Source organism: Bradysia coprophila, assembly GCF_014529535.1.
Source record: "Bradysia coprophila strain Holo2 chromosome X unlocalized genomic scaffold, BU_Bcop_v1 contig_58, whole genome shotgun sequence".
In the NCBI taxonomy this organism is placed as follows: domain Eukaryota; kingdom Metazoa; phylum Arthropoda; class Insecta; order Diptera; family Sciaridae; genus Bradysia; species Bradysia coprophila.
In genome coordinates this window covers 15,502-79,436 of record NW_023503351.1, presented here as the reverse complement: position 1 = coordinate 79,436, position 63,935 = coordinate 15,502, and the positions used below count along the sequence as shown (strand labels likewise).

The 63,935-nt window shown below is 33.6% G+C and overlaps 1 protein-coding gene across 1 annotated transcript; it reads left to right on the top strand.

The window, feature by feature from the left end:
• The first annotated feature begins 5,431 nt into the window (after positions 1-5,431).
• Positions 5,432-61,059, top strand: LOC119070229. The gene is made up of 7 exons (XM_037174497.1): positions 5,432-5,928; positions 30,286-30,623; positions 40,576-40,853; positions 41,032-41,167; positions 56,573-56,706; positions 58,984-59,209; positions 59,929-61,059. Exons 2-7 carry the CDS (start codon positions 30,575-30,577, stop codon positions 60,009-60,011), a joined length of 906 nt encoding a protein of 301 aa, XP_037030392.1. The 5' UTR covers positions 5,432-5,928; positions 30,286-30,574; the 3' UTR covers positions 60,012-61,059.
• The last annotated feature ends 2,876 nt before the right edge of the window (positions 61,060-63,935 follow it).

The following is a 63,935-nucleotide window of genomic DNA, read 5'->3' as shown; positions in this document are numbered from 1 at the left end:
CTACCGTTTTACGGTTACGAAAATTAATTTTTTGAGAAAATGTGGTAAAAAATGTGTTTCAATTTTCTGCGTCTGTTTCCGAATTTCCGTGAAACAATTGCATTCAGAACTGCAAATAACGCTATAGAAAGACAGTCGAACGCAATATCCTGCAATTTTGTAACGAAAATTTTGAATTGAAATCATGTCCGGAGCGATGGCGGATGACTTGACGCAGTCTACCCCCAAACAAAGAACGAAGAAAACTTTTTGAGACGCGTCAACTATGTGTAGCCGAACTGTTTAGTTTAGCATGTGGCATGGCAGATAAATTTTCTTGTAGGTCTGAATATCTGCCACTTTGCGACGCAGATTTTTTTGGTAAAATTTTTGTTAAAAATTATTTGGCAGATGATGAGGAAAACTAAGCGAGCTTGTTTGAACTACAATAAATTGGGTGTAAAATTTATTTTTTGCAAAACGAAGCTGTATGCGTCAACTCTAGCAATATCTTTCATTTTAAAAATTGTACTACAACGACTGCGTCACACTTTTCTCGTAGAGATTTTTGGTGGGATTTTATATTCGACCGTTCGACACAAAATGTTATTTTAAACAAAATACGGACAGCTTGCCACTAAGATGCATTTTATCATTAAAAAAAACACGTAACGCAAGAAGTGAGAGGTGAATGCGGCCTGCGTGGCGATACATTTTTTTGGAAACGTTTATGAGTGTGTTATGAGTTGTCTGTACTGACCTAATTTAATTAGCCTATTAAATGCAACAATATAAATTTGGAGTTACTGTTAACGTGCTCAGAGAGAAAATTAATATTAGTCAATGGTTAATAACCTTCAATGCAACTAAGCATGTACGCATAGCTGAAATTTTAGTCTACATTTGTGCGTTGCGTTTTTTATTTTTCGATCATATCTTTTTGCAAAAACATGTTATCTTTCAATGAAAAATATAGTTGGTTGTGTCAGTTTGTCCAACTCAGAGAAAATTTGTTCATAAATTTTCATCGAAATCGTATAAATGAAGGCTATAATTTCGGCTAAGTGGCCAGGCCATGCATCTCAATAATATTTTCCTTAATTTGTTTGGAACTTGGAACGTTAGAAGTTAAAGAAAAGATTTTTGGAGAACAAAAATTCTAACCATAGACTGAACCGCTTCAACTACATTATCATAATTATTCTTGAAGAGAATGAATCACTAACTCAGTTTGATCTCCACAGTATATTAGAATTGGGAAATTACGGCGAGGATTCGGATGTGAAAAATTTGAATCTAAAACTAATTCGTAGAAGTGAATCAGGATTATTGAAATGTGAAAACAAACTTGAAATTCTATACGCAACATGAATGTTCAATAATTTGTATCTGTTTATATGGAAAATGGAACTAATAGGGTACTAAGTACATTAAATTCAATTCGAAATTTCCTTTTTGTCCGTCTAAAATTTTCCGTTGATTTCGTAAATCGGCTTGCTGCAATTTCGTTGTATAGAATTGAGATTATATGACATTTGTGCGGGTGAATGTGAGGATGTAATTTTATGCCATGCATCCACCAAAGATGAAGTTTTGGTCAGGTATTTATATTCTAGAGGAAACTTGTGCGTGATCCAAGTTGGGAGGATTATGTTAGCATGCCTATAGTGGACAACGGGGATAGTTAAGTGATGCAGTTTCGATACCTGTGTAGTTTTAGGGAAATCTGAGTTTGTTTTTCATCGGTTGGCGAAATTGGAGAAACAGTTGTATGCGATTTGTGTGGCTCGGGTCGATTTTTTCTTAATGTTGCGTTATACACCGATAGAAATACGAAATAGAAAGTAAGAAGCTGGTGTTTGAGGCTTTAAAAGGTTTTGTGAAATGTAAGACTAGGAAATGTGAACGAAGCGAATGTATGTACGTTGCTGGTAAGGTGAATCAGTTCTGTTCTAACGTGACCGATTTTAGGCAGCTTTCAAGTGGCATTGTTACTTGTTAGTGATTAGCCTTTCTTGATGCGAATATTTTCGTAATTTAGTGATGTTTTTGTTTGGAGGTTGATTATTGCGCTGAAAATTGCGTGGAGGAATTCCGTTTGTTACATTAAATTTCGTGGAGAAAATCCGTTTGTTGCATTAAATTGCGATGAGGTTTACTCTTGCACAGAGTTGAACGTAGAAAATCCGTTATCATATTAGATGTGTAGTAAATCTGTTGAATCAGTTCCGTAAAGGTATATAGTGCTAGAGTAAAATTTCTGCTAAGATTACAGATGGTTTTGGTTTAATAACTTATATAAATTTTCGATTACAGGTGATATGACGTGATATGTTGTAGACAGAATAAGTGGGTGGAATTTAACCTGCACCTAAGCCTCAGATGAGCCTGTTGATATGTTGTTCTGGAGACGTCTACAATGTCTACATAACAATAAAATGCCGTTGGACTATTAATTCATTATCTTAGTGGTGCTCTCAGTATATCTTTGCAAACAATTCTATTTCATTTACCGTTGATGTTTGGATGTTTCTACATATATTGTTTCTTTCATTAGATAGTCCTTTGCAGTGCAAAGTTTGCACTGTAAAATGTGTTCTGACGTTTGATCATGGTCATTACAAAATATGCACAGTGGGGATGTAACAACACCTATCTATCCTTGCGAGGTATAGAAGGTCATGTCCAATTTTTCTGCGAAAATTTGCTACATAAATTTTACGTTTGTCAGACTGGATTGACTTATCTGTTATATTTTCCCACAATTTGTTTTCGGACAGTTTAGCATAAAAATAGAAGAAGGAAAAAGGAGGAAGAAGATAATGGTCATAGAGAAGGATGTTTTTGAGAAATAATTGTTTTGTTTTCTCCCATTTCTCCTGAGATGGTCTTGTTTCCAACGTTTCCAGAACCAGTAGGTGCAAAGGGCTTCACTCCGAGTATCATCTCATTAAATTGTGAAATTCGCACCATGAGCGGAATAAGGGGATACTACAGGTGAGTGTGAACCGACAATGTTTCTCCTACGGTTCGGATCGACCAACCTCAAACGACCAACGTCATTTACTTAATTAGGTATTTGTTCCATCATTACAGACTGAACGACCATATTGATCCTAATAAAATACGAAGACGAGAAAACAAAACTCAAAAAAGCGAAACAAAAAAGATTATGGTAAAGCCGCCTATCATCCTATCATCTCTACCGTAAAACTCTTCGATTCAGATGCATAAAAAATGCGATTTACACTCATTCGTCACCCACGTTTTTTATTTTGACTCACACCAGTCGTTGACGAAAAAAAACATTTGTATATTGCACACCTACCTACACCTGAAGTGGGTAAACTCGTTGAACATTGTTCCAGTACCCTGTTGTAAACGCTTGAGGCAATGGCAATGATAACGAGACTAGTGAAATTGGATTTGTATATCAGATAATCTTTGTAGCCCATTGAATGTTGTTACAATTTAAATCCGTCGCGTCGTCATTACGCTTTTCTTTTTCGGATTCTGAGCATCCAATACATTTTCTTCATCGTCATTTTCGATTCTATGGTGTAACCATGTCCCCGAGAACATGGAACCTAGTCAGAATCGCAACCAGAATGAAAAAAAAAATAAAACAAAACAAATACAAATACAAAATGCCACAATAAAAGTTGCACAAATTCCTGAAAAACTTTGTCATTTACGTGGGAGTATTTAAGTAAACTTTTTTTTATTTTGGTATTTGTCTACCAATTTATTTATCTCATCAGCTAAACCTTTTCCTCCGAAACTCCTTCAAAAATTTCGTGCAAACATCTCGAAATATCCGCTTTAATTAAACTTTAACTTTGTACGTACAGTTAATATTTACTGACAACGTCCTCTCGCAAAACGAAAGTGTCCAAAAATTCTAAACAATTTATTCGACAGAAATAATACTCTTTACCTCAGGGATCATTCATAAACTACGTAACGCTTTTTCAGTGCTGTCATAGTAATTAAATCTTAAATAACTCGAGAAATACGCGGCCTGCAAAGTTAAAACTATGTTCTAACCCCTACAAATGGGGGGATAGAGAATTGTTTTAACGTCACAGAGTGCGCATTTCTCGAGTTATTTATTTAAATTGAGGATTTAATTTTGATGACAGCACTGAAAAAGCGTTACGTAATTTATGAATGAACCCCTTACCCCAAAACAAATATATTTATTTAACGGGCTCCAAACAAAACATCTTAATTCGAAGATAAATTAACGTACCATTCAGTTCGATATCAATAATTTAAGATGGAAATGCTATCGTCAAAATGTATCGTCGAATAAACGAATATTTATGTGATAAAATTGAGACGCGTAATTTGTGGCAAAGAACTCACCACATAATATTGATGGTTTTGTTGATTTTACGCATTCTGAATTTTCAGTTCCTTCTCACCACTCCAGCACAAACATACTTTAAAGAAGAAAAAAAAAATCTTGAAATATTGTATATGATGGGTATAATTGTAGGTATATGTATAATCGACGCATGGGGCGTACATAAAATTTTTATTTGTTGGTTCAATCAAAATAGAAAAATCAACCGATATATAGAGATAGCACAGACAAACCAAAAAATGTACAGTACGCTATACATATTTGGGTGATACATTTATGAAGACCAAAACAAAACAAAACAAAAAAGCATATCCCTCTCAACATGGTATATATACATAAGGCTTATATTGATGTTGTTCGTACTTGTACCTAACATAAACTTGAGTGGAATAGGAAAGAAAATAACACAAAAGAATTGAAAAAAAAATTATAATCGAATTATTTTCATTTTACACTGATGTTTAGTCAGAGAATAAAGAAAACTAAAGTGTTGCTAGACAACATACTCTCAGGACATTCGAAGGGATATAGAGTCGGGTTTGATAGTGTGTGGGGGTGCAGAGCTGACTAGAGCGCAAACTCATCGAAAATGTATTAAATGGAAAATATGGAAGTGGTTAAAACAGCGTTCTCATGCTGATGTGTGCATTATATACACAAAGGTAACGTTTTTTTTTTTTTGAAAAAAGGATAAAATTTTCAAAATAGAAAAAACAATTCTCATCGAACATGTAAATTCAAATCGAGGAAAAAAAATATTCTAAAAACCGTTCTGTTCCGACAACGGATCACATTCACTGAATGACAAAATACAACGAGAACATCCTTTTTATTTGGTTATTTTTGTATGAATATTATGCACTCGAAATACCCCTCCGAACGAAAGAACATGCGTCCTTAAAGATTATTTTAAAATTCTATCGAAAGAATTTTTTGGTATAAACGTACCGCTGTTGTTCATCGTCGAAACGTTTTCACACATTCACAGGAATTGTATGAAAAATGGGAAAGTGAATCGGAAGAATTGAGTAACAGCACTTGAGTTGGAGAATAGCCAACAGTTTAGTATAGTGATCGCTTTCGGAGGATTCGGTTGTAAAAAGCGGTTAGCTCCTCCACGGGTCTTATTTAGAAGGGATACACAATATATTCTTTCAGTTGAATTAAATGATATATCTTCGGTGTGGTATACGGTTCGAATAGAAGAATGTGATTATTCAATCGGGGGTACGGTGTGGTACAATAAAGTGTTTTTTGATTTTGCATGGTCGATTAAACAATAATTTTGCTGTAATAACATTCGGCGCTTGTAACGACTTTTCAATAGACTTTCACTAAGTGAAACATGCAAATTTCGGATAATGTGATTCCAAAAATATTGTGCTAATGGTAACGGTAGTTAAATGTTTTTTCGGTTCTGCGGTTTGATTCAGGATTGTGGTCATAAACAGGAACTCAATGTATACGCGAAATAACGGTAGAAGAATGTGTGCACAGTAGAACGGAAAGGATTTTTGGTGATTAAATTTTGCTGGATGGTGAGCTCGAATTCGAATATCACGAACGAATAAGATTTTGTGGTAAATGCACCTTGCTTGTTTACATAACCGAATGCATGAGATTGTAACTATAATATATAATCCGGAATCAATTATTTTGTTGCCTCGTCTCTTGTACGTGTCATTTTATGCATTTGTTGTTCAGCAACTGTAGCGGTAAATTTTCCGTTTTTTTTTTCTTCCTATTTTTAATTGGTGTTTCTATCGTAAAGTTTTTCATCTCCTTTAATTTAAGAAAGTGTTAGGGACCGTTCATCAATTTCGTAGAATAAACATCGGGTCTCCTCTGTCACGTGAATGTGAATGAATGTTATCAATACAGGAAAAAAATAAATGATTTAGAGAAGTGAGAAGTGAACATCATCAAAATTCTTGCGTGACGAAATTTATGAACAGATCCTTCTGTGACTCATTTCCAATTTTGTTGTTTGTTTGTCGAGAATTATTTTCGTGCTCATTTATTTATAGATTTAAATTCGCCTCATTTATTAAATGACTGCCGAAAATAACTAGAGACACTTCACATCATGACTTAATTTACGATGATACAAATCAAAATGGCAAAAATTTTACCAATTTGAATTTGTGGAATTGGCTTCGTGATTGCTATACTGTAAACAACAGTCTAATTTTATCAGTATTGAGCATTAGAGGTGACATAGTAACAAATGATAAATGGAAACGATACAAGTACGTTTCCCGTTCTGCTATTTGGGTTAATAGTTTAATAGTTTAATCTGTTAATTAGCGATTGCACTTGTTGAAATTAAGAATCTCACTGTTACAGAAGATCATTAATCAATATATCCATGCCAGAATGACTGGCTAATGCACACATATTAGGATAGACATTATATCTCCTTGTGTGCAATATGTAGACTTCATTTCTAGAACTTCACATCTGGGTTGTGTTTTAAATCGCAAAACGTGATGCCATTATATTCTTGTTAAGCTCGAGAAGGTTTTTAATACACGAAATTGTTTTCAGTCAGACGGTTTTATTCCATAGCGAAATCTCAGTTGTCGACTGTACTTTGCGTGTTCGGCTAATATGTTAACGTTGAAGAAAGTTGGATTGCTTGCGATGGTATGGACACAACGATGAATACACAGAGAGGGAAACAATAATAATTGAAATTTTCGTTTATCTTGAAATGCAGACCATTTTATACTACTTTTGCCGTACCATTTTACACATTAGACATTCAATTGCTTGTGTTTATGAAAGCAATAGTCATATTCACAACAAAAGACGAAACAAAGAAAAAATGAAGTTTATTGCTGAAGCAGAGACAGACAACAGAAGCGAAGTTTGATATTGTTGAGTTAGTTGGATACTCGAGTTGCTATTTCAATCTGAGAATGGTACGAACTTTTATTAAGTAGCACCAAGTCTTGAATAATTCTTTTCATGTACTTCCTCTTCACCGCCATTATTTCTTATTGGTTCTGATGACTATCAAACTCACATAATCCACTTGTAGACATCGATTGTAGAGATCAATATGTGCATTACAGTTAGTCTAACCGAGGAATGACAGTCAGTTATTACCGTTACATTTTTATTTATTATTATTTTAACGCGACGAGTGTCGGCATACAGAGTTAATAACTAGTGAACCGCATATCGTCCCCATCTGATGAGTGATACTAAGTCCATGTACTGATGAATGAAGTTGCTTCTCGAAGAACGAAGGCTTTTATAGACTCAACTCAAGGTAGTAAGGTAGTACAAGTTCACATGATATTGAAGGTAGGGGGATGATAGCAAGAGAACCGACGTGTTTTAAATCTAATCACGTGACCAAGAATTGTTAACCCTTCTTGGTAGTCTAGTGTGTACTTTTGTGGTGATAGCGTCCTTACAAGCACACGAGTATAATGAGTTTTCCATTGTTTAGCATATGCCAAAAATCCGATTACAATGAAAAACGCAGCATAATTGTCAGTTTCGGTAACGTAACCTTGCCTGTATGTTTTTAGGAACTATATTCGCGTTCACAGTATCGTCATTCACGTAGAACTTTATGTCATTACGATGGTGATTAACATTGATCAATGGTGTCATAGCAGCAACAAAGCCATTGTCACAGAAATTAAAGCTGCACAAATTCATGGATCTCTACGACGACCTCGTGTCGAACTCACATAAAACTTTAACCATTTCTAATTGAAAGCAGACAACAATCTACAAGCGAGAACTATAGTTTGAATTGATGTTTAAATGAAAAAAGATTGAAAACTTTTTAAATTTAAATTAAAATAAAGTGGAAAAGGCAACAATGTTACGATTAACCAAAACAACTCATGCAAATTGAAACCAATTGTGGGAGAGATGAGAGTGAATTGGTTTTTAAGTTTTTATTTTCATTTAATAACTTAATTGCACTAAAAATCCAAATGTTTTTTCTGTTATGTTCGAAATACATAGGGGCCGTTAACAAATGACGCTATTTTACAGATTTCTCGACAGCATCCTCCCTCGACACGCGAAATGGGTCAATATTAGCTTAAAGTAAAAACCATCCTGTTTTTCCTAACACCACCTCACACAAACCGCAGGACGGCATTTGTGAACAGTCGCTAGCTATTTTGAGAAAAATCGGTTCCAGAAAAATGTTTAAAAAGTGTCATTTTAGAGGTTTTTTCAAGTTTTTTTTTGCACACATTTTAAGGAATTTGAAATTCACAAAGATCCTTAAAAGTTCCTAAATTTTGTTTTCTGTTAAATCTTTCATAAACCAACGCGCTAAGACATAAAAAAGCCTACACAAACAACGGAGGCCTTTCAATTTATCATATTTTGAGAGGAAGGTAAAGTGATCAAGGAAGGGAATTAAATTTTCTTAAAATAGGTATTGACATCTACGGATGGGAAATAAACTTAAAAATAGAAAATAGATAGAACGGGAAAGAAAATGCAACAGAAAAAGTAATTTCGTATAAAATTCATAAGTTTTAATTAAAAAACATAATTTCCCCTATGATGTTTCATACCAAGCCAACTGACGGTTCATTGATTCTATATGGGATTGTAGCACAAAAACACCAACCTTTCATTTGATTTAACTTTGATTTAAAGAACAAATTTTAATTTGATTATTTTGCTTGAATCACGAAACTTTGGAATCGAAATTAAACGTTCTTCCAAAATCTCCATTCCACAGTAGAAATAACAAACAAAGTTAAACGTTATCGTATTAAGTACAAATCACAGTTTGTTATCTTAGAGTGAGAAACAATAATGAATGCGAAAATTGCGGGCTATCCTAAATTGAGCTATGCGCAATTTCTAGGACATTAAATTAGTGGAAAGGTTTTACGGCAGTTGGTATGCGTTTCGCATCGCATCAGGACAAATTTAATATTTGAATTGTACAAATTATAATCGAACCAATAAATGTTTGATGATACTAATTGTTCAAATATAATAATCGGAAAAATAATTCAATAATTTGCTTATAGAGGGGACATTCAAAAATGACGACCGTATAGAAGGGTGCTCTTGGAACAGAGATCCATTTCGAGATGTTTTGCATAATTCTAATTTTATAAATTATTTTACTGAAATTACTGGACTGTTTCTGGTGAAATTCCATCTGTATAAGGCTTCAAAAGAAGTGATGGAATATTGTGAGGCTCGAAAATTTAAGAATAATTTTAACATTGCAATTGAGTTCCAAACAAAAAAAAATTATATTTTTTATCGATGGAGAACCTAATTATAAGACACTTGGTCTCGTATCATATGCCAAAAAAAGTGAAAACTCTTTTTATAAATCATTTTGAAAGTCACTAAAAAACACGAAAATTCGAATCGAAATACACAAATTTTTGATGACATACTGTATTTCTATTCGAATTTTCGTGTTTTTAGTGACTTTCAAAATGATTTATAAAAAAAGTTTTCACTTTTTTTGGCATATGATACGAGACCAAGTGTCTTATAATTAGGTTCTCCATCGATAAAAAATATAATTTTTTTTTGTTTGGAACTCAATTCTGTACTGAAATCTTACGGTACAATAAACGATAAGATGACGACTTTCTTGGCATCCTTGTTTTGGAAAACGAGCATAATCGGAAAATGCGGACGTACATTTTGAACGCCCCCCAGTTAGTTTAGTGCTAATTATCGCATTCATATCATACATTTCAATTGAAGTATTTGTGTATAGCATAACATCACGCTTACAAAAAGAGCAATGCAAATTATTTTTAATTAGCAAATTGACTATTGATGCGCATAAGTTTTAATTAGTGAGGTCTATGTTTTTCATTCTGCGGAATTTTATATTACAAAATTTTTTCGAGAAGAAATAAACTTGAGAAAAACATGCAACTTTGTTGCTATCGTTGTTGCCATCTGTAAAAAAAATGACGGACTGTTTGCTGCGAATTCTCATTTTTTTAAAACTATTTTTTATTCCGTTAATCACATTTTTTAATTAGCTGGGAAATGGGTCAAAAGATCGCCGTATAATATTCTATACTTGGAACACATTTTTCATTTCAAAGCGAGCTAGTTCGCCTTCGAAGAAAAGAGAAACCTTTTGAAGTACGTTTTACATTTTTACATTTTTTTAGAACCCATTACAAACTCTATTTTTACAAAGAATCTTGATCATGCAAAATTTAGATGAGTTCTCCATGTACAAAGTGCAAGTATTTGGTATGTAGAATTAGTACTAGAATACATTGACTAATATCGTCTGAACTACTTTGAAGAAAAAAAAACGACGAAGAAGTACATTCGAGTACCGTTTTTTTACTATACTACTTCCGTCAATATTTACCTACTATGGAGATACGCGTATTACTTACATAATTAATCACAATAAGCAAAATAGCCTATACCTAGGTACATGTTTCCTAATAGAATCAGGCCACTTATCCTACATAAATAGCCTAATGAATGTTAGAACCAATGAAGGAAGATCAGAAGAATCAGCAGTTCAGATAATTGTATGTAGAAATACAAGCGAACAAAATCTGCACGCAAAATATTTGACGAGGCCTTAACAAAAATACCCATACCATACCACATTATGTATACGCCACCAATTAGGCCGAAAATATATGAAGTGAACGGTTTTATCAGACATCCCCTTCCACCTAAAGAGCGTATGTAATTTGTGAATTATCCCTGATTCATTTGAGGATTAGATTACAACTTTAATATGATTGACATAGTCAAATTTCGGTGGCTTCGTTGAGATGATTTGCAGATTAATTGACTGAAAACATTTTGTATATTCTATACATAATATTATGTTCTTCACGGAACGGGTCAGGATTGAGGGAGACTTATTGAGACTAATGTAATCTTTTCAAATTGAAGAACGTAAAATCGATTCTGCAATACCATTTTCAATCATTTGGTGATCGCAAGACGTATGATTCAAAACAACCGGTGAATGCTTGGTATTGCAATTTTCTCATCTAGACGAAATATTTTAAATTGAACTGGCCTTATGCATGTTTGCATGATGTATAATTAATAGCAGTAGACCCTTTGCAAAGTAGTCTACATTTAGGCGGAATATATTCGTTTTTTGATGATTTCTCTGAACCAAAATCTTTTTTTCAAAAAGCAAAACCATTAAAGCACGAAATTTTTTTAAGGTAACATAGGTTTGTGAGTCATACCTTAACTCACTTGGAGAAACCTGTGCAGATTACATAAATTTACACAATCTGCAAAGGTTCCTCCAAGTGGGATAAGTTGTCACCCACAAACCAATTTTTCATTTTTAAAAATAACACTTTTTTGTGCTTTAATGGCTTTACTTTTTGAAAAAAAAAAGGTTTTGCAGACAAATATTTTTCCTACAAAGCAAAGGGTCCATTGCTCTTAAGAGGCATGGATGCTTTGCTGAATAGCATACATTTGTGCGTTTCGCATTTTTTTCGATGAAATCTTTTTACCAGAATTCTTTTTGAAAAATATAAAGCCGCAATGTCGACCACAAAAGCTTTGACCAGTGCTGAGGAAAGTTAACAGTTTACCTGAATTTGCATAAACTGTTCAGTTTTCTCAGAACTTTTTTCTATTATATATTTCCACACCTGCAGTCGACGTTTTAAGATATAAATTGTATTTTCAAGTGTCGGTCAGTCGATAGCACTGATTATTTTTTGCTGATGCACAGTTTTGCTCATTTCCAATCACATAATTAGTTACAGTATAGTAATAGTCATGCTTACAATGTACATTTCTCATTTATATTTTTTTTCCGTATTCCTTTCATGTTTCGAAGGTATCAATACTAAATACCAAATAACATCATGAAAATCCTTCCACCAATACAAATTTGAAACCGATTTTGTAATAACAAATGTAAAGTGACTTTAAAATTCACAGCACGATTTTCAAAATGTTACTTTTATTATACTCTTAAATATCTTCACGCAGCTTTAAGCTTTAAATATTAATTTTTCAAATCATCGAAATCATTTACCTTGAAACATTTCTAATTTCCTTTCTTTTTGTCCTTTCATTCTTGTTACATATTTTATAACAGTCGAATGGAATAGCACATAAATACTCACAACATAAGACTTTATAAGATACTTGCTGTTGTAGTATCGCCACTGAATATCAAGTACGAGACGAGGTGTATGTGTTCGGTGTAAAATCTCGTAGAAAGCTTGACGAAAATAATATCTGCTATTTTTAGAAATATAACCTTTTTAATCGTACTATATTAACCGCACTATTATTCGGTTTCCTTTTTATTCGAACGGAAATAAATGCAGCAATGTTTTGCGGTTTATAACCAATGAATGGGTGGTGGTGTATACTTCAGAGTCAGTGATTTTATAAATTCATTCGTTCATTCATATATAATATGTTTGACTTTGTATGAACTCCGTTATAACTGATATCGGAGATATTTTATTGTCATTATATCCATTGTCGATGAATTTTGTGACTCACAAATTCCAAAATAAAAGTTCCGTAAATATATTTCGGAACCACAGTCGTCGGAAAAGCGAGATGGAACTCAGGTCCGGACTGACCTTATGTGTGAACGAGGGTCCCTTTAAAAATGTTCGGCATTCAACGCCCAAATTGTTTTTAAAGGAACTAAATCCGAGAAAAATTCCAAAATTTTCTGTCGCGAATCATAAAAATGTTAGTGACACTAACGAAAATGCGACAAATAAACAACTGTCGCATTAAATAAACGACAGGTGTCAACAAAAAAACGGTGTCAGAAATTTACTTTATTGTCTGCATCATGAGAAAGTTGACCATTATATTGTAGTTTGTCCCTTACGAAAATGGTCCATTACATGATAAATGTACTAAATAAGTACTAAATCCGATACGCAATCCAACTAACCGATTCAATCAAATCTTGTCATTGCAGACCACAATCTGATGAATGATGGAATCGCATTGTGCTCACAGAAAAATAAAATTGACACAATACACCAAACATATGAGAAATTAGTCGGGGAGGGGTAATATACATCATTGACGTATATCATACATGGACAATGTTTTCTATACGTGGAACACGATGAAAACGTAGCTTTGTATTTCGATTGTCAGATTTGAATATTCATGTGTTACGTATTGTGGTGATGTACGTGGAATGTGAATAACTCACGAGTTGGACGAAGAAGTAAATTTTTAATTTGAGCATTTGTTACCAATAGCTGTTAAAATGTATAATAACACTTACTATGAACTGTTAATATGGTGTAAATCGTAGGTGAATTCAATAAAATTCATATTTTCAAATCTCGAACCCACAGCTGGTACTATCATAATTCAATGTGAAGTCTCGCATTAACACTGTACTATATTGTGTTGTTCCTAGTTTGGCTTGTGATATGGTGATCGATGTGTGATTGACCTAAAATCTCTACTTTAGTTTCTAAAATGTTGACGAACGAAAAGTTTGTTTTTAGTTTATTTTCACATTTTTTAAACTTTTAGTTATGATGAATACTTTTGATTTTTTAAATGTTAAACTATTTGCGTAACGTCTTGAAAAATATTATCCGTTCCAGGGTGTTTTCTGTTATAACTTTTTTTTTCTCTCCAAACTTTGCATAGACTGAATTGTTACTGGGCTCCGGTCGGTTGTTTGGCCTTTAAACAATACAAAACAAAAATAGAGTAGAAAAAAACATAAAGCCCTGTGTGTACGAATTGCTATGGTATGTAGGTAAAGTTATTTCGTTATTTATTTACCTCAACTAAAACTAGATTCCTTAAAATTTATTCCGGCACATAACAGAACAGAAAAAAAAACCAAACACACAGTCTTAATTCGAATAATGTCCAAGTTTGCATGAAAAAGTGCACGGAAAATATAATTTTATTCTCAAATAAAAATTCCTTGTTTGTAACAGTTTGTTCAGTTCACGGAATAAGTAGAATAGAAAAAAAAACATCTAAATGATTATTTCTTTTCGTCTATTTATTTCCAAAAATTAATTAAATTAAGCTCTTTCGTTACATAACTGAAGCTCTGTTCAAAACAAACTTTAAATTTAGGATTAAAAAAAACTTTTCCCACCTCACTTATAACTGATGTATTTTAAATAAGCTCGTCAACCACTTGTATTGTATATATACTAATCAAAATTAGTATGTTAATATGCACGTCTGTCGATTTTTTTTTTTTGTTTTGCTTAAATTTGAAATTGCATATACCGACATTGTACCTTTATTTAGAAAACCGAATTCTAATTCTAGTTTTATATTAAACGAAATAACAAACACTTCCACCGAATCTCAATTATTTGTGACATTGCAGACACAAAAACACAAAAATTTTCACATTTACTTTGCAAGAATATTAAATTTTATGTGATTATCTCTTGTAAAAGTGGGACGAAATAATATATTAGAATCTGACGGGCTGAAATATTCTAAAAAGGAAAATTGGATTCAGGGAAAAACCCAGGTAGACACATTGAATATGGACACATTCAGGAGATGTTATTGCGAAGGAGATAGGAATTTTAATTTTCAGAGTTTGATAAATTTATGCCCATTGAGGTAAAAATATTTTATAACTACAGTTCAGGGCTTTTTTTTGGGAATTTTAGGTCTGAAAAAGACTTCTGTAGGCTTGCAGCACAAAGGTACTGGGCCAGCTACAACACCCCATGGATCATCGAAGCTGCAGGGAAGGCGGATTCTAGGAACATTCACTATATTTTTAGTCATAACTCTCGTGGATGCACTTGCGTATACTCTACTCTACCCTTTGTCACAAATATTTAAAAATATTTGTAACTAAAATAATTAAAAATATTTGTGACAAATATTTATATATTCGAACCAAATTAATGTATATTCTTATAATGACTAAAGTCTCGTATCTCTCAAGCGCCTCAATATTTATGTGACAGTCACTCAGTGATGATCAAATCCAAACTAATTGAAATCATAGAATGACAAATTTTCTTAGGACGAATTTTCAAAGCAATTTATTACACAAACCTAAATGCCGATCCTTTATGTCTCACTTATTACATTATCATATTCAATAAGTATCCACTTACTTCTTGCTTATGATACACATAGCTATTACATACTTTGGGAACAAGCATAGTCTGGCTATTGTTAAATTGATTTATCGATGTGTAAATCGATCTCTACCTCTACGGGTATCGTGTTAAATTACAAAACGTATGTAGAATAATGACAAACTCTGCATCGAAATTTTTGGCTATTTCATTGTCTTCCAACAAGAGCCGATGTAGAAAATTTAAAGTGTTACACATAGTTTCCATATCTACTGTTAGGTTCACTAAAGCCCTCCACTTTCTGTGACGAAGCTTTTATGTGCTTAAACAGAAATACAAGCATAACTTCGAAAAGAGTCAGTTATTTGAAACTTTTTTTTTCAATTTCGGCAGGGGTTCATTTGCACCGCCTTTTGCTGTAACTGTATTATATTTAGCCAAATAGGAATTTCTATGTCATGCACAATGTAACGGAACATTTTAAGCAAATATATGTAGTGTCTATGCGGATGTAAGGAATAGTTGGAAAATATTTGAAAGTTTCGTAAAATATTTGGTTGAAAAAAGGATTTTTTTTTGCATTTTACCAGGACAATGCAACGATCTCGACGTGTTTAGATATATTTATGTTAACTGAATTCTTTAAAATGCTGAATAACTGTTCCGTTGTTCAGTAGACAAATGGGATAATTGGCACAGCCCTGTATAATGTATAGTTTCTCATCTGACGTGTTGTCTTTGTGACATATTAAATAACTAAGTTGCAAAACTTGCACCAGCATATCATGCATACATACATACAAGTCAATGAATGTAAATTAGAAGGGTATGGTATATGAATTCAACTGCGCAATGGCGCTACGATTATCTACGAGAAGTTGATGGTGCTCGAATTTCCTGAGGAAAATTGATGGCGCTACAATTGTCTAAGGGAAGTTGATGACGCTACAATTTTTTGAGGGAAATTGATGGCGTTATAATTTTCTGATGGAAATTGATTACACTATAATTTTCTGATGGGAATTGGTGGCGCTTTTATTTCCTGTGGAAAATTGATGCTCTTCAATTTTCTGAACAAAATTATTTGCGTTACAATTTACTCGGAGAAATTGTAGCGTTATAGTGCATTTAAGTATCAAATTTTATGTCGTCTCTTTAGTATGATAATTTTCGTTCACTGTCTGTATCAAGTATATTTGCGTTGTGACACCTGCATGTCTAAGTAGAATGGATACCTTTCCGCCTGAGTACGTGTATTTCAATATGGCCGTTTTTATTTTATAATATCACAACAACATTTATTTGATTCAGTCGCCGCAATGAAGGATATAAATCAAGTTAGAAAGGGTCGAATGCTTGACTATTTAAAAATTTATTAGAAATTAGAAAAACTTCGTATTGATTGCAATATATGTTGGACATCTACTTGTATTCTCATTATAAATGTGCTGGTTCATTACTTTAAAAAGGACGTTTTACGCTTTGATGGAAATTGGGGTCAGTCGTCGATACAATAAAAATTAAAAGAAAAATTCGATTGATTTTTAACTTCTTTGAGCAATACCATTCGTACTGCCATCATACCGTTTTTTGTTTGAATCAACAGCAACAGAATGACGACAAACCTCAGAGGAACGACAACTTTTAATAATAATAATGAACTTGTATGTTGGCATACATCGTCCACATATATGAACGTTTGATACTGCGACTCCTTCTTTTATCGTTTTCATTTCGTTTATACATTTTATATTGTCGGAATGGACAAAAGCTATTGAAATCGAACGATGACATCGTCGGTATAAATTTCTAAAATTGATGTGATTTTTTAGCAATGGCAGGATTTTCAGGAAAACTTTTTTATGTAGTGGTAAGATTACTTAACTGAATGGGTGACCGCTTTTCAACGATCGACTAGGAAGAATGGATTTTCCATCAAAGAAATGAATTTGTCAAAAAATTTGTACGAGAACAGAGAGAAATTGGAAAATGCAATTTCAATTTACGAAGAATTTGTTGTAACTCTTTCAAAACTCTTTGTGGTTTCAGTTGTTATACAATGTCGATATTAATGTATAACAAAATGTAAAAAAAAAATCATCTCTCTTCAAGCTCCAATACAGAAACAATCCATCCAAACTAATTTCCTTTTCAAATCGAACATAATTAACATCATCACAAAAAATAATGAAGTCATGATCATAAATTTTATTCACGAAAAGCGTCCAATATTGGTAAAATAATCACACGAGGAGTCCATTGAAAGCTTTTTAAATAAAAAAACGAAAATGTCGTAATGAATTTGTTGATATATTATCTTTACAATTTATTCATTGATGGCATTGCGTCATAGCGTGTTGTGCATTTCATTCATGTTCGTTCAATTTTCACTAATCGTGTATGTAACAAAATAATTTTATCGAGATATTAATTGTCCGCCAAATTGAGTTTGCTATTTCAATAAAATGATAAGGCGATTAAATACGGATAAATTATCTGCAACAGGATTCGAAAATGTATAGGAGATTATTATACACGAGCGCATGCACAACTATAATAAATAAATATGCATTATGATGATGTATACGTACGCTTCATAGTAATATTAAATATGTGTTTTCACATTCACAACTCGGTGACGAAAAGTCCAACCCTTTATGCGAAACACGTATGTTGCATGCAACTCGATGATGATAGTTATTTATGCCACCGAGTGATAAATGCTTTTTTAGGCACTAGATTCACCGTTTTTCTCAAAAAGCAACCAGTTTTGTTTATCGTCGAGAAAATGCTTTTTCATACCTAGGACCCGTTTTCTCACACGCTAAAAAAGACTTTTAGTCTTAGGTATGAAATGTACTATTATATTCAGGCGAACCAAAAACTTCTAATTCTCTCACCAGATGAGCCAAAACAGCAACTCACTTTTTCGTCCCAGTTATGTCAACTTATGTCAACTTTTGTTCAGAATGTGACTTTTCGGTGCGTCTGCATGTAATATTATGTGGTGTTACCAGTGTTGTAATGTTGATTTTTTCAGCACAAGCCCGAGTAAATTGGGTTGTGTGCTGAGAAATATCATTACAACATATGAAACACGTCATGCTTTGTGCCAACCGTGAATTGAAATAGACAAAAACATCAAAAATCATAATTTCCTTGGTAAACTATCACTCGTCGAGTTTGATCGATCACATTCCTTTGCAAAACATTCCTTTGCATTCCTTTGTAAAACCAATGCTGTAAGACTTTATGTGCAGCAGTTTCAGTGGGATCCTCATTTTTTACAAACGCCAATTTACGTAGATATATATATATGAAAATTCATATGAAAAAGTGATATTGGGGAGATTTTTGACATTGGGCGAGATAAATTGGTATAAACAGCCTGTTTTGGATATCTAGGTTGTCTGCATTTTTGTAAAAAATCGGAACATATGAAATTTGCTTTGATTTGCGTCTGAATTTAATTTTTAATTTTTAAATTATATCGGCGTTTGTCTAGTGGTTCTGTTAATTGCAAATAGTATAGTGCGCACCGTGTAGCACAAGTGCTAAATTAAGAAAAACTTGTCACTCATCCTCTTTAGTAGTTTACATAACTACATAACAAATAGCGGCTTTTCAAATGTCACGTTCTCGCACTGGTGCCCTGAAGTAATTTTGACGAAATATTTAAAAAAAAAAAATGTTTTTGAAGGTTCGACAAAAAGTCTGTTTCGTATCTCAGTGACGAAAGGTAAAATTTTAGATGAGAGGTGAAAATATTCATAATTTTCTGAAACAATCTAGTTTGCAAACGCGGTTGGGTTACTCATGACAATTGTCGCGCGCAAATATACTAATAATACAAAAGGGCAAGGCTTGATTTCTACTTCGGAAAAAGTACTACGTGTGAGAAAGAAAATTTAATTTGTTCAACTTTTGCATTGTTTACTTGACAGTTTGCTCTCTCACGACTCTCAGATGGAGTGAGATTTTGCGCACGCGATGTGTTGCCGAACTCGCTTCGCTTGTATCGGGAAACTCACATCTAGTGCGCAAAATACCACATTTAATAACTAGTTAGCAAAATAGCTATTAGCACTCGGTGGCATAACTAACTATTCAATATGAACGTATTGTAATGCAACGCACACTATGTGTTGTTAAATGCATATTAGAAATCTCGTATCTAGTGCATAAATCAGCACCATTTCGATACATGTACCGAAAATTGCTATTTTATTATTTCTGGTCTGTTATTTTATTTTTATTTTTTGTGCTCAATTCAATTCGATTTCACTAGACTGGATACCAGTTTTTATTTTATTCGTCATATTATTTCGTTCGGGCATATGTATAATGCTTTTAATATTTTGTATAATTTAACTTATTTTTCACCATTTTAGCATCAGAATATATTTAATGAGAAAAATTAAAAAATTAAAAGCTTTTTCATCATATCATACTCAATTATTGAATAATCGCTCAGACATTCAAACGTGCAGACATACGTTTATTTATTTATTTATTTATTTTTTGTTTGAAAAAAAAGGATGCAAATCCCTAGATATGATAATGCTTTTAAATATTTTAATTCGATTAATAAAAATAGGGAAAAATAATTAATTTCCACTTTAATGAGGCGAATAATGTGACCCGAATGCGGATAAAAAGATGATATGAATGTGAATAACTTGCATATTGGTGTAGATGCATGATCCGTTTGTCAAACCAGTGAACAGCTATATCGACGAAAACTAATAGCCTTATTTTTAAATAAGCAAAATATCTTTCTTTAGGCTAGGTAATCATAAAAAATGTAAAAGTTTGCCGCCATGTTGTCTTTATAGTAATTCAATTTATATCGAACAGACAGTTCTTTCAGACAATTAAGTTGAAGTGATTTAATCATTTCATTGGGATGGAGAAAAAAATCCACGCGTTTAGTGGTATAGTTTGTAGCGCTGCATAAAAAAGCAGTCGAATCCTATATTTTGATTTTTTGTAGGCATGGGCGATAATGATAATGAAAATCGAAAATTATCAAAAAAATATCGATAATTATTGATATTTTGATAATTATCAAGACATCGATAATTCGATATATCGCTATTTCGGTCCGAAAATCCGATATTTATCGATATATTCCGATATATCGGTATATTATCATGAATTTTCAGATAAATATCAAAATATCGATATTTTGATAATTATCGAATTTCGATATTGTGATTAGAGGTGTGCACCGCCGATTTTACGCCGGCGCGCCGCCGATTTTTTGCTAAATTTTCGGCGCGCCGCCGCCGAAAAATAATAGCTCACGCCGCCGCCGCCGCCGATTGTATTTTCGTCGCGCCGAAATTTTATACGTTTAGTGCTTTCAGAAATTTTAATGGGCGACAATTTATAAGTCAGGTTTCTATATGCTGCTATGTTTCTATATGCGTAGAAAGGAGTTTTTTGTTAAAAATTTTTTGTTGAAACTTTGGGTTTTTCTTCTTACTTGCACTGTACGACGGTGATTTTGTTTCTGATGCTACGATAGGGTTATCTTCGAAGTAGCTTTCTATAACGTATCCTATTTCTATCAGTAGATGGCAAGTGTTTTATGCATATTTTTAAATACTTCTTCTTCTTCTTTTTCAGCCTGTTTCTATCCACTGCTGGATGTAGGCCTCTCCAACTTCTTTCCATTTCGTACGATCCATTGCCATTTGCTGCCAGTTTGTACCTGCAATATTCTTAATTCCGTTTGTCCATCTCTCTGGTGGTCTACCTATAGCTCGTCTTTTATATGGTCGCCATATAAATACTAGTCCAAAGAAAAAGTTGGCTGCTGTCTTGGGAAGGGTATCGATGGATACTACTGAGGATGGTCAGATCACGCTGGCCCGAGACCGCCATCGATACCCGAGGTCGAAACAGCATTTGTCTTTTCTGTATCCTCACTTAACGTGAACTCTTGGGTACGTTACTCTATTTTCTGTGCATATAAGAGGAAGAAGAAGTGGCAAACTTAAGACCTTATGTGGAATTTGGGTGGAAAATGGCGCAAATCACGTGTTTTAGGAATTTATAAAGTGGAAAATCTTTCCGGTTTCAAGTTTTTTCGTCAAAAAGACGAGACACGGGTATCTTTATTTTCAATTTTTAGCTGCTTTATTTAAAAAATTTGGGAAAAAAAATCATTTTGGCGTAGTCTATGCACTTATTACTTATAAATGTAAGTTTATCTAAATCTCTTATTTGCGAAAACCTTCTACTACGATCTCCCTCCTTCATCGAAGATGGACTAAAGGCAACGGGAACGGTTATTGCATAAATCGAAAGATAATAGTAGTGAGTTTGCGTAAATGACATAAATTATAAGTTGGAAATAAGAAGCCTGCAGAACATCTGGTATGAAGATGTGACTTAAAATTTCCAAATTATAATTTGACTTATAGCTTACATGTCATTTACGCAAACTCATTAATCATTCTTGGATTCATTAAATTAGATGTTTTCAAAATAATAGGTGATTGTACATTGTACACAATATAAAAGGTGAGATACGCCTCAGTTGATTCCCCTTGTATAAGTGGTTGATACTTCAGATTGCAAGATAGTAAGATTTCAGTGTTCGGAAAAATGATTGCGCACGCTTTTTCAAATGTTTTTGCATTATTTTCGAAAGTTTAGATTTTTTGTAAATTTATCGGCGCGCCGATCGGCGCACCGCCGCCGACTATAAATTTCTTCCGGCGCGCCGCCGCCGATCTCTTACCAGTCGGCGCACCGCCGCCGACTATTTTAAGATCGGCGCACACCTCTAATTGTGATAATTATCGAATTTCGATATTTTGATAATTATCGATAATTATTAAATTATCGATAACGATATGATTAATCGATTATCGTCGATTGATATTATCGATAATTTTGAACGTCTCCCATCCCTAATTTTTTGTATGGGAATTCACATTCAAATGTTTTGATATCTCCGCTGTTTTTAAAGAATAAGAGTCAGAATTTGCTAGGTTTGCATCTTTTATAAAGTTTTATCGATTGGTATACTCATTTGTGCAAAATGGATGAGTATGCCCATCCATGACTTTGAATAAGGTACGAACAGGCGTGGTACATTTGGAAACGGAGACAAAAATGCAGAAAATTGTAGGATGAAAATACAATATCGAATTGGTGTCGATTTTAAAGAAATAAGAATTTAAAAAATTCTGTACTTATAAGAACAGGCCTAAGATCGGGCATTGAAAAGTTTAATTTAATTAATTTTAAAAATTTTAATGTAAAAAAAGTGATTTTGGGTGTATATCCGATCGGGACATGCCTGGTGTACTGGAAGTTCTCAACCTCCTCTACCACCTCATACCACAAGCTAAACATAATCATTTGTCTCTAAGGAAATATAAGTCAAAAACCAAATGGTCGAATTTTCGATGTTAGGCAATTTTGGCTGTGACACCTTTTGGACCATCGGTTTCTTCAGTAGTTTTGAAGAGTTTTCAAAGCTCTTCCGACTTTCGAGTTATTACCATCCGAAACTATAAGTCGTCCGGGGGGACTTCTTCCCGGGCTTCCTCGGATCCATTAACCACATGCCCGGACACAGTTTTCGATGATCTACGTTTTCCGCACACAGGCTATCGCGGACCTTAAAATTTGCAAAATTCGATACGCCCTAATAATGACTTCAGGTCTAACTCATCAATGTAAATATAAAATTAAAAAAGAACAAATACCCCAAATTACCGTCAGATACGATAATTAGATTTAATTATAAATTGAATTAATTTTGGGCTTCGTAGCTCGCTGCAAGTACATACAATTTTTTTTTCATGGAATGAGTTGTAGTTTTTTACTGCATCGGACCCCTACCCATACCCATATCATACAGAACAGCTATATAGATATTTCGTGTCACATTGCAATAAAATGTTAACCTAATTATCCCCCTTTTTTTAAGCTGCAAATCATTTATATACGTATACATATACAGCAAATTAGATAATAATTAAATTATTGTTGTATGCAATTAGTCATCAATTATATCGTAAATTTAATTTAAATATATATACATAAACAGTCGCATTAAACGAATCCAAAATTTAAATATTATATTCGTCCTGTATATGTATTTATATACCAACATTCATTTTCTAACACATAAAATTACCGGGCCCTCTAAACGACGAAACATCAACAATAACCGAAGGCATGATTTTCAGCGCCACTAATACAGTAATTTTCATGAACGTCGATTTTTATTTATAAATTATTTATTTGATAGCATTATGCCCTATTGGCGTCATATTAAAAACGCTAAAAATATATAGCTTCAACGAGCTTCGGCATACATTTTTAATGCTCATTACTTCTTTCATTAATAATAAAGATGACTGTATTACGATTACGAGCTGAAGCGAACGTAATATACACACACACACACACACACACTGTTTTCGAAGTAATCGTCGTATGTATTATGCTAGGGTCAGTGTAGCAAAGGATTTTTTTGTCGAAAAAAATCTGTTCATCAACGAATGTTAATTTAGAATTTCAGCGAAACATTATAAAAACCTTTTTTTTCAAGGGTACGTTAAATGTGGGTTTAATTATGCTGAACCTGCTGCCACGTTTATGGCACGTATGTTCTTAATGGACGTTAACAATCTTTGGTGTAAACGTTGATTTATGTGCGCAAAGAATGTTCATGATTTCATTGTGACAAGTATGTAGGGAGCCGAATTTAGTGTGAATAAATAGACGAAGGTTAAATAAGGTCTTTCTTCTTTTAATTCAGCCATGAACGTAGCCATTTGCAGAGTCAACTTTGTAGCGTATGTGTAATAAAAGTTGCCTAATAAAAATGTACCACGGTGGTACCACATTGGCGACGAAACAAAGACACGCAATAAAACCCACTGAACCAAATGAACCACTGTAAATATCGTATACAAAATTAAATCGCAATTTCAATTCAGTTAAAAGTTTATGTGAGGAGCTTACGCCAATCACTGATATCAATAACCGCCATGCTTTTTTTAGCGGCACGATCCCAGAGAAATAATGTCTATCGGCGTTACCTCTTCATACACAATCTTGGCCTCGGTCGAGACTGGCAAAGAAGAAAATTTGCGTGACAATACCAGCTTCAAAGTGAATCCGTCGGGAAAATGAATTTTTTTTTTAAATTTATTTTGGTTCTACAACCAAAATAAAAAATATTCGCATCATTAGAAACAATTTAAAACGAACGATTTTTTTTATAAATTCATTTCTAAATTATTTCTCACTCTTGAACCAAACGAATCGACATTTTTGTTAATGCTGTCTAGGAGACTGTCAGCAGACTGTCAGCAAGCAGTAAGTTGTTAACACCAATACACGTTTACAAATACAAATTGAAATGTCATGAATATAAAGCGATAACATAGCCGTACTAAGAAAAAGTCGATACATTTTGTTGACACAGTGTTTCGGCGTTTTTTAAAACAGAAAATGTTGTGAGTTTTGATTTCACTTTTAGCCACCTAAAAATGCGTTTTTTCCATATATCGTTAAACAACTTTTGTCTTAAAATAAGTCAACGAATCGAATGAATCAAAAAAATTAATACAAATTTTTGATTTTCCTGACGGATTGTACCATTGAACAATATGTTAGGAGGAAGGGTATGACCGGTGTCGCCACAATTTGTCTGAGGAAAATTAAAACGCCCCCGTCAAACTACTACTTTCATCAAACAGAAATCGAAACGCCGCCGGTCATTTTAGATACAAAAATTTAATTCACATTTTATATGGAAATTTTCAATGCGACCGCCCTCCATACCCTCTAATATATGTTCACTGAATACATTATTATCCTAAACGAAATATTAAAGTTCAAGGTACGATTGTGTGTAGGTCTAACGACATTTTTCCATTTATCTAGAATAGATATATTACCGTAACTGCCGGTAGCGTTGGTGCGCAGGTTATACAGACTATCTGCGGCAAACAAACTGTGTGCGCGTTGAGAGATGTTCAAGAATGAACCTAGTTGGGAACGTTTTGGCGAAAAATCCGCTGACCTGTAATGCAATTTTGGTTCAAAAATTTTGGTACAAATTCAGTTCAGTTGTTTGTGACCCAGTAAAATAATGTCGGTCAGCCTCCTCAACCTCAACCGTGTCATGAATCGTGGGTTGTGTCAAAATAAGCACGATTCTCTTAATTTTCCTTTATTTTGTCTTAGCAGTCATAAAAGTCCCTTCATATCGTCTATCATCTATCATTACCAGCGACGAACAGACTACCGATTTGTCACAAAATATGGAACAAAAACCGCAAATTAAACCAGATTTTAAATTTTGATTGTTCTGAAAAAGTCGATTTGTTTCGTCTAATTACAAGTTTACCATATTGTGGCTTACTCACAAGCACAAGTATAATAATAGCCTCCCTGGAAACAAAACTTACAGAAATAGCTAATAACACACTCATATCTCATATCACAATCGTATATTGTACGTACATGTACACATACCATATGTATATGCTACTTGCGCAAAATCACTTTTTAATAACAAAAACTTACGTATATGGAATGTTCATGACGGAACGCTACTAAACTGTTGTTCTTCTGACTTTATTTTCCACCGTCGTCCTATACATATTTTCTTTCTTCGACTGTTTGCTTGCAGGCATATTTTCTTTCCTGTGTTTGTGTATATGTGTCGAAAGTATTTTGCCTATAAAGACGCGTTTAATTTAGCATTTCATATGATAATGGAAGTATAAGGTTTAGCGAAATGATTACATCAAATCCGCATGGATGTGCCGGAAGTAATATAAATATTTGAATTTAATAGAAAGCTATTATTCCAGATAGAGATTTCTTTTTTAGCCGGCAATTTGTGGAAAAGTAGGTGGATTTCGTTTTTCCTTTTCATTCATAATTTAAGACGTATTGTTGATCACTATTTTTTTTTCGTCTTCTTAGAACCAAAAAAATAATAATAAAATGAAGTGCTAGCTGTATTTGGGATATTCGTAAGCCTGTGTGGATCTTTCCGAATATTATCTCGCTGGAAGACAGAGATTTAATTGCATACATATAAAGTTTATAGCAGCAAATAAAAACGGAATTGAAAGCTTGCGGTTGTTGGTAAATATGATTGGACAACGGGAAGGGAAATTGTTAACTGAGCTGATGATGATCTCATTCAGATCAAATTCTAGTTTTGAGAGTGATTTTCAGACAATTTTTGTCGGTTTAGTTGCGACAAAATCTGTGCGAAAAGCGCCGAGCATACAATACTTATTTACAAATATAGAGACATAAAACTAAGATAATTATGCTTGTCTTACATGCGAAATTGTGTTGCGAATTTGTATTACGAAATTGTATTACGAGCAGTTCATTGATTTATTCTTGGCTACCATCTGGAATCTACATCTACCTCGCCTTTCGAAGCGATATATAATCTAATCACTATTTCGTTTAGAGTTTCTTGACCGGCTATCACCTTACTCCAGGGCTATTTAGTTTTATGTAAATTTCAGTCGAGTTACACGGAATAACGCTAAGTCTACCCAAAACCTGAAACTTATTATTCAATCTAGAAACGGATATTATAATAATACGAAATTATTTTGTTGTATAGCGGCCAGAAAACGACTTATTACCGTGCAAACAAAAACCAGTTTTTGGCATTTTCTGGACGCAAGACAACAAAATACCGTACTGTCTCCTAAGAAATTTTAAGATGCGTGTGGAATGCATTCCTCGCCTTCGGCTCGAAATACAAACTTCCCACACACTTCAACAAAGAATGTCCCAGCAAGACATTAATGTACTATGGGTCTGCTCTCGTACCTAGTTCAAAAAGTTTTTAATCATTTAAGTGTCCTTCCATTTTCTTCCTTTTTTTGTTGTGTATTGAGGGATATTGTTGATTTATTTCCAATAAAATACGTTTTTGTACATGAAATATGTACCAGTGAAATGTTTGTTGTTGTTATTCATACATAGAACTAAGTCATTATTATCCATGGATTCATAACAATGTTTTTGTAGGAGTTGTGCGACATTCTTTTTGATACAGTTGCCACAAAATAAGCTTTGTTATTTCAAATTCCACACATACAGTGAGAGGCAGTGAAATTTCAACATGTATGTGCTTCAGCTGATCCACACATACAATTAAAACGGGTTATACGTCTTTATACCACGTGCGTGCGTGTAGCAGCTTCAACAGTATAAACAAGTATAAAAAGTTTTGATTGTTTTTGATTGTATGTGTCGATCAGCTGAAAAACCAGTGAAAGGTTCAGACATAAGTTAACTCATAAATTGTTTAACTAGTAAAGAAAGAAATTTGTATAGCTGTTGCTTCAGCTGAATTGACAATCGGATGCACAGACGCACGCTCTTTGGTTAATCCTAAGACTGGACACCATTCTTTCTTCGTCTCTTCGCGCCGCGTCATTCACAGTGACATTTTCCTTATACAAAATGTGTCATTTTGTCAATTATTGTGAATGACGTGGCGCAAAATTCCTAGCAGCCCACACAACATGTTTCATTGAAACAAAGACAATGTTTAGCTTGGTAACGATACCAAAAATGTTTGTGGACGGACGATGTATTCAACGGTGGCAAAACACTGCATCTCTGAAATTATGTTCATACTTGTACGTATTTATTTTGACTGAAGTCACATAGTTTGTGTGCATACCTGAGAATTTTAGCTTCGTCTAAAGTATTGAATAAATACAGTCTTAGGGCCGCTCTTATCAAAACGAAATTGTTTAAAAATTTTTGTTCTTGAACACAATAAAATGTTTGAAAATGTTCATATTCATAAGCTACCGTCACAGAACTATGCAAACTTATTGTCGTTTGAAATTGAAATGTTTGAATTGCATGCATCTTTCATTTTATACGCAAAAGTGACAATGAAATGTTATTTGAAATTCACATTCTCAAACCTAGCTCAAACTTAAATTTTAGACAAACTCGTTCCCATTCGCATGCATTATCGATAACCTTAATTTCTGCTTGGAATCTAATTATAAAAAAGTGGTCCTTTTTCTTTATGTGCTTGTCGGCAATGCAGACTATTTGGTTTCCCGTTACCAACGTGACTAGTTTTATCCTGAAGCTTTCATTTTTAGTTAAGTATCGCATCGCAAGTAGTGCTAAGTTACAGCACAAACGTGGGAAATTAGCAAATTCATCAATGGAATGCCACTACATTCAGGGCCTATTTTTATGAATTAAATTTGTAAATTCCGAAAAAACTTAAAATATTCATAAAACTTACTGACATATTTCTGGCTAAGACATTCTTTAAATCTAAATGAAGATCTAAATTTTTTCTCCATTTGGCCAAAAAAGAGCCATCATGGCTTCATGATGAAAAATCGATTTAAAGAATGTCTTGGCCAGAAATATGTCAGTAAGTATTTAAAAATGTACAGTCGATGACGTTCAAATGAGTTACACATTTTGTTTCAGCTGTTTCTAAACAAATAAATAATATGGTAATGCTTGTTTATACGTGTAAACAATGTACACGCATGCGCGTGGTAATGGTAAGATAAAACTGTTTAAAGACGTAAAACCATACTTGTTTGTATTAGTGGATCAGCTGAAAAACAACTGGAACGAGACGCCGACTGTAAACATTTTAGAGCCAGGTTAAGACGCTTACTATCGTAAATGATTACGTTGCGCTAGTAAAGCATCTTAAAGTGTTACCAAAGAATTTTTATGAATTAAATTCTTAAAAATAGGCCCTGCTACTGCTACAGAAATAAAAAATTAATTGCTTTAAGCGTACATGTACAGTACAGTGAACGAAAAGTGAGACAAAAAGTGGATTTTTCTCTTTTATTTTAAATTAGAAAATTTCTAGATCTAATTACGAATTCGAAACTATACTTTTCCAATATAAGTCAGCCATTATTTCAGCAGCAGTAAAAAATGTATCACGCTGGTCTCGTCTTCCCAACGTTAATACAGATATACTATGCTATTTTCTTTCGGTAAACAAACTTAAATCATGGCAAAACTTTTCTGATTAAAAAAAAATGATAATTTTGTCTGTTTGAATAAATGGCTGGAAATAGATTCACGACAGTGGCATCCTGCTGAAATCAACCGCAAAAAAGTTGTCATCTAATTATTGTCCAACTTTTTTATTTTTGCACTCATGCATTTCTATTTTGGGGTATATATACAAGCTTTAAGATGTCTACATAAGTATAACGGAGACAATGGAAAAATAATTTATTTTTTCCTCTCATTAATTTCTATATCATAGTTGTAGACGTAGACCGGTTCTAGGAACAATGGTCACATTACCACGAATTAAACTTTTATTCGAAACATAAATCATTTTTGACGCAGACAACTGATTTTAGAATTTTCGTTGGCCCCAGCCAATCTGACTAACCCTTGAATAAAAATTTTGAACTTTTTTTCCAGTCACATAACTCTTATTTAGCAATGAGGCATTGTCTCCGTTATTGCTCCACAGGGAAATGGTGTTGCCTTTTTTTCTAGAAAAGGACTGACATAGTTAAATGAATAATTATTGTTATTGTGGGATATTATTTTCAGTAAGGGCTTTATTGTTATTTGATTTAAAAATGTAACAAAAAATAAATTAGCTTTTAGACTTTTACACACCAAAAAAAAAAATGAGAAGGAATATACTACAAGGGACATTAATTAATTGAGTTCTGTTGAAATTTTTTAAAAGTTTTAAGTGTTCGGTAAACTTCCGAAATCTATTAATTTAGTTAACTTCTAGTGTATTATTATATGCTGTGTGTAGGAATGTTATTTTACACACCATATTTACTATGTGACACAAATCCAATAATATTTATTTTTAATTTACAGATTATCCTCCCGACTGGTCTGGATTACACTAAAAATAATTAAGTGATTTGAATAATTCCATAAATTACATTATTAATGCCTTTGAAATGGCATTTATAGGTTTTTGTGTTTCATATTAACGTTAAATTGTTCAATTATAATGACAATGTAAATAAAAATAAAAAAAATTAAATTTCGGACATGTTTTCATTTTGGTGAAGTGAAGTTAAATATTGAACTGATCTGTAATCTGAAAATGTTTTTCAATTTATGGCTATAGATTTAAACGTACATTTGGAAACAAGTGACAATGAATATTATAATTATTTTGTGTTTAATGGATTTTTTCCTATTGAAAGGTGAGTTTTTTTTATTGAATTAATTATCGACGATGCATGTTCATTTTACATAATGTTTGACGTTATAACGTAATAATTGTACATGGTCTCCCTATATATACGTGAGAACAAAATATTCACCATTAGCAGAACATACCAGCACACAAGAGTTCAGTACAGCTCATAAACCCTAAACGAACATATGTCGTTTTCGTGGGTATTGTCCTCGGCTACGCCTCGGGGCAACAAATTTCATACTCTATTTTTCATCTTTTTATCGCTAGGCATGTAAAATATTTTATCGCATAAGGTGTGTGTGTATTGGGCGCTATATACACGACGTACATAAGAGTAAACAAAACCCTAGAGAGCTAAAGGTTTTGCAAGCTAGATTATATCACTAGAAAAAGAGATGTTTGCCTACTGCGATAAAATACCTCACTGATATAAAGCTGTATATAAGAGACTCGTACTAAAATTCGCGCAAGCGCTCGTATACGTACACGTCTTTTATATACAGCCTTATAGCAGTAATGTACTAATTTTTGACATGCGCCAAAAAAGGCACAGATTAATAATAAAGCTAAATAGTGGCTTAATTACCATCCCTCTAGGTATTGCCACTGGTATGAAACTATTCACATAAATTATACGTGGAAGTGTCTGGGGGTGGTATTGTCCTACGGCAGCAGTACTCGACAATTTTTTTTCTGATGTGAAAGTTGTCAACCAAATTTATTTGACGAAAGTTTTTGGGAGTTTTTGTTGCTTTCAAATATTTCGCTTTAATGAACTCTAGATTTTTGTTTATGACTTTTTGCTAGATACGTGCACGCGACTTGCAACGAAATACTAAAACACTGAATAGAAGTTTTCATTTGTTGGAAATTATGTCGGAATTCACTTTTCCTCAAGTGTAACCAAAAACATGAGCCAGTTATCTCTACAAAAATAAAGAAATATTTTTGAGGAATGTGAAAGAACTTTTTTTTTCTCAAAGTGACGAGCTGCATGCCTACAGTCAATCAAATACCATCAAATATTAAATAAGAGTTAGTTCATGAGTTAGTTACATCTTCTGCGATTGCGATTATTTTGCGTTGGCTTCAATGTTCAATAGATTGTAATCTTCATTTTATTAGTCTGTAAAAGATTTTAGTTATTCATTCTGTTATAACTGCTCAATATAGATTATTCAGATGTAGTAACATTAACAGGTTATGGGCCCATCACGCTTACACCGCACACATCCAAGAATTCCAACGGTCGACATTCAGCACTTGTCTATAGTTTTTGATTTACATTACCTTCTCTGTATATTTACTTTCATTTCGGCATTTCGACATCAAACTAAAAAAAAATATTTTCAAATTGTCTCGTTGACTGTCAAAAATCGCTTGAGGTGTTGATCTCCCATTTTTCTTTTGTTTTGTTCAATATTCTCCTTCTATCAGTCTATCAACTTCTTAAAATGTAAATGTTCCATTTTGGGTTATGTATGAGCAACTTACCGTCGCGTCGTAGGATCACAATCGTAATTTAAAATTTGAATATTTTATGACAAACATTTTGTCGTATACCGTTCTAAATGGAATCATTTCTTTCTCGAGTTATTTATAAAATCATGTAATCGCTTCGCAAAACACAACTCTTCATAATGTTCTTCATAATGTGTATACGTTACTCTAGGGTCTTGATACGTAATTGAAATATTGTTATTGTGTAAATAAAGAAAATTAAAAAGAAGAAATTTAGAACTAAATAAATTACATGAACGAACCTTTCTAAGATTAAAATGAACGTGGAAGGAAAGTCCATTTATGTTTTATTTGAAACGAATCCCCTGTGAAGCAGCCTTCATATATACTCAGATTTCGTGTATATTATTTGCTAGCACACATAAAATTTATGTCACATGACATTGCTGCTATAAATAATTGCATCCAACAGTGGACGTCCCACAGTTTTGTGATTTGGTTTCCCATTTCTTCAGGGAAATGAGCAACAGGTAATCTACATTACATCTGATTAAAACAAGTTCTCTACAATGCTCCAACTACAATTATAGAGATTTAATGAGTTTTTTTTAGTGAAGAGCAATTACCCCAGTAGTTATATAGTCAGGAAACCTCTGTATGTTAAAAAAATTGCATAATCTACTACTTCATAACTAATGATCAACGAATGATGACTAGTTGAAGTGTCAAGTTTTAGTGTGAATTTTGTAATTCTAGGAATAGCCTGCCTAGCTGAGGTTAGAAAACACACGAAAACTTGATTTTTCATTGTTATCCCCAGTTTAGATGCTGTAAGGAGTTTTTGAAATATGAAAAGTACAGTTTTGTAGCATGTAAGATACTTGTATGACAAGGAGAGAAAGCTCACACGGACAGAATCATCTTTTTATACGTGCGTATGTGGATGTTCGAGTAGAACTGGGGTCTTTGGGGTGGGTCAGATCCATTGACTGACGAATTTTTCAGAAGATACTCTGAGGTGAGAGGTAAGACCCTGACTTTCAGTGAAGGAAATAGTTATCTCCGTGTAGAAATTCCCACTCATTCTGCAATTTACATGGTTTTTCTCGGACTGACTGTAATGGACGATTATGCAGAGCCGTCTGATATGTAGTGCGGTCCTTTAATGCACAATTTTTTACACACATGACGAACACACAAACACCATAAAGAAAACAGAGAGAAAGAGAGAGAGAGAGAGGTAACTCTGGCTTCATATCAGAGAATCTATTCAAATCAAGTCAAAATGCAAACGGTCGTTTTCGGTCCTTGGACTGTTTTCACGTACATACTGCTATGAACTTTCGGCGCGCTTGCATTCGTCGTGGTCGATACTAGGTCCGCCAACTGACACCTCTCTAACGCATTCATATTTCTCTTTTGCCGAATTTCGATACGGGACAATTATTTAGCAACAATTAAACAGTCTATACTAAATACAACACGCCGTCCATACAAAGCGAAAGGATCAAACATATATTCGCGCAACTAAACTAAAAATAAAAAAAATGCGAAAAAAATAGATTTCTCTTTGAAATGTACCGAACCAAAAATAAAAACAAAATTGCATCTATTCACTAAAGAGCAATGAAATAAATTGAAATGAAATTTTCACAAAATCAATACACACCGACCGAATAGAGTGTAGCACAAAATAAATGGTCCCGAAATACTGTAACAAATAACAATCAAAGTGTTTACATTTTTCAATTCTATTCCGAATATCAAATTAATTGTTTGCTAAAACAAAATGAAAATATGTTGTGCTGTGTGTATGTCTATGCATCACATCGTTGATGTTACATTGATTATTCCCTTTTTGATAGGTATATACAAAATAGATAAAACACTCGCGGCACAACTTACATTAGTGCCACAGCGGAAATAACTTTTTTTTTGTTTGGTCAATAATGAATTACTCATAAAATGAAATGAAATACTTAGTTCGCTGAATTTATTCTGCTGGTTGGTGTTGCATGTGGCACACTATATCATGTGTTAAATGTATAATTCTTTTGCGACATTTACGAATTGCCATTAGTCACTGGAACAGGCTTCTCTATCTATAAAGTTGAATAATGCAAACCTGCAGATAGTTTTATCAGTCAAAGCAAATTTCCAATTTAGAAGCATAGCTGCCAGATAATTATAGCACACAGCACACTCGTGTCTAAAATCGATTGATGGAATTCTCTGACAACGACACATTAGCTTAAAAAATACCATCCAATAAGGTCATGGACACTGATTGTGTTTCGATTCTCGGTTTGCCTTGATATGTAAATTATAATCTAGAGTAGACTTAATTTTTGTGGCATTTGGTATACGAGATGAAGGATAACCATACACTTCTGTGAAGTCATAGGAGTCAAATTTCTCTAAAAATAAATCTGCAAAAGGAAATACTCCAAATCCGTTTAAATCGGCTAAAGGCAATGACATAAATAGACTTATATTTAGATCAACTAATTGACTGCCCGCCGTTACGGATATGAGCATCGAATGGAGTTGTTTTTACGTGTGCTAGAAGGCACTGTAAAAGACACTGGTGCTGAAAATTGCGTATCAAAATGGTCTTTCACTCACACTATTTGTTGAAATAACTCGCTAGATCTGGCGGTCGATACTTGTCTTCAAAACAGCTACAGCGAAATCGTTGGTTTTTGCTGTGGTTGTCCGCCGATGTCTCTCCAATCAAACATATTCAGGCATGATTAATTTTTAACTTATACTAAACGTGAGTCGGTTCAAGTTTAGCCATCCTTCCCGGAAGGGAATGCTTTGTTCACCTAAAAGTTGAAAAGGAATGGTTAAACGAGCAAAACTTTCATTTGTAAAATATGAGAAGCTGCGATTTCGTAACAAAATGGCAGTGACGCCATGCCATATATGAATTAAGTTATTGGGCGTTACTTTAAGTGCCTTTAGAGTTTTTTTTTCATTAGCAACATAGATAAAGTGCTATGAAACATAAACCCGTTCAAATCTTTTAAATGAGCTTTTAAGTTATAAGATTCAAAAAGAAAGCGACGAACTGGACCGCTGACTGTTTTGGGCCGCTCAAAGTTTCAAAAATCGATTTGATGACCAATCTGTACGGATCAATTCATGGCTACAAGCTCAGCCTGTCTGACAACGACAACAACAGAAAAACAGTTCCTATCATTCCGTAACTCACACGGGTCTGACACTATTCACGCTATTCTTAATTTTTTAAATGCTGCTAATCATAGAGTGTCCCAGCCCGTGGTAACTCATCAATCGCATTTGGGACTGTGATACCATGCCATACGGTTAGTACAATTCTTTCATTTCTTGGTATTCAAGAAAGTTCCTCCGCTCGATGGCCATCAATTTCCTTTGCAGCTGCTGTAATTAAATATTTGAATCGATAATTTTAATTTTCAGCGTTTATCGCTGCTTTTAATTTAATGTTTAATAACTCAGACGGGTATACCCTTGTATCAATTAAACTACCCATTTTCAACATTGCCCTTTTACATTTAATTAAGCTTTAACAGCTTATTTTTAATTACGACTTTTGAAAATTGAAATAATACAAATACCGAATAATATTCGAGTGAATTAATTAAAGAAAAGAAGAAGAAGAAAGAAAAAAAACTTCGTCTTCATTATATATCTTCAAATAAAAAAATGCTCGTTGCTCATTATTGCCACCCTTTCGTTCATTAATCCCTTAACCTTATAATATTTCTGTTATGATCCCTCAATAATATGCAAAAATCCTTGGACGCATATTTTCTGTCGAAAACCTATTCTTCTATTTTTAATGAAAATGCGGAACATTTTCGAAATTAATATATTCAATTGAATAAATCCCATTCATTAAATGTTTACCTATTCAATAGTTTGGTTCAAGTTTTTAATTGATTTTTCTTTAAACGGGGAAAAAACACCAGTGTATATCGTCTATAATAAGGGGGTGCCTTGCTTATTTATTATTGAACATGTTAGGCTGTAATAATAAGTTTATAAATATGTGTAGTGTGTCTAGTGTATATGTTCATATACAAAAGACTCGCTATGGTTAGTTAGTTACGAGCATGCATAAAAGGTATAACAACAATGTATGTTTTGTCGGCTTTGGGGGGGAATAGAAGTAAAGTTTCCGTCGAAAAAAAAAGTTGTTTTACACTGAAATATAGAACGCATTTACAAAATATTTCACGATACCTATATTTGTTCCACAAATAATTTACAGGTATAGACCCGGTAAAATGAAATACGAATGACATACACATTATATCGACATGGTGGCCGATAATAAAACGCTTTTGTATGGATGTGTAGATGCAGCAAAAAAAACTTATCTCTTCTGGGAGGCATTCTTTGCTATCACACAAAATTTACGACTTTATACAGAAGTTGTTTTGAGAGTAAAAATAAAACTGATGCGAACAAAACGAAGCTTCCAATCGCAGAATTTGGATACTATGAAGAGTACTTAGCGTTCGTTTTTTCTCTTTTAAGTTGTTTTTGTTTGAAAGATTGTGGAAGTTTTATCTTTTGAAAATAGCATTAATTTCGAATGGGTCTGCATTAATTTGAACATTCTAACCAGCGCACCTGTTACTCAATTTTAAACAGTTTCAAATTTAAAACACCTAACTCGCGGGAAGAAACCAGTTGGAATCTTGATTCTTTGCAATTTTAAAGCAAACCGAATTCTAACTATGCGGACAAACAACTTCGGTTGCTAGGGGATGGGAAATCATAAAGAATTGTAACTGTCTGGAATTTTAAATTCTACTAAATTGTGACTGCGAACACACAAACTGGAAGGTGGCATCCTCACAGTACTCTTATTTCAGTTTCTTCTATTTTGGATCCTACATTCTTTTCGATCACTGGCACGTGTGATCTAGCTAGAATACGACTAAATTCCTGGTATACGTTTAAGGTCCTGAGTAGATTTCAATTAAAGCTTGACACAAATACCATCGCTGTGGTTATGAGCAATAAACTCTTCCTCACATTCTACACACCACTCTTATCTGAATAAGGGAGCTGTTACCAATCGACACAAACAAAATTAGTAGGTTAGAATGAAAATTACAAAGACAGTTTTCAGCCTGTCCATTGAACAGGTACATGCATCAATGCATCGTAAGATATTTAAATAACAAAAGGGTCTGCCGAGTATTGCCGTTTATAATTGACTCGCCAAATAAGGGCGCCATATTCAGCTCATCTGTAACAGGGATCCATTCAAATACAAGTTTCAGAGCGCACATTTCTATTAATTTAACATGTATGACAGTACGGTTTTGTCTAACCCACCTTCCTCCATAAGGACAGCGCTTATTATTCTGAATTTAAATTCTTAAATTCTAAGCAATTACAAAAAAAAAATCTGAAAAAAATTATGAAAATATTTGAAATTTTATTCATTTTCAAGAATTAATTCTCAGAAGTTCTTAAAGATTCCTACAAATTCTTTGAGGCGGAAAATACACGAGCAATTTTGCATTGATAGGATCGATAATTTTGTAATTCGATATTCACCACAGGCTAAACAGGGACTAACGTAAGGATTTTCCCGTGGGTGGGATTTCGACGAAAAGGCGCAAAAATGACTTCCTAATTCTTACTTAGAGGCGCCAAAAACAATGATTAAAAAAAGTCGAATTTTTCCTAGGGAGATTTGAAACACATTTTCCTTCCACTTCTGAGCCCTTCTTCTGGTGAAAAAGCCCGCGTTTGTTTTGTTGTCATTTAATTTGATTTCCTATTTTGCAGAATAATTTGAGATCTTACCAATGGCATGCAATTTCTTGATAATTTTGCCATTTGGCAAAACAGATTTGCAGTAATCATCTTTTCACAAAGAACGTGACTTACGTTACAATCAAATCTGAAGTGAATATGTAATAAAGGGTAGCACTCAGCACGCTTCCTTGTGGGACTACTGCTAGGATATGAGCTAGATATCCTAGATTTCTGACAATTTGGTACAAAGACCGTTTTTGTGGAAATGATTGAACAATTTTAATAAGATAGAAAGGAAACTTTCGAAGGAACATTTTGTGTATTAGACTCTTATGCCATGCACTATCAGAGGCCTTCTCTATGTCAAATGTGAACAATCCTGCAGAGTTTTTCTTATTTAGAGCTTGTTGGATATGATTACCTAAGATTTTGCTGATGGAGTTTGGCAGGCTAATTGGTCTGTAGTTGCTAGCACCTGATGTATCCTTAAGGAATGAAGACTGCTTTTGCAATTGCTAACCAGCCTAGTAATTTTCCACAGTTGGTTAGAGTAATTTTTCAACTGTGAAAGTCGGTCGTTCCACCTTTCCTTATTGAAGAATTTAAATTGAGCTTTGATCAATATGTTCAGATGGTTAATTTTCTTGTCAATGCTGAGGACATGGTTTCGCTGCCACAAAACTTGGAATAAAATCAAAAGTACTTTTTACGTTTTTGTAAAAATTTATAGTGTGGTCAAAATTGAATTCGTGGATGGGAATTCAAAAGGCGCGGGTGGGAAAATTCCCACCCACGATGTTCCTTAGGTTAGTCCCTGAGGCTAAACAATGTAAAACGCAGCATAATTAGTCAGGAAACAATTTTTTTCTATTTTTATTCGAAGCTACTTATCATTATTATATGAGCAAAAAATAGCTCATAAAATAGGATTGCTCTTGAAAATGTACCGTTATTTTTAGAGGACAATGTAAAGGATGGTAATAATCGAACGTTATTAGTTTTGGGTTGAGCGTTAAAAATAATTCCATTTACCAATATTTCCATCTAATTGGTACCAATTTGATGATAATAACGGTAGCGAGAATTAAAATATTTGTAAAAGGAAAAATTCCAATGGTCGTCGATCAAAAAATATTGGTCGAATATAATTTCCCATAATGTAAAGGTCCAATATCTTTAATCTTCCTCATCTTGAGCATGTCTACTACAGAATAAAAATTATATTTCAAGTAAATGTGAAAAAATGCATCGGTGAGGCAGCAATTTAGCCACTTTATGAGCATTATAAAAAATATACATTTTTGAGACATGTCGTAGAACAATTTTTCGTTTAGTATTATGAGCTACATCGATTAAAAATATAAAAAATGTTGCTGTTTCTTGACTAATTGTCGAACGCAAAGTTGCTCGTGTGTTTTTTAACCTAAAATTCTGGAAGATTCTTTTACATTTATTAGGAATTTTTAAAAAATTTATTAATTTCAAAATTCCTAAAAACTCCGTCGAACCGCTATTTTATTGAAATTTCGTCGTCGCATATAATTTGTTAGAACCCTCGCATCTTCCTGTACACCCCATCTCCTCTTATGGTGTGACGTCGTTTGTGTACGACACAAAAAAATGAAAATGGAAATGGCCCCTACACTATTTATTCATCTTCATATTGAACTGTGCTTTCCGGGTCCTGTCGCATTTTAATGATGTACAACTGGTGGGGTTTTTTGTACCCCATTCTTTGTATCTGAATTTGTCACATTTTACAATTGTTGCAACATTTAAATATTGCAATGATAAATATGCTAGCCCACTAGCCTCATATTGGTATATTTATACATTAATAGAACGCGACTGCCGACACTCAACGCGGTACCTCGGGGAAGAGAATCTACCATAATGTACATTACATTCCCGATTACAATGAATATTTATTTACGTTTTATGTATAATTAATATTGATATATTATTTATGTACCTCATTGTATTAGATTGCGGTTGCGGACACGCAAACTATTTTTTTTTTGTAGAGACGAGTAACGGTAATTATTTGTTCAGTTCTTTATTGACTTTAGCCGGCTTAGTTGTATACTGAACGTAATTTTCGTTTGTTATTTCCTTTTACAATCGCTTTCCACATTCCATAATCAATTGAAAATTGAAACACTTTGTACCATTGCTTTTTATATATATATGGCATACAACAAACGCAAACACTGCACGTATCTACAATCGTGAACGATTGTATCACACCAAAACTGACAATAAAATTGAGTATAAAATATAAATGTTAACTCGAACAGACAATAAAATATATAGGCAGTAAGTACAATATCAAGGAAATGTGGGTGTCACATCAATGGAAAGTGGATGTGATGTGGAAAGTGGGGTGGCGGAGCGCGATAGGGGTATTATATAGAGTTGTTCGACAGTTTGAAATTACTTTTGAACTTTAAATATGATTTTCAATCAAATCCTTTCAGGTTGAATTCCCCGAACTGTTTAAAATTCATGCAATTAATTTTACGCCCTCTCTCACTCATATAATATTTTCATTTTGACTTAGTATATGGTATGCATAGCATAGCATATACATACATACATTCATGGAATATCCAAGTATAACGATTAGTATGTAAATAAACATGATTTATGTTATGTAAATCACAGAATAAATTCTCGAATATTTATTTTCTCATTAACAATAAATTAATTTTTGGAACACTCCACAGAAGCCATCAGCGTACGACTTGTGAAAGTTGTGGTGCCCGCGTACGAACTACATGGCAATTTTGCAATGCTTGAATGCCAATATGAGTTAAATAACAGCGACAATAGACACAGCAAATCTTCCAAATATCATTTTCCGTATGACAGCAATGAACAAAGTGACGAGGGCGAGACACTTTATTCAGTCAAATGGTACAAAGATAATGAAGAATTCTACAGATACGTACCGAAAGCTAATCCACCACAACATAGTTATAGAGTAGATGGCATCAAAGTTGATGTGAGTATATATATGTTGTGTATAGTACGCCGTTAATGTCTAAAGTTCTGTTTAGACATATAATTATTGGGTGTGTGTATGATGTGTGCCGTACATTCATTTTCGGGTGATAAAAAGTACGGTTACATATTAACGTTTGACGATGTATTAATTCAAAATTTCGTTTTAACATTTACAGCACGAAGCATCAAATAACGTTAAGGTTAAGCTGAAACGAGTAACACTTAAATCAAGTGGATTGTATAGATGTGAGGTATCTGCAGAAGCACCGAATTTCTCGTCTGCGGAAGGTGAAGGAAGGATGGAAGTAATATGTAAGTGTTTTTCAAGTATCCTATCCATCCCCGATTGTACTTAAATTTCGGCATTTCTCCTGTATATATTCTGAGTTTACCAATTTTCCGTTTGAAATTTTAGAATTGCGAATTGTATGGCTGTGTGTGGGTGTGTGTCTGAGAGTGTTAAATTGTGTTCGATGTGCAAAACATTGAACTTTAATAAATGTTAGAATTTTCAACAACATTAAGAGAATTGAGTTAAAATTGAATGTTTGTTCAGCAATTCGACAGCGAAATTATTTACCCTTAAAACAAATCGGTAAGATTATTCAAAGTTTCTTCAACAACAACAATCTTGACAACAACAACTCAACGACATCCAATATTTGAAGTGTAAATTTCGTTTGCCCACCAACAGTGGTTGTATTTAAATTTACATTTACATTTTAAGGGTTTGTAGTCGAACGAATGGTGTACCTTATATTATGTTATGTACAATACACATGTACATTATATCTCAGGAATATCGCTTAGATCTCGCCAGTTGAACATTTTTTGAAAAACGTTTTCAGAATATTTATAGAGCGTGTAGCGTTGGTATGTGAGTCATGATGTCCGCTTTAATGCATGCATCACAATTTCCGTATAATGATATACTGGCACCATTTTATTACAAGTGTGAGATAAAAATTCGGTTACTCAATGATTCGGCATTTTAATGGGCTCTTAGAGATTTAGAGCTCTTGAACATATCACAAAGATTACCTTTTTCGGTCAGAGAATTTCAATGACATTTTGACAAACTGTTCAACGAATCGTACGTTACAGCAGCAAACTATACGTGTTGTAGGTAGAAAGTAAGTATCAAAGTGTACGCGGAATGATTTTTTTGAGAATACTTCAGGCACGTATAGCATAAGTAAAGTACCTTAACGAAAATTCAAATCGATAAACATTACGAATTAAAGATTTCTTAAATACCAGTGCCTGAATTCGTAACCTTTGATTTCTGGCTCGTGCTTACCAATGATGCTACCCAAAAGTAGGTGTTTGTCATTATCGTATTTTGTAGTGTCATTACCAGGTACTATTTTTTGGGAAAACATTTTCCACATAGTTTGCTCATCTCTACAAAGCACAATTTTAGATTTATCAGAGTTTTAAAAGTCATTGACGTTCCCAGTCAATAAAGTGATCAAAAAACTTTTCCGGAAAATTCACGAAAATTTGCGAAAATTGCGAAAATTTGAGAAAATTTGAGAAAATTCGTGAAAATATTTTCGCGAATATAGGCACTGCGGTGTATGATATTTTGGCGCACAATTCGAATTAGGGATTTTCAAATTTTGTGCCAAAATGACTGGGAGCATCGATGACTTTTAAAACTCTAAAAAACCTCTAATATGTTCAGAACTAAAGAAACCACTTTTTTTCCCGAATTCAAGGTAAATATGGAAAAATAGGACCTGGATTTTAACGTACGAGCTAATGCTGATATGGAAAGACACGATTTATAACAATTCACGTTCAGAACCCGAAATTCTTCTTTCAGGTCTGGTATGTTCAGGTCAGGTTCAGGCTAAGCTGAAATTTTCAGTTTGCCCCGAATCTGAAGAAAGAAATTATTAATCGAATCAGGTCAGGTCCAGGATGAACCTGAAATATTAAATTTGGGTTCATGTAAACCTGCACTAAATCAGGTCGATCTGAAACTGATCAGAGCTTTAATATGAGCTGGAAGTATCAAATTGTAGCAAGATACTGTAATCAACATTCTAAAAAGTTATGAAAAACACGAGAAAATTTGCAAAAATTTATGAAACATCGCGAAGCCGTTTTTACGATAACAGGCCATGTGTGGCAGACCACGAAGACCACACAGGATGTATATACCATACATATCTGAGGCAAAGTGGGTGAAACCCAAATTATTATTTTTTTCTATGTTCGCCATACTCATTACATTGTTCGCAATGAGTTCAGAAATAAAAAAAAAATGCCGACAGTAAAATAAATAACTTCATCCTCATTTTCAAACCCGAAATAATAGTGTTAAATAAATAGTGTAGTCTAAAAAAAACGGCTGCACTGACCTAATAGACTTGCTAATTATGACCTCGTTTATTTTAGTTTTCTCTCTGCTAAATAAATGAGCAATTATACCGAAGCTAACTGTTAAAATGTTGGGATACAGAAAGTTGAAGAATTTTTTTATTTAACAAAAAAAAAGTTTTGCAAATTTCACCATCAGGTAAACTATGTTGCCGCGAATAAAAAAGTATTATTTTAAAACGTTAATGGTGCATCCGCACAATTTAAATAAATATTTTTTTGTTCACAATAATTTCTCTTTTAATTTGCGGTTACAACCCAAAAGTGAGCGAACATTAAAAATATATTTTAATTTGTTGCGGAATTGTATTATTTAATTCGAATAACATTTATTAGACACGAAAAAACGTGTCCTGTTTATTTTATGAATTTTTCGCATGATATGAATCGTTATTGCTGGAGGTTAATTGTGTGCATAGCATAGGGAGACTTTCATTTTTAGACTCTGCCGTTGACGTCTGATATGGTTTTCAATTAATTTCATTATATGGCACCATGGATATTATCACAGTAAGGCAAAAAAAAGGGTTGCCAGGTCAAAATTTTGAGCTAACATAGTCGATACGGTGAAAGTCTAGTCCACCGAGGAAACACTAATAGAATTTCCAGAGGAAAATGACTCGGGGTAAATTATCTTCTTCTTTCTCAGCCCACTGTAGGCCTCCCCCATTTCCTTTCATTTCGCATAGTTCGCTGTCACTTTTTGCCAATTTTTGCCTGCTGTCTTCTTGACAGGTGGTCGTGTTATTCATGGTATCCACCGTTCACGGTCCAACGCTCAACCAGCATTCTCACAATATGTGCTGCCCAGTTCCATTTCAATTATGGTATTCGCTCCATGAAATCAAAGATTTTGGATTGACACTCAGATAGGGGGCACCCAAGTAGCATTTCAGAAAAAATAACTTATTCGTTAAAATAACGTTGTAGCAACGTTGCCACAACGGTTGTGCAACAGTTGTTGCCCGGTTATAGTTTAACCTACGTCAATTAACCGTTGGATAACCGTTAAACAACGAAAAAGTTAAAAATTATAGTTGCTCTACCTTAAATTTTTAACTTTTTCGTTGTTTAACTGTTATCCAACGGTTAATTGACCTAGGTTAAACTATAACCGGGCAACAACGGTTGCAAAACCGTTGTGACAACGTTGCTACAACGTTATTCTAACGAATAAGTTATTTTTTCTGAAATGCTACTTGGGCAGTACCTAGTTTTTTATACGTTGCAATTTGGCAACGGACCAAATGCAACACTAGAGCTCACCCACAGCGCAAGGCTATTAGGCTAACTCCTGCACACTCGTTTATTGAAAAACCAAAAATGCAAACTCCTTTGTTGAATTTTTTGGAAAGCCTTAACTAGACATTGAAACAAAATTGCTCAATTTTATTGTTGATTGAAGATCCTGTGTAGTAACAAAACGATGCGTCCTTTTACAGGACGTTCGGAATGCCTAAAAACATCAATTTAATAAAATCCAACAAAACAACAGCAAACAGAGCTATCGCTCTTCCCTTACCCATGGATTGCGTGCAGCTAACGTACAGACAAATAAACTGTTTCGACCTCGAACAACAACAGCGGTCTCAGACTAGCGTGGTCTAGCCATCTTCAGTCGTTTCCGTTGCGTTCGTTCCGAAACAGCAGTAAATTTGTTTTATTGTGTCTTAGCAAAATTATTAACATATTCCTGACCATGGCATTTTGCGTCACTCTCAATCGACTTTTCGATGCTTTCTAGTAAATGCAGTAACATAATTTTCCCCGAGTCGATTTTCCTCGCTTGAGAGTCAAAATTGACGACAAACAGTAGTGTAACTATTGACTATTCACTGTGAACTTGGTTATACTCAAAACACCGTAAAAGTCGAATAAAATCGACTCCAAAAACTGTCCTAAAATCGAATTTTACTTAATGCAGGCCGCCTCATTTCATTTGAATAATAACGATAATGCTAATCGCTTCAGAGCAATAACACAAACATAATCGAGCTCATATACTTACACTTGCCAGTGTTTGACCATTCAATTTGCTTTAAATATAGAGCAGTTGTGTTTCAGACAGGCACTTTATTTTATTTGTCCATTGTATTATGTAACATACATTTATTGTATTAGGCGAGTTGTGATAAAGCTGAAGAGTCGACATTATAAGTTAATTGAGTGAATATAAAGCGGTTATTGTTTTCTATCGAATTTATTACTACCTAGAGTGCCATTATTGAGGATGGACACTGAGACCGAATGCAATGCAATTTTGAAGTGAAACTACCGTATTTGTTACCCTTACGGCTGAAAACATTTAATTGTTATTGGGCTGATATGATCTTTTGTCAGACGGGATGGCCCAGTGGTTATGTTCTAGAGCCTAACACCAAAATAATTCGGCTTCTAATGCCGTGTCAGACAATTTTTCTACCGATTCTTTCGTGGCATAAAGTTCATTTAAACTTTAAAATTTGGGTCAAAATTTAAATGATTCGGATGACGTCATATTCTAGCGTACATTTAGTCGGAATAACAATGAATAGCCAAACTTTATTCGAATACTTCGCGGTATGGTTCGGAAGTCACGTTAAGATTGCTAATTCAGACCAAACCTGTTATTATCCAATCAATCAATCAGTGTTGACAGTACTTGGTGCATTCTAGTGAAATGGTTCTAATGAGCCATATCAACACTTCTTTTTGGTTGGCATGGGCATGGGTCATTGGCTTTAGTCCATTTAAATCTTTTAGTCGACGATTAAGTCGCATTGATTAACTTTTTAAATGAATCGTTTAGTGAATTTTAGTGAAATATTTCTCAATATTAGGCCCTTCGCCGAGTAATTTACAACATATGAAACAGATGTATTTTTTGGAGGGATTATTTTTGGTAAAACATTTTTCCATATTTTCCCAAATTTTCCCGGGAGGTGCGATTATTAAAAAAGCTGGCCTTTCGTTTACTTTTCTACTATTTTCGTAAAATTATTGTAATTTCTGTCATAAGGATTTGTCTGGAAAATGGACATAGTTTGGAGGAAATTTACGGTGTCATCACGCAACTTACCAATGTCAAATTTCATCTTATTTCTTAGTTATATCGAGTACTAGGAAATAGGATAAAATATGATGGAATTTGGAACACTCTATCCGAAGATATGAAGAAACAAAGTTAGGTGTAGGAAGTTGGGAAGGAAAATTTCATAGGAAATTTCCTATGAAATTCCCTATGATATTTCCTAAAATCAACGTTTTCACTTCCTTAAAAAAGTATTGAAATTTTAATTGATTTTGACGTGCGACAGCTCGGTAGAAAGGTCTCGACAAGTTTTAGGAAATAGTATAAAATTTGACTAGTTTTGTTGCGCTACAGCGCTACAGAAAGCAAAAAAACGCTAAAATTGGTATAAATTTCCTCACTTTTCATCTAAAAGTGGTCCAATTTTATTAAATAGGGATTTGAAAGATCTCGACGAGATGTAGGACATAGAATGAAGTTCAAAAAGTTGTATATAATTTTAAAAAAATCTAAAAAGTGATAAAACCACTAAATTTTACCCAATTTTCCTCAAATTTCATCGAAAAGTAGTCGAATCTCTACATATAGGGGAAAGGCTTGGTCCCAGTCCAATCAAACCGTATATTTTAATGAAGGCCTTTATTCATCATCCCATTAACAACGTCGCGCGAAATACAATATTAAAACTTAAGGAGATCGGAAAACAACACAAGTAAAAGATCTGGAAAATCATTAAAGTTGGTAGAAAAGAAACAAAATTAAGCAACATTTAATCTAGGATTTCAATTTCATGAACTTCCTGTGGGCACTATGGAAAGGTAACGTCAAAATCTATCAAACTGAAAGCAAACGTGGAAAAAATCTAACAGTTTTATTTGATATAGCTCACATCATAGGTGCTCACTAGAAATATCTTGTCAAGAACTAACAAACTGAAGAACTTTGATAAAATTACAAATTCTACGGGGAATTGTGTTGGAATTAATCAATAATTATGGTTGATTGGACGAAAACCTCTTAAATTCCATAGCGGTATGGTGACATACTCTTCGTAGCGTTTGTTTAAACAATTTCAGCCTATCTCTGGAAAATGTAATGAAATAGAAAGCTATAAAAATTCATGTCACTCTGCATTATAGTTAATCGTGTAAATGACATAAATTACAATCATTTTACGAAAAATAAACGAAAGGCTAGCTTTTTTAATAATTTCCCGCACCTCCTTGAATTCTTTTTTGCGAATATCTAGGAAAATGTGGAACAATTCAAGAAAATATTTTGTGGGATTTACCTAGTCGCCTAGGGATCCCTTTGAGTATACTACAGTTTTATCAAAAAAATATTCTCTATTATGGTGGCGGAGACAAATTTATTCGCTACATGTGAGATTTCCAACTCTTTTTCGTCAGTGTTCGAGGCAATCATTTATAATTGTCATTTGGATAGTCCAAAGATACAACTGATATTTGTTTCCAATGGATTTGAATATGTAATATTCAAAACAGTTCGATTTCTTTTGTTATGAAAAACACTACCTGCAACATGGTAGAAATTTAGAATTTCAATTTATTCTTTGTTAAATCGCATCACACAACTTTCACTTCACTCTTGAATTCCAATTTTGAATATGGAAATCATTCCAGAAACAATGTTCAGGCCGATGTATTCTATAAATTATTTTCAGTCAAATAGTTCAATTCATATTAATTGAAGTGATATTTTCTGTACGAACGCTGCAACGAAAAATGTATTCAATTGAACGTTCTTGGAGCTGTAAAAATATTGGTAAAATCGCATTTACAAATTCACGATTCCAATCAAATGTTAATTTTGACCAACAACGCCGATGCTTATGGTACACAAATGTATCGACATTTGCACTTGGATTTAAGCAGTCAGACAAGACAGCTGATACTATTCACCCTCAATTTTGGAGTTCCCAAATTAAGTCTTCCAATGTATCTCCTGTATTTGGGTGCAAATAGTACCAGCTATATTGTGTTGCCTTCCGTATCGATCCACAACTTTCCTGGAAGGTATCTTTAGAATTGTTTTAAACTTTTCTTCTGCATGAACCCAAGTTGTTTCACTTCAACGATTCAATGATTGTAACGTAACAATTCGAAATTTCTAAAGATTAGTGGAACAATCGTCACATAACATACACGCAGAGAATAATGATAACGGCAGCTCACGCTCTGGCTCTGCAAGAAACGATATCATTTCTCTGAACACACAAAATACGTTTTTTTTTTGTCAATCCATAAAAGCAGAAACGTTTGAGCTTTCGGTGCTTATATACCAGAATTGTATGTTGATCCGGTGAAGCGAAAGCGTAACGATTAAAACATCTTGATAGTACAGGCGCGATTGTCGACAGTTAAAGAATTGTTGGTGGTTTTCTTTTGCATAAACTTCCATCAGGTGTTCATGTGGTAACATAAGTGCATTGCTGTGTGAGTGTGTCTCAAACTGCTGCTAGTATTGCTTTAGCATACTTTAAACGCTGGTTTATGAAAGAACTTCCCAACGCTTTGTACGATCAATCAATGATACCTATGATCTACCGTTCAGTGTTAGAACAAAGTTTTCTAAGTTATACCCATAGAGAGCGCGTATACGTACAGGGAACTAGACTAGCGTAAACAAGCGTGAAAGTGCAATTTCTCTTCTATTATGTTTTTCAATGGAATAAATTTCATTCCGCTGCTATATACACTTATTACATGGTATACTGGTATACATATATGCAGCTATACAATACATGAATACCTCTGAAAAGTTTCTACTAAAACAGACAACTAATATTGTATCCCACTCTAACCGTAAAACATTTTCAAACAGTTGCTATACCCTTTTTTGAATCGATTATTGAAACTTTTCCACTTCAGCAGTTAACAACACAACAACACAAGGAAAAGTGGGAAAGCATTTCTACTTCTTCTCTTCTTTATTTTTTATTCGATAAAATTTTAACAACATTTTCTACTAAAGTATACAAACCCATAATATCTGAAATGGTGTTATCTTTATTCGTCTGTATTTATATCCAACATACCCACGATATAAGGAATTGATATCACATATTAGAGCTTAATTTCGAAACATTTGACATGAGTGAAGTTATCTATCTTACCATAAGCGACCATTAACAGCACCATTAACATTTGACTTATCGCTATCGTAATTGACAATATTGGAAGAAAATTATGTGTTGTCCTCGAAGAATAAAAAAGAAATTATTTAGGACAAAATGTACTGGGAACATGACTGGGAGATATATACGTTGGCAGATAAGATTTATAAGAAAATTTATTGGTGTAACTTGAACAATGTGTTCCGTTACAGCACCTCAAACGGTTCGTATAGAGTCGGTATAATTGCTGGAAATGTATTGTGAATGTAGATTGGTGTGCCGCTGATCGAATCGACAGTTTTGCCGATATTTATATCATGAAATTTTGGGTTTTATTTACGAAAATAATTCAGTAATTAAGTTTGTTTCGTACGGTTTCTCGAGGAAAATAAAATACGTAGAGAAAATCGAGCTCCATCAGAGTTGTTTCACATGCTACGGGGACAAAAATGGGATAACTTTACCGACTTTTCGTCTCTTTGCATCCTATTTGTTTATCGAGGAAAGAAATTCCTACTCTAGCCGCTAATCTCAAATAGCGGTAAGATTTTTTGAATGCGTCGAAATACAGCATTCGTCGTTAGGCAAAGTCACAGTAAGAACCGGAATAGATCAATATATAGGTTACGTCAAATTAAAATCAAGCCAATGACAAATCAGGTTTTCGATTTTCACCTGATCTATACCTCGATCTACACGACGACTGATGATGTTGTCAAAGAACATGATTTTACGTTTCGGACCCTGTACGGCTCGCGTAACTGGAGAAATGTTTGTAAGAAAAGTGCAAGTTTTCGGTTTTTGATCACCTTTCACCAGCCAGACAAACTTCGAAGAATTTTTTTGAAAGTGGTTTTGACTTCTAGAGTCGAATACCTTTCTAGGCACATATAAAAAAGTCCACTGGAAAATTCGTCCGATTTCGGTAGACCGTTTTTAAAAAGAATCCCTCCAACCCTTTCAAGGGAAAATATTCTGCATGTAAATACATCATTTTCGTAGGGGCAAACTGATATGTAACGATGAGCTTACGCATGGGGCAAACTGCTGTATTATGGTCAACTTACGCATGGGGCAGGCAATACAATTTATTACTAAATCGCTTGACTGACTTTCCTATCTGTAAGCTTGGTATAAAACTGGCAAATTTCTCAGTTCACAGGTCAAAGCCAAAAAACTATGCGTTATATCCATTAATTATACGGTCAACCATCCATCTGTATTATATACATTCTCTTCTTGATATTTCACTGTATTTCACAATTTGGACTAGCATAAGTTCAAAAACTTTATTTTAATCACAGGTTTGCCGGAGCTAGTAATAAGATTAAACTTTCAAATACTCTGTCTGACTTAGTATTCAATAGTTTATCGGATTGAATTTGGAAATTGGAAAATGATTTCATTTAATTCAAATTTGTAAACCAAAATGTCTACTAATTGTACTGTCGTCGTGTTGATGAACACAGCGAAGAAAACTCATTTTCTCCACGAGAACGTATTCTTAAACGTAACAAATTGATTGCATCAAATCCACATTTAATGACAAAAGTTTCTTTCTTTCTTTCTTCTTTGATAAGACTCTCATTTAATACAATATATCAACAGTGTTTTCCTTCAAATGACTGTTAATAAATAAATTGATTGTTTTATACCTTTTAGTTTCAATAAACTGACAAGAAGAGTAATGGAATGTTGAAATTTCTCTAAAATCTAAACGATACCAACTCGTTTATATAGATATATCCAAATTTATGTGTAACTTAGGTATAAATTTCAGTTCAAAAGGATAAATAATTACAAATTCAACAACTTGAGTTTGGACCCTTTTAGTGAGTTCAAGTCACTTGACACATCTGTCATCATTATCTTATTCGTTACCGTACTCATTTAGCATCGAAAGAGAATGAAAATTCATTTTCCTCCCGGCTATGCTCGATGGATTTGAAGAAACAATAGACACAAAAAGAATGTGACTGTACAAATAAGTATATATTCATTCGTTCGAATGTGGGATGGGGGGGGGGTCTATTACCAAATAAGATGAGTATACAAATCATATTGTAAATTTTAGGCTTGTGTGTGTCATTTAACAATTATTGAAGAAACGACATTGATGGTGGTTTTGGTGTTGGAGAAATTATTGTCGTTCGAGAAATTTTAGTCATCTTGAAGACTTACTTTTGAGATACATTTCTTTGTGTGTGATAGGCGTACGTTTTGATACATTCGCATGGGGCAGACAATAAGTCAGAATACATTGGCTGCTGCTGCTAATTCAGTCGAAAAACAACTTTGTGATACTCGTAAGCTCATTCTTGTTTTTTGAGCAACCTGCTTCGGATACTGTTTTTGACAATTGCAGTTGTGTCGTTTGCCTTCGGCTCACTTGTCGAAAAGACGCTTACCGGAGTCTGTTGCTCAAAAAACTTGTAAGTTTGATTTTTGTCACAAAACTGTTAGGTCATGTAATGAATTACTTTCGCAGCATCCAACGTAATAAACTACTATTTTTTTGAGTATCTGTTTTGCACGATTGATTTTAGGCATTTTCGTATGTACTCACGAAATTGCCTAAAATAAATCGTCCAAAACAGATGCACAAATAACTATTTTCAACGGGCCGGTATGTCACGCGTGGTGACTATTTGAATCTTTTTCTATTGCATTTTCAACCCTAGCTTGCATCTCTTTCGCACGCGTCATGCGTGACATACTTTTCAAACGAACACATTTAAATCAAATGTAAACCGAAAAGTTCTAGGAACTATTACCGTTGGTTAGTATGAACAATTATTGTCAATTGAAAGGATACGACTTCAGAAGACAGTAGAAGTACCGCGTATTCGACCTGTTTCAATGTTGTATTGAAATTTTCAACTAACTATGTGTGATTTATGTGTAATTGATACTCTTTTATTGATTAACATTTCGCAAAAACAGGTCCACGCGCTCTTTTTTAACACACTCGTCTCTAATCGAATTGGGTTGACATAGGATACGTCAAAATCCATCAGTTTAGTTTTTCAATCGAACATGTGTCAATAAAGTTTGTGAATAAAATCAGTTGTATACAGTTCCATGTTGGTATACGATTGGTTTGGTTTAATTAATTTTTTTTGATGTAGATGTGTTAAAGTAAAGTCATTTAGTGAATTAGTACTTTTGAGAATTTTTAATACAGCTACGAATATGTAACGTATATGGTCTTTTGAGCATTGAGCATATATCGATATTGTAACGTCGTTGTTGCAAAAGAAACCATTGCTGATATGGACGATACAATAAAGACTGAAATATCTTTGCAAGAGAGAAACAATTATACCAAGATTTTAATCATTCACAAAAGGCGACAATATTTCTAATTTGTTAATTGTTAAAAAAATTGTTTACGTAGAGAGGAAATAAGACATTCCAGCAAGAGCAAAGTCTCGCAGCCAGAGCGCAGCGAGTGAATTTTTTCACCCGAATAATCATTAGACAAAACATGAACAAATAGAACATTGAATGACAAAAAAATGTAGCCCAGTGCAAAAATTGCTGCCCGCGCCGAAGGCCTGCATTTATTTACTTTTGTCCCGAGTCGTTCATACTATTTTTTTATACCAACATCGAAAGTTGATACTTACAGCAAAGTTTGTCAAATTTTGTAAACAAGGGACGAAAGTTATTACGTTCGCCCCTCAAAATGCGGGATGCATTTTTTACTTTTGCTCCTCACATGCGGGGCAAAAGTGTCAACTTTCGATGTTGGTATAAAAAAAATTCATTTTTTTCGGGGCATTCTGCGTGGAGAATGCTGAGTAAAAGCTGAGTGTGACGTTACGGTATAGCTTACATTTCAGTTCGAGTTTGTCGACCTAAATCTCTATATAATTCTGGTTTTATTGATACGGTATTGAAAAAAAGCCTTCTGCAGACAGTTCTTTTGAGCGAAGGTAACATGAATTGTAAAATGATATTCCGGTGAAAATTTGGTGTGGTAATAGTAGATTACATTCCTGTTTGGACAATTTTATTTTGATGGGAAGGTTATGTCAAGGCTGTACACTATTGGGGATGTAACACAGATACCCGGTTTATATATTTCACCTCATCGTATGATCCGTTTTTAGTCTTGCTTCTCGTCACTGAGCTGAGAAAATAATTATTTATTGATACAAATTAAAGACGACAGAGCTCTGAGGAGACGTTGACTTGACTGCCGTAATTTGCATAAGAATCTTAGTGTTTTAAATTTTTACTAAGTTTCTTATGCAAATTACGGCAGTTGATGATGGTCACTATTGGCCGAAACTTAAGTAGCTGCCGTGACAAAGCAGCTTATCAGTCGTTGTAGGAAAAATTAAAGATAACTAATAGGCAATGACATAAACATGTAGTAGACCGGAATTTCATACATTTAAAAGTGAAGCAAAAGCTCAGTGTAAAATTTATGGTACTTTTATGGTACTCGACTGATATCTAGGAATAAACTAAGATGTTTTTTTGAAGTGAATATTGATTAATGTATATTTGGGGTATATGAACCTAATTTAGGTGGTTCTACACATCTGATCTCGGCTTAATTACTGAAATAAGTTAATGTTACTTTGGCTTCAATTTAATAAAAAAAATGTTCTACAAAGGGCCAATCTATACTCTATTAAATCATTGCTAATAGGCCACACTGTCTAACTATTCATTTTTCTTGTTGAATCAAAGCGATAACAACAACAAAATAAATGACAAGACATTTCAAATTATTTTGTCAAAATTTCATGGAATTTTATCAGGCCTGACGTAGAATTTGATTATATAAATAATATTTTGCCTCGGAAATTGAAACATTTCGGTTACCTTTTTTTTCCTTTTTTCATTTTTAATGCTCTATTATGAAGGAAGGATATTTAGATGATCTGAAAAATGTGATTTAATTCTTTCTGACTGTAATGTACATAATAATTCAAAATGTTGGGTTGATAGCTCAACTTAAAAAAGAAGAAGCAAGACAGAAAGAAATCATTCGAACTCTAGACAGTATTTACCCGTTCTCATACTATCGTTCTAATTTGTTACGAATTGAATTTTCATTCGAAAGCCTTCAGATTAAATAAACGTTTCGAATGTCATCCGAAAAAGAGAGCAAACATCAACCAACCGTTTCCATGAATAAACGATATTCGTCTTTTCGAAATATATTTTATTTTGCGATATATTTTTTTTTGTATCCTTCGTATGTACCAATTTTACTCACACCCTTCTGGTATTATATACATTTTCGTATAATTCGCTGGCATCATGGGAAGGTATTATCACATTATTTGATCGTAAGCTCGAACACCGAAAAATCTTGGTGAAAAGCATTATCTGATGTCCTAGATCTTTGGTTTTATTTTATTTTTTGTGTGAGTGTGTTTGTTTGTTGTGTGTAGCTGGCCACAACTTGGCACAATACGAAAAAGTAATTTAACAAAAGATTTTTTTTTTATATTTATACACACATTTAACGTCGCTATGTATAATTTAATCCACTGAATAAAATACAGGACGCACATAACACATTTCTCTTCAACCATAATTCCTTAAGTAATACGAAACATAATTATTTTTAATACACCATGAGATAGGTAAAAAAAAAATAAATAAATTCCGAGGTGTATATAAAACGAAAGGAATGGAGAGAGAGAAAAAAATTATTTATATTTGAAGAAATCGCCCCCTAGAATAATTTTTTTATGTTTTCTGTTTCTTTATGTAGTGCGATATCTTGGCTACTACCCGAAATTTCTTATCTTCTTCCTTCGTATTTTTTTTCGGTGTGCAATTATAATAAATTGCTTTTTCGTGTTGTATTATGTTAAGGTTAATTTTTTGCGTGATATAAATTTAGGAAAATTAAAATGTAATGACCTGAAGAATGATTAATTTTGTAAATCAGGTAGGTGGTTATATAAAATAAAAACGTAGTTATGATTGTGGACGCAAAAATAATAATTATTGGACAGTTTTTTTTTCCTCTCTGCGTTCGTTCGTGCTCTTTAATTTTCGCTTTATTTATGTGAACATTTTGTTCCATTGAATTTATTATTTAAGGAAATTGATTGTGTAATAATGGGCTTCGTGATTAGCTAATTTATTGATAATAATTGTATGTCAGAAATTTTTATTTTATTTTGACTTATGACCATTCATTTGGAAGGTGATTTACTTTCACATTTCCTCGTTCCGTTAATTTTCATTGCCCTGTCATATGGTCTACTAAACATTGTTTAGCTAATTTGATTTGAACTAATTACGACGCAATGATGCGACCGTTGCCTGAGATTGGAAAGCTACGTTTTCTCTATTTATTCTGATGGGATTAACTGAAAGCAGATAGTGATAAGGGTACGATTATTGTTTGAACAGCGACAGTGACAAAAATTGGTGAACCAATCTGAACCAATTGTTCTGTTATATAATTTAGGGCACGGAAGTGGCAATCTGAATTCGCTGGAATAGATCCAGTAGATTTGATTGGATTAGAGTATTGGAAGATGTCCTCTTGAGACTCAGAAAACCAAATCCTTTGATCATTACTCCCTGGTCATATTTCTACTGTCAGGTGAGCTTACTGATTTTTAATAAGAGGTCATCACAGCACTTTCCATCTAATGAAGACAGATTCTTATGTTGGTTGCTAAATTAATGTACATGGCTTAGGTGACGCAAAAAAAGGTCTTTTGTGCAGTCCTTGCCGCGAATAGGTTTTTAGCGCCATGGGCACCTGTCCAAAGTGTCCATATGGAAACAACGGCACTGGACAATTCCTAGTGATAGGATCAGCAGTGGTTCGTAATCACACCAATGGATCCAGAAAAACTACTCTCAACGTGTCGCTGCCTTCTATATTCTTTGATCTGCAACTCAAGGAAGGAGGCTATCAAGTGGAAAAGTACTTGGAGAAAAGCACAAATTATGTAAAGCAAAAGATAAGGAATTTCGAGAACCTCCTCCCTCCCCTGTCATTTCCATGTATTTCCAAATTGCTGATGTTTTTGCTAGAACATCTGTAATTGCATCATTCAATTGAGAAAAATGCAACAAGAGCACAGGAAACAAGAAAATTGTAAATCGGAATATTGAACCCATTATACTAAACAATGCCTGAACTTAATGCGATTTGCTAATCTAATAATTGATTTTTCAATGTCTCTTACAGACTTACCTAAGGATGGTCCCGAGATTACAGGCGAAGAAATTCAATATCAAATTGGAGATGTTTTGAATCTAAATTGCACATCTGGCAAGGCCCATCCTGCACCACTAGTAGAGTGGTTAATAAACGATGATGCGGTATGTATTGATTTGCAATGTACTCATTTAGTAAAGTTGTTGAAATTCTAAAATGAATTCGCCCAATCAATTTCATTTATGATATATGTGGTGAGTCGACTCTGGTGCAATGTTCCTTTCATAGTATGATTGAAACTTTGTTAATTTCTATGTGAATTCCATAAAATCTATATAACTATTCATGAAAGGGAGGGTATATCAACGATTCGAACCAATTCATTCAAAGTACATTTTTGAACAAACAAGCCCAACAGTATAAAGCACATCAAATGTATCGTTCATACAAACATACAACGTAAGTAATACATAAAAGGAAGAAGTAAATGCAATGCTGCTTGTGAGCTTCGACCTAACGGAGGAATCGTATACAATCCAAAGAACGAAATAGAAAACATCTTCAGAATGTCAGTGATTCAATTAATTAATTGAAAAAATCACTTACTCTGATTATGATTTCGCAAAAAAAAAAATGTTTTCAGCGGTCTATTCTTCGAACATTATAAATGGACGCGATACGATCGTCATTCCACAACACAACTCTTTGATCGTATAATGCAATGTCATTGGCCATATAATTGATGATTGGTGGGCAGCACAAGAAATCATTTAGTTGTGATCTCTACCCATTTATCCGAACGATTCACGATTGAATTCGCTCCAATTTTCGATAATAATTTAGATTGTACAGTGAACGACATCTCAAATGTCTCATTGTCAAATTTTTCTGAGAATTTTATTGTGTCATTGCAAATTCACAATGACATTCTCTGAAAAAAATGACAGTGAGACATTTGAGATGTCGTTCACTGTATAGTGAACTCAAATCGGATTGTTTCAATTGTTTACATATTCATACGTGGACAAGTGGGCGGATTTTGATTTTGAAAATACCCATACCCATGACTACCATCCGCTTTAAATGCCCGCACTCGTCGTCTTCTTAACTTTATTATAATTTACACCAATCGTATAGAAGTTAGACGTCATATTTGTTTCGTTCGTTTTTCTTTCGTTTCATTTCATTTTTTCGCAAACAGATTTTTCATTCTCACCAAAAGTTGGGATACTCAAACCTTCAACCTACGTATACATTTTACAAATGTTGTTGGAAAAGTTTTCACCTTAACTTTGTATTTTCACAAGATTTTGAAATTAATTTTCGACGAAAAAAAAAATCACGGTAAGGTATGTTTACTGTTTACTGCAACACCCACACTGACTTAACAAATGTACCGCGCAGTAATTTAAAATTAAGAATTCTTCTGCTCGTAGCCATTGTATTCCGAATGAAAGAAAGAAGCGAACAGAATGAAAAAAATTGTTGAGCTAGAAATTTGTTATTTTATTAATTGTTCGAAGAGAAATGAAATGAAGCGAATGTTTTCAATTAAAAAACAAAATATCTTAAAGCTTAGTCATCGCATTAAAGGTCAAATTATTTATTCCATGGTTCTGTTCTCTGCTCTTTCGTGAAATGAAACAGAACTTACCAAATACCAAATGGATATAATGACTTTATAATTCTTCATGCAAAAGCAGCAACAAATATTTACGCGTACTCACACACACATTCTCATAATTATTAATATTTCATGTACCTAATGTCTTACTGAATTATGTATATGTTTGTAATGTTAATAAAACAACCCTCCCCCCCTCAAATATCAAATAAAATTATTTCCATTTCATTTAACCCATTTTTTATCTTCATCAATTCTCACGCGATGTTTTTTTATTATTTTATTAAAGCTCACATTATATTGGGGAAGGTAAAAACAAAAAAAAATTTAACCGGTTTTAATTTAACCAAATTCACCATATTTCTAATTAGCATCCGGGGCCATCCAGGGTCATTTAATCAAACCCCTTTTTATGTGCTACGAGCTCAAATCGCGCGCTATAAACACCTCCCCGGAAAGATTAACGACATCATTATTGTAGAATGTTCAATGTTCCAAAATGTTTCATTGAAAATTATGGCGACAGAGTTATGTGCGCTCTATTTTCCAGATTCATTATAATAATTTTATTTTTAGTTTTCCCTTTTTTTTCGCCGAAATTGATTACGTTATAAAAATCCATTAGCGTTCCATTGCTATTCCGGGATGCTTTTGGATTTCATAAACGCGGAAAAAAGTAATATTCTTCGTTGGAATTTATTCATTATCTTGAGTGTGGTATATGAAAAAAAAAATTGGCATCAAGAGTTATGAGCGCATACACATTCCCGGCGATATATAAATTTTAATTTTTCCATTTATCTCTTTCAATGTTTAGGTGACAGAGGACTTGTTAGTCCATTATCCGGTGATAACTCATCAGCATGGCTTGTTGACGAAAATACTTGGCCTCCAATTGGTAGTAGACGGACGTCATTTTAAAAATGGTGAAATGCGCATTAAATGCGTTGCAAGCGTATCGCCGGTGCTATGGCAAAACGGAAAGGAAAGTATAGTTCAGAGGCGACCGCAAACTTTGGAAAACAGACAGGCTGAATTATTGGGTAAGTCGGGAGTTCTTTTCAAAACGTTTACGGAACATATACACATTATTCCAGAGACAACTTTCTTTCATGTCAACAACCCTCTTTCAAAGCAGACGGTTTACGGGTTTATTCACAGAGTACGCTTCATAGATTTTCAAATTCATTTTCCACACATTTTCAACTTTTCGCGCCTTGTGTCAAAATCCGAAAATTCGTATTTTATCTGTGTTTACAAGGTTGAATCAATACTCAGACACTTCTTTCTCTTCGGAGGAAACGGCGGAATATAGATCTGATTTGACATTGTCTTGACTCGGTATCACTTCAATTAATCTTCTACCAGCGTGTCTCTTGTTGAGTGCACAGTGCAAATGTTATGGTATGAAGGCATCACTAATTGTGGAAATTTTATTAACCCTGCCAGTGCTGCATTTGTCACTCGATAACTAAGTTTTTTTTTTCTTCTTCTCTCTGTCTTCCTGTTTTTTCTATTCAAAACAGCGGAAAAAGTATCTGAATGATGAATAAAGTGAATTCCCATTCAGATAACCATTTCATTTACTTTTGAATTTTTGATTTCATTTTTTTTCACTTAAAACTTTATACCGTCTACAAAGCCATTCTAGAACGTGCAGCACTACCCATTCTCTCTCGCTCCCTCCTTCTCTCATAACGCAAAGCTTAACTTTGAAAACTTTTTTTTTGTGTTCAAATCCTTTTCTCTATCTTTATTTCAGTGAGAAGTTCATCATGCAGACTTTTCAGCAATAGTTTGATTACATCATTAATCATCATTAATGTTATAGTCATTTTTATGTGAAAGGAATATTTATCATAAAACAAAAACTTATTTTGTAGTGTGACTGTAAGTATGTAAATATTTATTATTTTTATTTACTCGTAGCATAAATATTTATAAGGAAAAAGTTAGTTTTAAGATTTTAAATAAACGTATAACAAAAAGAAGAAGAAGAAATACAACAATCATTTTTATTCGAAGTTATAAATGTAGGAAAAGGTAAAACTGTATGATGGTTGGTTTATATTCTTTTCGTTTTTTTATTTTTATTTCGAAAAGTTTTCATATTTTCTTTTTGTTTTTTTCTACTTCTTTCTTTAAACTTTTTTCTTGTCTAGAACTTCTTCAATAAATCACTGGTCATGCAGCTAATCTCTAAGTGAGTGAATGTACGTTTTTATTTTACGTTCGTTGATAATTTTGTAGTTCTAAAAGTTAAGTACATAAATGACAGCTGCATAGGTGCTAAATTAGGGACACATTTTATCGACGACGATGATGATGATGTAGTTGGGGGCGAAGAAAATTGGATTCGGGTAAAAGAATTTTTTCTGGGTAACAAATTGGGAAAATGTAAATTAAATACGATACGAAGTTTACGGTTGGCATGACTTTATTGGTCTCGAAATCTTAACACACAGTTCAAGAAAGCTTTGAATGTCAAGTGTTGTAGGGGTGTGGGTATATGCATTCAATACTGAATATTATTTGTTTTATTATTTGGTCTCAGAAGTTACCTTTAGGTATTCACAGTCAGTAGAACATTACATCAAATCAAAATGCTTAAGTAACTTGACGGCCGGTTGCCTTCTCGGATTCTAAAATTTTGAACTAAGAGGTTGGTATCAAAAAACTGAGTTCCAGTACCTAACAACGTATCTGACAGTATTTTTCAACTTGACAACCATGAATTAGTAGAATTTTGTGGAGACAGCTCATTGGAATGGGCTGGTGTCAAGTTATAAACTGAGAAGTGGTCATCCTGTTTCCACATTGAAAATGTTCCTCTGTTTTCACAAATTCCGAACTTTTTGAATTTTTTCCATTTCTCCATCAATTTTGTTAAATTTTCTCCATTTCGAAAAAAACTAAGGAAATTATAACAAAATTATATCACACATCTTTTCGACTGGAAAAAAAAATTAAAAATGGATTTTAGACTCATTTGAACACATTTTTTTCGAACAAGTACTGAAATGTCCGATGTCCAGCTTGTGATGCGCTAAACATAACATGTGCCCCCTTTCCCAATCAACAAATTTTCCTGTCGATAAAATGTGTTTTCTATAGCAGCACTAAGTGATACATTCTCTTGCTGCAAAAAAGCAGCAGCAACGTATTGTATAACATATAATCTCTTTGTATGGATTTTTGTTGTTTTTTTTATATTTTTAGCTACATTGTATTCAAACAGTTATTAATAATAATTAAAAAAGGAAAAAAAAACTATAAAACTAAGTTGAATGAAATGAAAAATTGAAATGTGAATGTTACTAAATTATTGCTGCATAATAATCTATTAATAATAGTAGTTCGAAATAATACTGTAGATAATGTCTGTAGACTTGTCTATAAATGGAACATTTTATAGACATAACTTAATGGAAATTTGAGATAATATTTGTTTTTCCATTTCAATACCGAAAAATTAATCGTAAATCTTTTGAGCGCAGAGGTTAATTTTTATCTATAATTACACAGAAAAATCAAACACACCTTTTCCCCCTTCTCCTCCCGCCGCCCTCTCCACTCCGAAATGATTGCTAACTTCACAAATATAACACTCATAGCACATTAATTTTAATTTAATTTTTAAATCATGATTGATTGGTCACAACCCAATTTAATTTAATCAACAATTTTACCATTTCGCTAAGTTTCTGTTCAGTCCAGAATTTATTTATGCAAAAATGTTGGATAAATGACAAGGGCAAAAACATTTCAAGTTTGAAATGCTTTTCGGAATTTTTAATGTTATTACACGGAGAGAATTTTAAGAACCGACAATTACAATCCAATTCATGGTAAAGCAGCAAATGAGATGTCGACGTTACTATTCCATACAGATACGTTCGTGTCGTAGTGTTGATTCCCATTTCTTCTATATCAACAGTGTTGATTCAACACAAACAGGCGCATCCGATGGAACATTATGAAATTTGAATTTGTTTTAAAGTTTGCGCCTTTTTGTCATGAGATAGACGATGTGATAAATTGCCCGTCGAATGAGTAGCAAAAATTGCTCTGGAATTGTCGATTGTTATAATTCTCTAACAGTAATGCCATTTTCCAATTATGGATCTATGTTCATATCGTTTAACAAAACAAAAAAAAAATCTCTAAAATTATGATTGCTGTTTAGAGCATGAGTGGAGGAATGCTAATTTTCGAGAACGATATGCAATGCAATTAATTGCTCTGTTTCCAAAGCCGTTGATAAAATAAATAAATAAATAAATTTCAAGAAAGTTTTGCTTACTCAAAAACTAAAACTGCCTTTTAACGCACTCAAGTGCGTTAATTGCTATTTTTCTAAAGTATGCTTAAAGGGTTTTTTTAGCGAATCGAATTCGCTAAAAAAATCTTTTAGCATAAGTTAGGAACAACCAGGCCCGGACTGGCTATACTGGGCGATCGGGCGATGCCCGATGCACCTTTTGATTTTTGGCGCTACTCAGACCAATAAAGTTTATTTAGGCGCCTCTGAGCCTTTTTCAGACAATTCGCCCGATACGTCTTTTGGTGGTCCGGCCCTGGGAACAACACTTTTCTTAAAGACCGTGGGAAGTAAGCGACAAAGTCTAGATATTTCAACACTATTTAGGAAAAGTTACTCCTGCTGATATTATCTGCATTCGCTATTATCCTCGGATTGGCGGCAGTATGTATCAAGTAATTTTTTTTACATTGCAGTAAAAACGGTCCTTCATTGTCGCATTGAAAAGTGTTCCTTTCCGCCACAGGATACACATTTTTAAGATATGTTGCACCATCAAAACATATATCAGTTGCTCATACAGAAACATATTTCTTTAAGTGCTGAAAATCAGGGATTGTATTTTGCCCCTAACTGACCGAAGTTATTCAAATTTTAAGTGGAAAACCATACCGTCATAACAGTGTCAGTTATGTAATTGTTATTTACTCGTATCACTCCACGAAAATGATTCATTGCCTGACGATGGTAAATTTCGGCAATAAAATAACATCCAAGTAATTGATTGGACATCGCTATTTTGACTAGTCTTTGCCATTGGCAAGTGTGTTTACAGTTGTATTGCGAGCTATATTCAAAAAACTTCTATACACTCCAGGGTAAAGAAAGTCACCACACGGTGGAAAACAGTAGATTACGACATCGTTTGGAAACTTCTTTTTTCCCAAGTGCATGCCAAGGACTGTAATCGCACAATAAAAACTCCCAAACAAATATTTTACTCACTAAGTCATTGAGAAAGAGTTTTGACGCTCATATCAATTAAGTAATGTCTCATTTTCCAGGGGTGCAGTGAGCAAAATACAATTATTCTAAAATGCAAAAATTTGTATTTGTACCAAGACTCAAAATCTATTCTGGAAATTCCTGGAAATTACTTTTTTCACTGCTATGCATTATGCAAAAAAAAAGATTTGTGATTTTCATGAGAACTTTTTACGTAACTTTTTAGCTGACTCACATGAGCCAAACATTTTAAATTGGAAATGAATAGGTGACAATATGGTACGGAAATTTGTGGAATACCATAACACACGAAATTAATTTCCGGTTTTGATTTGGAATTAATTTTTAGTGCATTCAAATAGACGATTGTGTATATATGCCTATGCGAGAAATAATTTTTATTCAAGCATCGAGGGTAAGATTTCTTTAAGTGAAACGCAAGCACAATGAATTCTATTAGTTCTACACAAACATGGACTAAATTCAAATGAACATAGCGAAAA

What these genes read in the sequence shown, in the direction of transcription:
- LOC119070229 (XM_037174497.1), top strand. Translation starts at nt 30,575, where the DNA reads ATGAATATTATAATTATTTTGTGTTTAATGGATTTTTTCCTATTGAAA. An exon ending in GGATTTTTTCCTATTGAAAG is followed by an intron (nt 30,624 to 40,575) that starts GTGAGTTTTTTT and finishes AACACTCCACAG; the next exon opens with AAGCCATCAGCGTACGACTT. An exon ending in AGGAAGGATGGAAGTAATAT is followed by an intron (nt 41,168 to 56,572) that starts GTAAGTGTTTTT and finishes TGTCTCTTACAG; the next exon opens with ACTTACCTAAGGATGGTCCC.